The sequence below is a fragment of the Aethalodelphis obliquidens genome, unplaced genomic scaffold (genome assembly GCF_003676395.1).
Source record: "Aethalodelphis obliquidens isolate GAN/ISIS:26980383/991018 unplaced genomic scaffold, ASM367639v1 scaffold39, whole genome shotgun sequence".
Lineage (NCBI taxonomy): Eukaryota > Metazoa > Chordata > Mammalia > Artiodactyla > Delphinidae > Aethalodelphis > Aethalodelphis obliquidens.
The window spans coordinates 5511604-5583692 of NW_020837983.1; the positions used below are offsets into that span (position 1 = coordinate 5511604).

The following is a 72089-nucleotide window of genomic DNA, read 5'->3' on the forward strand; positions in this document are numbered from 1 at the left end:
TACAACACAAGACAGCTGTGCTAGTCAGACGATAATTAAAAGATTTAACTTAAAAGTCTGTAGTACGCTAAAGGTGATGTGGTTTAGTTAGGGAATCTCAGTTTTGAATTTGGATGGGGGTATCTTCTTTCAATACCATCGGAATATTGTTGTGTTACCTCCTTTGGAGGTGAATCAAAAGCCTAAATTCCAGGCCCTTTATAAATGTGGGAACTAAGCCAGATAGCCTTCCAGCTCTGCGCTCTCTCCTCTTCCTCTCCCTCACATTATTATTTAGTAATACATCATGAATTAAAGATGATCACCGTTGAGTCTTATCCATTCCAGTGGTGTAAAGAAAAACTTTGAATAATCCTAGCTTGGGTAAACTCAATAAAGGGCAGATTCTAAGGCCAGTTTCTCCCCCCAAATGCGGAAGCCTAGGTTTTTCTAAGCTCATTTTTATAGGTATTGGTTTGCTATGTCTTACTTAGATCACAAGCTCCTTACAGAGAAACTCTATCTTACTAAAAAGGCAATTAATACTATTGGGTAATTCCCATTTAAACTGTTTAAGATTTAAACAGAAAAACAATTGTCTGTTTATTATATGGGCGACACTAAGATTTACACACATATATTTATAGTTGTGGGAATATCCTGAACCCCATGCTTCTGAACACAGACAGCATCACTGTTAGCCAACATATAATACACATATACACACATACATACATATACAAGTAAATATCATTCACTCAAGTGATTGCCTTTGATTTAAAAAATTCTGTCTCAATTTTACTAGCACAGAAAAGATACTTGACCATCTGCATGTAATTTGTAGCTGAAACCACCCTTCTGTGTAGACAAGTTGGCTGTTCCATGGGGTCAATAGAAACCAGATATGGTTGGACTTAGATCATCAGCCATTTTGCCCTGGGAACTACTAGGTCAGTGGGTCATATAAGAGAGAGGGCGGATGGTGCAGCAGGATCCTCAAAGCAGCAACTGAAATGTCTAGGGACTTTGGTCTTCCTAAGACGCTGAGAAATCTCACCATAACCTCATAAGCTCCGGGCCAGCGCAGGTAGAAAGCCGATTAATGAAGGTTAAGCAGCCTGGGTCTGCAGGTGAGCTTCTCCTTTTTGTAAAGGAGAAAAAGCCAAGTGGAGATGTAATTTCAGCAGAGATGGCGAAAGAGGGCAGAGAAAGGAGTGTTTAGAGAATAAACGGAATTGACAAATATATTCCCTTAATAAACACTCAGAAAAACCATTTTGAATGTCAGCTTCCTCCTTGATGTATTTAAAAGTTTATTAAACAAGTAATAACTATCTGTTTCTTTTAAAAGTGACAGATTTTTAAGCTGTTTTGCTCTTCTTAACAAAACACAGAATGCCCCTCCCCCAATAAATACACTGCACTGAATTCATATGATTGCAATTTCCCCAGCACATAGACCAGAAATGCCAAGTGGCCTCACGTGTTGTTTTTCTGAAAAAGAAAATGGAATTGCCCCTTTAACAAATACAATCGGTAAGTTGAAAACAATGAAAAGAAAAATATATCCAATTGAAAAAAACATTAGATCCTAAACACTGAGCTTTATCTACTTTAATAACATAAATGCTAGTTTATCTAGATGGGTGTTACCACCTAGTATTACAGTAATTCTGAATAATGCAAACCCAAGTTATAATTACCTGGAATGTTAACTGTTTTTACTAAGACAGTCGCAAAGTTTTTTGTTGTTTACTTGTTTACTTTTGTAACTGGAGATCTAGATTACAATTTTCAAGGGCTCTGTGGACCAACCGTCTGATGCAAAGCTAGGGTCTTTAATTAGGATAAACTGGGTGGTCCTTTTTTATCCTAAAGTTAGGACTCCACTGCTCATCAAAGTTAGAAGTTTTTGTAACAACGTTTGCAGGTTTTCTCCCCCCAGAATTTCTTTCATTTCTCTTTAACAACAAAAAAAGAAAAGGAATGTATTCCTGAGGGAATTTGCGATTGTTCCCCCAGACAAAGCCAGTCATCATCTTAAGTGAAGCAGTGACTGTGTGGGGGAGACAAACTGGCAATTACTTGGTTTTAATTCCTGAACTTGAAATTAAAATGAGAAGTATTTCCTTTCAGCGTCTTTTAAAAGAACACTCACTGGTGTGAAACTTGGGCAGCGGCAAATGAGGGGTCTCTGGCAGTGCCAGCCAGGCTCTCCAGGGGAGCAGGTACTGACAGAGGGAAGGGGTGGGAAAGGGGAGGGAAGCCGGCTGGGCAGGGGAGTCATCCGACCCAGGCGGACTTGACAAAAGCTTTGTCAGGACCAGGGGCGCTCAGGCCACCGCCTGCACGGTTAAGTAGTCCTCTATCTGGTGGAAACATCTGGGCCCTGTGCACCGCCCGCCTCACTCCCTGCTGGAGCGGCTGGGGAAGGGCTGTCAGCCCCCGCGCTGCTCCGTGCAGGGCGCATGGGAGCACGGCCGCGGCCTCCGGTGTCCCGCTAGCCGAGGGGAGCCTTTGTTTTCCCTCCCAAACCCCTCAAACCTCTCTTGTTTCCCTGGTCCTCACCTCCTCCCTATCCCTGGGAAAAGTCTAGATTTTTCTCACTTTGTTAGGCAGAGCACTTCAGTATGATAAAAATAACTTTTCTTTTTTAGTGGGAGGAGTCATCTTTTCTATTCAAAGAGGCCAACCTGGTATCTTCCCTGGATATAAATATAAAATATTAAGCTACTCCCTTAGTATGAGAAAATAGTTGTGTCAATTCTTGTTCTAAGTAGCACCTTCCCCTTTTTATTATACACACAAACAACTAGGGATGCTGGGAGCAGAGTGACATTTGGAAGCAAAAGCAGAGACTTTTACTGCCTTACATGCATGCCCATTTGACTTCTCACCTTCTAAGCTCGCTTTTGGGGCTTAATGGTTCATGTACATCAGAGACTGGTTTAGGGTGGTTTAGACCGGTAGAAGCTGAGGAGTTACTTTCTTAAATAGTCATGACTAAACAGAATGCTAGGGAATCAAACAACACCCTTTGCCTACAGTTGATATTTGATAAATGTTGCTTTTCTATTTAATTGGTAATTAATTCTGTTGAGAGCAGGCACTTTACTACACAAACTCAGAAGTACAAAAATATCATATTCTTGATTTGTTTAAAACCAAATGGTAGGACTTTCCCGGTGGCGCAGTGGTTGAGAGTCCGCCTGCCGATGCAGGGGACGCGGGTTCGTGCCCCTGTCCGGGAAGATCCCACATGCCGCGGAGCGGCTGGGCCCGTGAGCCATGGCCGCTGAGCCTGCGAGTCCGGAGCCTGTGCTCCGCAACGGGAGAGGCCACAACAGTGAGAGCTCGCGTACCGCAACAACAACAACAACAACAACAACAAAAATGGGACCCCTATGTCTTTCCCATGTTGAAATTCTGGAGCTTTGTTGATATGTATGATCTTGAAGCTTGCCTTTTTTGTAGGACAGATTCCTAAAAGTGCGATTTTTAGGTCAAAAGGTCAGTGTATTTTGAATTTGAACATATAGTTCTGTGTACTATCTCACAACCAGAAGTATGAGAATGACTGATTATCCACACCCTCACCAGCCTGGAAGTTATCAATCTTTTCAACTTTTGCCAAGCAGATGGGCAAAAATTCAATTTTGCTATTATTTTAATTTGCATTTCCCTGCCTACTGGCAGCTGCACTTCCTTTGATCCATTGGCTCATCTGTCTTCTTATTGATTTCTAAAAAACCTTATGTAAGTAAGGGCTCTTAACTCTTTTTGTGTATGTGTATGCTGCAAATACATATACACTTAATTTATCACTTGTCTTTTGACTGCCTGTGGGCTAACAAAGACACAGACCCCTACCCCTCAGCTCATATTCCAATGGGGGCATCAGATGAAAGACAGATAATGATAATACAACTTGATAAGGTTGTACACAGATAGTACATCTCAATAAATGCCTGAGGGGGCACTTCTAATATCTGCAGCAGGCAAAATTTGTTTTCACATTAATATTACTTTTCAATTGGTAATGGAAACAATGTAACTCTATTGAAGGCCACTGGCTTGCATTTATCATGAAGTCAGGCAAAAAGGTTGCTACTGTTAATTTTGCCAGAGCTTGACCACTCTTAACCTTATTCACCTTCTAACACTTCTCACATGTCCTCTCTCAACCTATCACTCCCAAATTCCATTCTTCCTCAGAGTGTTTCTATCCACCCTTCTATTTTCATAGGAATGGTATTTGCCAGTTTGTGATATTGTTTTAGACATCTCCAGTGAGTGTTAGACTCTTAATATACACATTAAAGCCATCTAAGAAGCATTAATTTCTTCAAATAGCTGACTATCCAAAAAGAAGTTTCAGACTTTATATTTTAAAATAGGAGAGCCCATTTTCCTGTATAGTATTAACTTATTTAACAAAGTTTGATTACTTACCTCCTGTATACTAGGCACTGTTTTAAAAACTGTGGTTATAATATTACATCTACATGTTCATGGGACTTATGCTGAGGAAGAGAGAGACATTAAATCAGTATAAACATAAGTTCATAATGTCAGATACATACTATAAAGAAAAAATAAGATAGCATAAGAGAGTGTTATGGGTTGAATTGTGTCCCGCCAAAAGATGTTGAAGTCGTAGTACCTGTGAATGTGACCTTATTTGGAAATAGGATCTTTGCAGATGATCAAGTCAAGATGAGGTCATTGGAGTAGGTCTTAACCCAATATGACTGGTGTCCTTATAAAAAGGGGAAATTAGGATACAGTCAGTGATAGACACTCACACAGGGAGACTGTCATGTGAAGATGAAGGCCAAGATCTGAACGATGCTTCTGTGAACCAAGGAACACCAGTGATTGCCAGCAAACCACCAGAATCTAGGAACAAGGCATGGAACAGATTCTCCCTCACAGCCTTCAGAACAAACCAACTCTGCCAACACCTTAATTTCAGACTTCCAGCCTCCAGAACTGTGAAACAATAAATTTCTGTTGAATCAGCCACCCAGTTTGTGGTACTTTGTTATGGAGCCCCTAGGAACCTAGGACAGAGAGGGAAAGTAAGATTTTTAGATGGGGTGATGAGGGAAGTTCACATATGAACAGAGAACTGGGAGAAGCATGTACCAGGCAGAGGGAACCTCAAGTGCAAATACCCTCTGGTGGGAGCATGCTTGGCAGGTATAAGGATCACCAAGGTCAGGATTCTCTTTTTTTTGCGGTACGCGGGCCTCTCACTGCTGTGGCCCCTCCCGCTGCGGAGCACAGGCTCCGGACGCGCAGGCTCAGCGGCCATGGCTCACGGGCCCAGCCAATCCGCGGCATGTGGGATCCTCCCGGACCGGGGCACGAACCCGTGCCCCCTGCATCGCCAGGCGGACTCTCAACCACTGCACCACCAGGGAAGCCCAAGGTCAGGATTCTTGATGCACAGTGAGCAAAGTGGGGGAAAGTGGGGAGGAGATACGGGCAGACCATGTAGGGACCGACTGGCCACATGTGGACTGTTGGCTTTTTCTCTGAGTAAGATGAGAAGCCATTGGAGGACTGTAGGCAGAGAAATGACATCATTGTTGTCACAAGTAGCATATTTAGTTTCTGTTAAGTAGAAAACAAGGTCCAAGTTCCTAATGTATGGTTTCAGTTATGTATCTGTATTAGCCAGTACTCTTGGAGTTGTAAGTAACAGAGGTTCAACTCAAACTCAACTAAGCAAGGGAGGGAACTTATTAGATCACATAACCAAAAAGCCCATGAGTAGTTTAGGCAGAGCTGGGGATCAACCCCTATCATCAAAAATCTCTTTCATTTTCTCCTTCTTTCAGTTCTGCCTTCCTCTATGTTGAGTTCACTTGCAGATAGGTTTTTATTGTTATGTGGCAAAAGAACCCCTAGCAGCTCTAGACTTTCATGCTTCTTAGTATTGGAAATCCCAATTTATATATAGTCCTACAGTAAGCAATCGTGATTTCTAGAGAGAGCTTTTTTTTTTTTTTTTTTGCGTTACGCGGGCCTCTCACTGTTGTGGCCTCTCCCGTTGCGGACGCGCAGGCTCAGCGGTCATGGCTCACAGGCCCAGCCGCTCCGCGGCATGTGGGTTCTTCCTAGACCGGGGCACGAACCCGTGTCCCCTGCATTGGCAGGCGGACTCTCAACCACTGCGCCACCAGGGAAGCCCCTAGAGAGAGCTTTTTGATTGACTGGATTGGATCACATGTCCACCTCTTTGGCAAGGAGCTGACCCACAGGTTGAATGATATGGTGGTTGAGGAGAGTTTACCAACAGAAAGAGTTATGTCAGGGCCACCATTCTGCACAGCTTCAGAACTCTAATTCATCTTATAGTGTATGTGAACGGGACCTCTTGGAGTTGGGGAGTGCACAACCCAGGAGAGGCCACAGATGGTGGTCCTTGGTTCTGTAACCTAAAGAAGGGAGAAAGGAAGCTGTGTGGGCCAAACCAGCAGGTATACCCTAGTACATCTAATTATAACTTTAAGAAAGGACGTATGTTTTTTTAAAGACTATTTATGGCAAGGTCTTGGCTGGGCTTTTCCCTTCCTGGAACAAAATATGACTCATAAAATGCAAATCTACAGTAGATATCTAAATACATTTATTTTAACGTATCTAGGGACATACTCTTGAACTTAAGGAATGCCAATAATCCACCTTTGATAACAGCGGTGTAAATCGAGTTATAATTCATAAATTCAATGGCTCTTCCTTTCTAACAACTTTGTGCCCCTATGACATGACTATTGGTTGGGCCCCTAATATGGATAGGCACTGTGTTAGGAATTGCAAATATAGTGCGGGAACAAAACAAACCTGGTTTCTGTGCTCATGGGTGAGATGGACATTGGACAATGAACACATATATAAATATATACTTTATGTTGTGATAAGTATGAAAAAGGAAAAGAACTGGGTTCTATCAGAGAGACCTGACAGGAGGTGGGAGGTTAATTTAGATTAGGATCAGGGATTTATCTGAGGCTGTGACATTGAAGCAGAATGCTGAAGGGTAAATAGGAATTAGCCAGATGAAGAGTGGGAGAGGCAGGGAGAGTATTCCAGGCAGAGGGAATGGCATGTGGGAAGGCCTTAAACAGTTTGGGTATCGCCAGACATCCCTGGCCAGCCTCAGGGACATTAACCCAGACACTTATAATTCCATTGTTTACTGCTTTCCATAAATTTCTTTTCTTTTTTTTAAAGTCTTTATTGAATTTGTCACAATATTGCTTCTGTTTTATGTTTTGGTTTTATGGCTGTGAGGCATGTGGGATCTTAGTTCCCCGACCAGGGATTGAACCCGCACCCTGGAAGGCGAAGGCGAAGTCTTAACCACTGCACCACCAGGGAAGTCCCCGTTGTATTTCAAATTAAATAAATCACACACATTCCCTTTTCATCATTATATGGTAGAATGAATATTTAGATTTCCCCCTCTGATTATTTGCATATATTAGTGTATTAAAATATGAAGATCACAAAGTGACAAAAAGTGATCAGAAGGTAGAATTTATTAAAGGATGATTGCAATTATATCATGCTGACAATATGTTTTCAAGTGTTTCATAGTAATTTAACATTTTGGCTTCTATAACTTTGTGGTAGGAAAGAAGATGATAAGATTTAGAAAGGAGACTTACCTGGTGGCGCAGTGGTTGAGAATCCACCTGCCAATGCTGGGGGACATGGGTTTGAGCCCTGGTCCAGGAGGGTCCCACATGCCGTGGAGCAACTAAGCCTGTGCGCCACAACTACTGAGCCTGCGCGCCTAGAGCCCATGCTCCGCAACAAGAGAAGCCACTGCAATGAGAAGCCCACGCACCCCGATGAAGAGTAGCCCCTGCTCGCAGCAACTAGAGAAAGCTTGCACACAAAAACGAAGGCCCGGGGAAAAAAAAAAAAAAAAAAAAAAACGTTTAGAAAGAGCTGAGGACACCAGGTATATACAGGAGTTTAGTATTTAAAGGTATTTCTCTGAAGTTCTCTCCTGGCATCTGCTAAGTAAAGGACAGAAACCTGGGTACTAACCACTGGTGAAGAGGTAAAACTTGGACGTGTGGTCTAGGCCCTCGATTAATCAGACTCCCGACGGAAAACAGACGGCACACTCAGAAGAGGCTAATTTGGGATGTTTTATATACAAAGGGACTGTTTTCAAAGGTGTGTGTGCGTGCAGGCATCTGGCTCTTTTTTTTTTTTTTTTTTTGTGGTACGCGGGCCTCTCACTGTTGTGGCCTCTCCCGTTGCGGACGCGCAGGCTCAGTGGCCATGGCTCACAGGCCCAGCCGCTCCGCGGCATGTGGGATCTTCCCGGACCGGGGCACGAACCCGTGTCCCCTGCATCGGCAGGCAGCCTCTCAACCGCTGCGCCACCAGGGAAGCCCCTGGCGCTTCTTAATGAGCCTTTAATACCCAGGCCCAAAGAGATGAGGAGAAGAGATGTTTCCTGGACCCAAGAGACAGACACAGAGAGAGAGACAGAGACAGAGACACAGAGTCATGTAGCGCTGCCACTCTATATGAGAGGAGCAGTGACCTTTATTTGAGAAACACAGCCAGCTGGAGGCAACTTTATAGGAAGGAAACAAAGGAATTAAGCAACCTGACCTCCTTCTCCTTCCCTTCCTTTGACTTCTAGCTGAACCCAACCAGAAAGCAGAGTCACGAGCAGCCACTAATGTGGTCCATACAGGGTCAATATTCCAGGCAGAGAGTAGGATGGAGAAGAGGAAGAGTAGACCTGTTTGGCCTGAAGGAGTAAACAGAGATATTTTCCCGTAGTTCTCAACAGGCTTTCTACCAACCCCCAGGTATATAGCTAGCCAATACCATGCTGCCTAGATCCATCTAGTTCTTATTAACTATATTTCATAGTTCATAGAGGCTGGATATGTATTAAAAAATACCAGAAGTGCTTACCTTCTGATTCCTAGGATACCCTGCAAACTGGACAAGCAGTGTCAACTCCTGCTTTTCTAGGTTGAGAGTTATTTGCTGCTTTTTTTTAATAGGCAGCCAGTCAACTCCTAAAAATGCACAGTCCAATAGACTTCTGCAATCATGTGCTCTTGGAACAATTCCCTAATTAAGTGATGAGATCTTTGAAGAAAGGCATTTTTAGCATACTGCTACCACCTTCATTACTCATCCTGGTTTTTAAATATTACAGAAAATTTCAAATATGAAAAATATTATGGAGAATAAGATAATGTATACTCATGTCTACCACCCTAATTTAGAAAATGTTAATATTTTGATGTTTGTTTCGGAATTTTTAAATAAACCATCACAGAGTGGAAGGCTTCTTGTCACTCATTACCTCCATTCATTCGTTAATGCCTTCATTCATTAACTTTCATTTAAAAAAGACGTATTGAGCAACTACTTACTCTACTATAAATCCAGGGAGTAAAAATAAATAAGATCGAGACTTGTTTCCTTTCCTGAAGGTGCTCCCAATCTAGTAGTGTGGGAGCAGATAAGAAAACACCCGGGAAGAATGTGTGTGGAAATGGGAAAGAAGGAACGTAGATCCCAGACACCAGGATCAAAACACATGTGTAAAGATGCTCTTTAAATACAAATTGTATTGAACTGATCTTGGAACAGTTGTGGGTGGCAACCCAATGTGGGTGCCAAAAGAGAAAAGAAGAAGAGAAGAAACAGGAGGAGATGAAGAAAGAAGACAAGAAGAAAAATAAAGGACATCATAAGCTCTTGGGGTACTAACTATTTCCCCCTACCTACCCATGGCATTGTTCACAAATACGCCATTCCCACCAGGGCGCTTGACTTAGGGACTGTGGCTTAGGAAGGTATTTGCAATTTCTGGTACAAAACTGAAACTCCATTCTTTTCTCTCCTATATTGGAATGACATTATCATAGGGATAACCTGGAATCATCTCTAATATATATGAAAAGCAAACTATTTTCAAACTTTGATTTTTTAATTCTGATTCCAAACAATTTGTGCAGAGGCAACTCACCATAACCACATGACAACCATGACAGGTCATGTCTGCGTCCTGTGCAGGGGCCACCATCTATCTTCCTTCTTCACAGACATAATTTTGTGGAGTATTTAGCAGTGTTATCCCCAGAACGGTTGACCGTATATTTGTGGTAGGTGGGTGAGAACACAGAGAGAAACAAACAAACAAACTAAAGAATCAGCAGCTTCTGCGTTGAAAAATTGGCAATGTGAGGCCACAGTGGAAACTGAAGAGTAAAATGGATAAAACTGCAATTGCACTAACACAGTGACCATTTTGCCTCTTACTTCTCCTTTGTTTTGTTTTTTGACTTTGGCCAATTTGATTACAATCTCTAGTGCCTAGTCCATAGTAAGCATATAGCCAGCGTTAAAATGCTCAGAAAAAATTCAGTAGATAACTTTCTTTCAGGACTAAAACTGTATAGTTGTGTATTTAAAAAAATAGTAATTGAGGATAAATACACTACACTGAGAAGCATGGTGCATTCAGGTTCTTCTTCCTCGTAATTGACAATAAGTTCTCCAAAATCAGGTTACCGGTTGACTATTAAATGAGTAGTGGAAACTTTTCACAAGGGGAACTATTCCTTTCAAGCTTGAATTTCTTCACATTCTGCCATTCTTAAAGTGGCTGGTTTGCTCTTCCAATAAGGAAGAGTGCAAGCCTATACAGCATCTCGGTGCAAATTAGGAGATGCCCCCCTCGGGGCTCATGCAGCCCTGCCACATTGTGCCTGTGTGAGAGGAAGGCTCCCTCACTCTTGGCAGCCTCAGACCGCCATACACCAGCCCCACTCACCCCCACTCCCAGGCATGTTTGCGCAGTGCACGAACTGCACAACCAGGTGCCTTGATGCCAGTGCCAGAAAAACATGGCACTGGCATCAGAACAATACACTGAACACCTCCCAACGCTGGGCACTCAGCCAGGTACTGGAAATAAAAAGAGGAATAAAACAGAGTCTACTTTTGGAGACTGGGAAGAGGGCCATGTAAACAGATTACCACAATAAGACCTAGTAAAGTGATCAAAGAGAAACACACAGAGATTGCTGTTGAATCACAAATGAAAGAACCACTCATTTCTCTTGGATGTTCCTGCGGTCAGGGAAAATTCAGAAAGGAAGAGGCATCTGAATTGGGGTTCAATGTGTGATGAGTGGACGTTTATGAGGTGGGAAAGGGGATTGGGACTTTTGGTGATGAGGACGGGCTCGAGAGTTTTTTCTGGTACCCACAAACTCAATTAAGCTGCAGTTGCAGCTTTATGCTTTGATCTAGGTCTTGGGTCCCACCATTTTTGTTGGATTTGTCTATGTCTCTTTTTGCCTTTGAAGTGATCCAGACAAGCTCAGCAGTGGGGCTTGTATAAACAGAGTAATAAACAGTGTTCATTGGCCAGGACTGTCCCCCTGCATAGCTCTCTCTCGGGCACCTGAGGAGGCAGCAGGTGACTGGTCAAAGGCTGGGGGTTTGGGAGCGTGGCCAAATGGCCTCCTTGAAGATACAGCACACAAGGACGTTCCAGGAAGAGGGAGCAGCATAATCCCACAGTATTTTGTTTGCCAGATGGAAATATCCTTAGTGACAAACATTTAATTTGCCTGCAGGTGTGACCTTTGGTTATGCAATAGAATTGTGGATTAGCTAGAATGTAATTTTTGAAAGCCCTAGACTGCTGTTTCCCTAGAAGGATCAGTAAGTTTTGCCCAGAAAAGCTGTTCCAAGACCACAGATGACATTTCTAACTCTAGTAAACCTTTTCCCTTGTTAGCACATGCTACTGGTTGCTAGAAAACACAGCTCCACGCAAGCCACTGTCGCTCTCAGAGAAGCAGCTGTGTGTCCTTTTGGCAGGAAGTCAGGGATGTCTTTTCTGGGTCATTAAGGGAGAGCAGTCATACACAGGCATCAGACTGATTGTACTGGGGTGCAAGGGTCAGAGGCAATGAACTTTCTTTCTTCCCCTAGAACTTTATTTCTTCCTCTGACATTGCCATCATGTTCTGAAATGACGGTGTTCTCTGAACCTGTTTGTGGAGTTCAAGGCAGACTAGAAGCTTCACTGGGCACTGTTCTGTACAATAGCAACACCAACAATAAACCCGCTGACGCCGTTTTTACTGATTAGTTCCAGACTAGCTATTCCAGGCCACACACTCATAAACCAAGTTCTCCTTTGATGACCCTAATGTTGAAATAAAAGATGGCGGTGAGTCATACAGCACCAGCTCTCAGGAACTGCCCGAGGGCCCTCACTGCAAGAGGGCAGCCACAGAGAGTTGAGGGGTGTGTCAGTCCATATTTAAGGATGTTGCTAAAGGGGATCACATGTTGACGAATATCGTTGGGAAAGTATCATATACCAAAATACCCTTAATCACTCCATAAAGACTTCACATTCTTTAGCTCAGGAATGTGAAAAAATACCCCCATTCCACCAGTTGCTTATGCCAAAAATCTAGGCCATGATTTATTTCTCTCTTTTCTTCATTACCTCCCCCGATTGATCAGTCTGTAAGTCAACCTCCAAATTACATACTGATCTCTCCACCTCTTTTTATCTCTGTGCTACAATCCCAGTCCAAGCCACAATAATCTCATGCCCAGACAACCTCAGGAGCCCACCTACTGGTTTCTCCATAGTCGCTCTGCCTCCCCTCCACCTCTGACTTCTGTACGGGAATGTCTTTCTAAGTATAAACAAATGGTTCTGTATTATTTAATTTATTCAGTGAATATATGCAACTTTTTTTTTTTTTTGGCGGTGCCACGTGGCATGTGGGATCTTAGTTCCCCGACCAGGGATCGACCCCACACTCCCTGCATTGGAAGCGTGGAGTCTTAACCACTGGAGCACCAGGGAGGTCCTATACAACTTTTAATATAAAAAAATTACATACAATAAAACATGCTGTAAACAACTAAAAGTAAACAAACTGGAAAAGTATTTGACAAAAATATGATAAACACTTAAAATAGATTTGATAGACATAATATATATAAGCTTATATGCTCGAAAAGTAAAACATTAAGACCATCAGCATTAAAATGCATAAGGAAAGTTGTACTTTGAAATAAACTTTGATTTTTAACCAAAAAATGGGTAACGATGTTAATATCAAATCACTGAAAATTAAATACAAATAGGTAGCAAACAAAAAATTTTCTATCTCACTAATAATCAGATAAGTGAAAATTAAAAGTGAGATACCACTTTTTGCCTATGAGAGTAGCAAGACTTTTTAAAATATTTAATAAATCTATCATTTTCATCCACAGTTTGTAGGAGTATATAATTTCTTTGGTAAGAATTTTGGCAATGACAGATATCTCAAAAGCTCACCTTTTATTTCTAGGAATTTATCATAAGGCAATAATCACAGCTATGGGAAAAGATTCAACTAAATATAATGGCTTATCTAAGAATGATTTATAAAAACAAAAATCGGAGAAAATATAAGTTAGCTACAAATTTAACATAATTCCAATAAATATACCTTCAGAATTTTTTTAGTAGAAAAAACTGATCCAAAAAGTCAAATGAAAAAATAAACAAGAATGGCCGGGAAAACTCTGGGAGGGGATAAGAGCAATGAGGACTAATAGTACCAGATATATATGGGAACATATTTTAAGCCGTCAATGGTTAAAAGAGTGTGGCACTACAATGTTAATAGAGAGACAAATGGAAGAGTATAGACAAAAAACACATACATGACTTTACTCTGTGAAAAAGGAAGCATCTCAAATCAAAGGAGGAAAAGGTGGGCTACTGAATAAATGATGGTAAGACAGCTAGATAGGTATAAAGAAAAAAGTTGGATCCATGCCTTTGTAACATTACTCCCTCCAAAATACATACATACACACACACACACACACACGCACACACACACACACACACACACACACACACACATAAATTGGACCTGTAGAGCCCTGTAGAAGGAACCAAAGTACTAGAAGAAAACAAGAGAGAAAAATTATTTAAAAAAATTTAAAATCAGGAAGGCCTTTCTAATGATGACATAAAAGAAGCCATAAAAGTAAATATTGATAAGTTTGACTATATAAAAATATATTACAAAATTTCTACATGGCAAGATTCCACAAGAAAAACCAAAAACAAACTGGGAAAAAGCTGTGATCTACCATCTTAACCATTTTTAAGCATACAGTTCTGTAGCATTAAGTATATTCACACTGTTGTGCAACCTTCGCCACCATCCATCTCCAGAATTCTTTTCATTTTGCAAAACAAACTCTGTACCCATTAAACAGTAATGCCCCATTCCTCCCTCTGCATTCTACTTCCTATCTCTATGAATTTGACTACTCCTGGTACCTTGTATAAGAGGAATCATGTAGTATGTGTCCTTTTGTGACTGACTTATTTTGCTTAACATAATGTCCTCAAGATTCATCCATGTTGTAGCATGTGTCAGAATTTCCTTCTTTCCTTTTTGAGGCTGAATAACATTCCATCGTACGTGTATACCACGTTTTTAATCCATTCATCAGTCAGTGAACATGTGGGTCGCTTGGCAATTTTGAAAAATGCTGCTCTGACTATGGGTGTACAAATATCTCTTCAAGCCCTTACTTGTATATATATATTTTTTATAGGAATGCAGATGTTGGTCCCCAGGAGAGAAGTAATTTGTCTCTCTCTTTTTTTTGGAAATTTATTTTATTTTTGGCTGTGTTGGGTCTTTGCTGCTGTGTGCAGGCTTTCTCTAGTTGCGGCTAGCAGGGGCTACTCTTCCTTGTGGTGCACGGGCTTTACATCGCCGTGTCTTCTCTTGTTGCGGAGTATGGGGTCTAGGCATGAGGGCTTCAGTAGTTGTGGCTCGGCTTTAGAGCGCAGGCTCAGTAGTTGTGGCGCACGGGCTCAGTTGCTCCGCAGCATGTGGGATCTTCTCAGACCAGGGCTCAAACCTGTGTCCCCCGCATTGGCAGACGGATTCTTAACCACAGTGGCGCCACCAGGGAAGCCCACTTGTATATTTTTATTTTAATTTTTTTGCGGTATGCGGGCCTCTCACTGCTGTGGCCTCTCCCGTTGCGGAGCACAGGCTCCGGACGCGCAGGCTCAGCGGCCATGGCTCATGGGCCCAGCCGCTCCGCGGCATGTGGAATCCTCCCGGACCGGGGCACGAACCCGCGTCCCCTGCATCGGCAGGCGGACTCTCAACCACTGCGCCACCAGGGAAGCCCCCTATTTTTATATTTAAAATATTTTGCACCATGGAAATTGCATTAGGACTCAACTGCGGGATAACAAACCACCCCAAAACTGGATGACTTATAACAACAGCGATTTATCAATTCTCCTGGTTTTGTGGGTTGGCTGGGCTGTCCTTCTGCTTGTTCACCTGGCCTCAGTCATGTGGTGGAATTCGACTGGGAGATCTGGTGGGCACAAAGGTCCAAATGGGCTTCATTCATATGTCTGGCAGTTGGTCTTGGCTCTTGCCTGGTTTTCTTCCACGTGACCTCTTCTCCTCTAGTAGGTTAAATCAGTTTCCTTAATGGCAGACTCAGAGAAGTGTTCAAGAGGGGAATTCACAGGGGTCTGTGACCTTGAATAGGAAAAAAAAAAAAAAAAACGACATCTGTTTTTACTAACTGCTAACTAAAATTTAGAATTGGCTTCAGTTATGAATATAGGCAACAAAGCACAAAAGTATTGTCACCAAATGAAATCACAAATAGTTTTTCAATATTGTTTATGTTCATCACCACTATGAAACTTGAAATTAGACTCACTGCTAAATCTTATTATTTAACAGTTAAAGAAGCACATATATGCCATGGCACAAAAATGATTAAGGAACTCGTATCTGAAAGAGAAGGGCATCTTGCCCCTTCCCCTTTCACTCTCGCCGCTGGCTGGCATGTGGAACTAGCAATGGGCCATCTTGGACATGCAGGTGAGAATTACACCTCTTCAGATGATAGAACAGCCAGACTGGAAGAGCCTATGTCTCTGGGACCCTGGAATCTCCATGCAACCCCGAATTGCTTACACCCAAATTGCTACTTCAAAGAAGAATAATGTCTACTTTGTTTACAGCAGTGTTATTTTGTGTCTTTATTTGAGCAGCTGAACCTATTTCCTTATTAATACAACAGCAGTTATCATATTTTGTAATTATATATTGATTTGTGATGATTTTTGTTTGTTTAAATGTCTTTACCAGTAAAGAATAAGTTCTTTGAGGACATGGTAGGTATTTGTTCACTCTGGAATCCTAGCAACTGGTACAGTGTAGGCACAGAGTAGATTCTTAATAAATGTTTCAAAACGAATGAAATAATAGCATAAGAAAATGTGTATGAGCATATTAGGCTAATCAAATAACATTGTACAGGCAGTATGTAAAAACAAGCAAAAAGCCTCTGCATAGAAAAAAGGTTGGAAGAAAATACAAAATGTGAATAGTAACTTTGAATTATAGGTTTTAGCATGATGTTTTCCTACTTTTGCCTATATTTTCCAAATTTCCTTTAATGAGATTTAAGCAAAAGAAAACATATATATAATAAAAAACATATAACAAAACAAAATGGACCGAGGAGAAGTTAGTTGATCCCTGAGGGCCATGGAGAAGTTGGAGGAGGTGTGTGGAGTATTCTTGTCTGGGGAGATTTAACCAGCTGTGGTCTGGTGCAGACCCTCTCAGACCCTTTAGATACTCAAGGTGTCATATAAAAGCCAACAGGCCAGCTTGACTCTTAACATAAAGAATGAAACTCACTTCTTAACAGAGGCCATGGAAAAAGTAAGAGGTGGAGTAATATTCTGGAACAATAATGCATAGCTCTTTACAACGTAGCAACAACCATAGGACAATCTTTATTGGGCTAAAGCTTGGAAATAAATTTTATTATATTTCATTCACATTACACAGATGAATCAGTTATAGTCACCATGAAGAGAGTCATAAACTCAAAGATGACAGAGTAAGCAACTGCCACAGCTAAAGGCCAAGTTAACAAATTGTGCTTCTGTGGGCATTCATTTCTTAATGTTAATTTTTTGGTTAGGCACTGAGCTTCTGCCTTGATTATAACCTTGATTGAAGAAAAGTGTACGCATATTTCAAATACACTGATTTTAATACCAAGAAATTACACTAAGGAAGTATTTTCATGTATTCATAATTCTAAACAAAATTAACTTCAAGATTGGCAAATAATAGATGTTCGATAAATGTTAATTGGTGACAGTGTGTTATCCATAGAATAATTTTAAAGGTTCTTAACTTTTCCTCTATTGCCATTAATTGAAATTCTGCCTTCAAGTTTAAATATCTAAAGGCTCATAACATCTTTAGTATGCAGTTATGATTATGTGAATTATTAGAAATGGCTATATTTTTTGATATAGATTGACTGTCCTGGAGACAAGAAAACAAATGAAAGAGGTCCATCAGAAAGATGTGAAATTGGGTACGGGAAATAAAACAAGAGAAGTTAATAATAGCCAATGATAACTGTTAAGAAATAATTTTTAACAAAACTGTATAGTCATGATCTCATACAGCTATAAAGTCCACACATGTTAAAAATTTCATTTAACTCATTAATTAGTGGGGGAACCAGTAAGATTTTGCAACCAATTCAAAGAAGTATTAAAAAAAAAGTATTCAAACTACTAGACATCTATAGGCAGTCAGGAATGCTTAAGTAAATCTGCTTAATAGATATGAAACTGGCAAAAACAGATAATATCCATAGAACAATAATCAACTGAATCTCCTATGGATATAATTTGCATAAGTTATGGACAAGAATTATTTGCATTATTGTCAATATTCTGCAACTTACAGAATTGTAAAATAGTTCAAAGACAATGAAAGGCACAAAAACCCCATAAAATCAGATAAACTGGACAATGTCTAACTTTCCCTTAAGACACCCAACAATCCTTTTGGTCCCTTTAAACAGCCTTTCTTCATGGTTTCCCTACACAGATGACTTGTTTTGAGTGCTATTTATGGGCCAGGCATTGCCCTAGATGCCTTGAAGATATTAACTCATTTAATTCTCACAAGAACTTTATGAGGCAGGTTCTATTACTATTACCATTTCACAGGGGAGGGATCTAAAGCACAAGAAAAGGTAAGTCTGTCACCCAAGGTCACAGTGATAGTAGGAGGTAGAACCAGGATCTGAATGCAGGTAGTTTTGCACAAGTTATGCTGCCACGGATGTGAGTATATGAAGATAAAAAAATTCACAGGACCTGACAAGTTAGATAACATTAGATATAGAAGCAGGAAGAGGTAATGGTGACTCCAAAGTGTTTCCCCTGGTTGTGAGAAGGGGTACACTGTCCAGATAAAAAGACTAAGAAGAGGAGTTAGTTTAATTTGGTTTTTAGACATATACTTTGAAGTAATGGCAAGATGTGGAGATGGAAAAGTCCAGCTAGGCAGGAGGCCAGAACTAGAGATGTAGATGTGATTTTTTTTAATTGAGCAGGTTTATTAAACTTTGGTATCAGAAACACTAGTGTGTGTCTGTCAGAACTTAAGGACAGAAGCCCAGAGAGAAAAGAGAATATTATGCAGGAGGGACTGAGGTCCTGCATAGGCTGAAGAGAGCCAGTGTCAGGGAGTAAAACCAAAGCAGGGTGAATTGGCTGGAGTTCTTAGGTCCAGACAACAGAGTACTCTCCCGTGGGTTTAAGGAGAAACATTAAAATGGAGTCACAAATGCAGATAGCTAGGGTTGAGGCTGAAAGGTAAAAAGAGTCTACTATCGTGGAGGAGCTTTATCCAACACGCAGTAAAACTGGTCAAGCAGGGAGGGGTCATGATCAGAGGCACCCTTTAGAAAGAACAAGTGTGGCTGCAGCGCGAAAAATCTGGTCAAATCTGGAGGCAGGAGGTGTTACTGGGATCCAGATGTAGGCAGCTGCTGGCTTGGACCAAGTCAGGTCGTGGCAACTAGACCCAACGATAATATTTGAGGGGCCTGATGGTAAGAGTGCCAAAGGAGGCTCATATACCATGTGAATAAGGGTTTAAAAGTTATAAATCAAGCTAGTAAACTGTCAAATTATTCTCTTTCCTACTGCCCCTCGATGAATATCAATACATCTTCAGAAGGACCTGGAAGGAAGGGGGAGAACCCGGGCGAGATCCGTCGAATTTAGGCGGGGCTTTCCTGGAACCTATAAGGCCGAGGAGCGAGGCGGCGGCGGCGCAGATGCAGGGGACCACAGCGACACCTGTCTCATCTCCGACGGGAGTCCAGCGGTCTCCTTCCCGCCGCTAAGAGGTGCGCAGACAGAGCTGCCGGGGGCGTGGCGTGGCGTGGCGAGGAGAGGCGTGTCCGCGCGCTAACAGCGTGAGGTCGAAGGGCACGGCGGCGTCCCTGTCATGGCGGCCTCCACGCTGCTGTCGGCGTGGGGCCCGCTACGGCCCGGCGTCCCCGGCCTGTGCCGCTGCCGGCAGCCCAGGGGCCTGTGGGCGCACGCATGGCGGCTTCCGGAGCCCGCAGGGTCCGGGCGGAGCGTGGCCGCGGTCACCGGACCTGGCATCTCGGGCACTGACCGCTACTGCTTGGAGCTGCTGCGGTGAGGGAGCCGGACTGCCCCCGGCCGGGAGGTCGGGGAGCAGGCCGAAAGGGACCCTGGTGGGCGCGGCGGGCCTCGGGGCGGACCTGCACCTTCCCTGTGTCCCTCAGCGTGTGAGCTCGGGTGTATGGGGGAGTGAGGCAACAGGAGCTTTCACACTGGTCACAAATTTGTGGCAAAATGCCTTCGTCTGTCACCTTGCCCGAGCCTTAACTTTACCTAATTACACGCTTTGCATGAATAGCTTTTTAAAATTCGAAACATGGCTAGTAACTAATTTTAATTAAGCAGTAGTTAACTTTGAGTTCTTCCTGTGTGTCAGGCACTGTGCAAAGTAGTTTACAAGTAAATTATCTAATTTTCGTTACAAAGTATGAGGGAACAGTTGTAGACCTACCACTTACAGTTATGTGGATTAGAGCATTTAGAACAACGGCAACATTCCCATGCATTTCAGTATTTTGTTTCGTTTTTAATCACTTTTTGAAATAGTGTTCCTACCCCACCTTTTTTACTTGTTGATTGCTTGTAGGAGAAACAAGGTAGCATTAGTGGAAATCAGGTCATTAAGAATTGTAAAAGCCAAAAAGATTATATTCATCTATATAATTTTTAAGTTATCATTTTTTGATGATAAGACATTTAAATTACCAAAACATATACCATCCATATCCACTCATTCAGTGCAATTTTTCTTTGACACCAGTAGTATCCTAACTTTCCTATCCAGGGTTGAATCACTCTTACTAATTTCTTATATATTCTTTTAGAAATAGTCTGTGGATATCACATAACAGCTTTTCTCAAATATATATTTATAAATGGCCAGATACTTAATCTGTCCATATTGGTATTTAAGTGGAATGGAGACTGTTGACTCTAGCGATTTATCGAAAAGCAGGCAGCAGGCAGACCTTATCTGAGTTTATTAATCCTAGCTCTGTCACTTGGGAAAGTTAATTACTTTAAGAGTCAGCTATTTCCTCATATGTAGATTTCTACTTCTACTTTATAACATGGTTGTGAGGATTAAATTACATGATGTATATAAAAATGCTGTTACATAACAAATGCTCAATAGATAGTTTAAAAACAAAATGAACTTGAAAGGAAGATTAGAACTTTTAGCTTCTAATTGTCCATTAATCTTTGCAAGATTTGGCCTCGAAATTGTGTGTGCAGGGTTGTTTTGGACATGTATCTTATGCAAGGCCTCCAAATATCAGACAAGATACTAGACTATAACTTCAGATTAGCCAGCCGAGGATCTTCTAGGAATCAAGGATCCTGGGAAAATCTCAAGCCTAATTTACATAGGCTTCTTGGGGTTTGGTTTGAGGAGCACCACCTCAGGCCTTGGGATTAGTGTTATAATAAGATGAGGAGGTGGCAGTGGTGATATCTGGAAGTGCAGTTCTCCAGCCTCACTGAGGAACCACTTCTTCTTTTGTGCTTCAGTGGCACAGGTCCATGGAATTAGCATAGCAGTCCTAGCACTAGATATGCTTACTTCTCATATGTCTGTCTCTCCCTGCTAGATTGAAGTCTATACCTATCTTCAGTGTCTAGCGCAGTGCCTGGCACGTGCTAGGCACTGAATAAATGTTTGAATGAATGAATGAATGAAAGGTTATTGACCCTGCTGCTGTATAAAGCCATCATAGCATAGCATTTCTCATTATCTGGAACAGTTCTTAGGTAACTGGACCTTGGTTAGCTATTTATAGGTTATCTTTGTATACCAGTAATCAACGTTGATAACAGTGATCCTGATTGATGAAGAAATGGTTAAATAGTATATCCTATTTAATGTAAAGAAGAGGGTAATATTGTTTAGAAAAATTCCCAAAGTATTTTAAAAATTGTTAACAGGGCAAACCATTAGCTGTGTAGAATATCTTATTTCCCAGAGACTGTTACAGTTCTGTTATGTCTTCATTTCATTTTTCATTTTCATGTAAGAAACTTGAAGTACTTCACATGTTGATTATTTTTAAGGAGATACGAAACAGGTAGACTATCAAGCCTCATTTTTTAAGTTAGGAAATAGACATGACTGGTATCATTTCTGTCAATAACTAGTTGAATGATGGAAATTAAGATTGTAGTTTGATTCCTATTCAGTGTTTTCTTACTGTCTCATATTAACTTTCACGTGTTTTAAACACTTTTGAAGTTTAGAGACTGTTTATAATAAAATAAAATTTAGAAATGTTTACATCTATATATATTTACAAGTATAAGCTATAAAGTTTTGTCTGAACTCTCCATATTGTAGCTGAAACCGCATATGGTGAGATTTTTTAGTAGAGCTGTCTTGTGATAACAAGGTTGCTGCTATCCATTCATGATCTCTCCCTTTTGTTTATGTGGAAGTTGGGGGAATTGTGAAGGTTTAAGTTCTCTGTTAGCCGCAGGACAAAGTGTGAACCAATTGAAAAGTGGGAGTAGTCTGAATTTCAAACCTAAACTCCGTGGAATGAGGTTGGACCCATTTTATACTGAGTACTGTTTTATAGGAAATACTGTGTATTACAGTGAAAGTAGTCTTGTCAATAGGCAGTCTGGTAAGCACTTCATATTTATTTATGTATGTATGTATGTATGTATGTATGGCTGCGCTGGGTCTTCGTTGCTGTGCGCAGGCTTTTCTCTAGTTGTGGTCAGCGGGTGCTACTCTTCGTTGTGGTGCGTGGGCATCTCATTGCAGTGGCCTCTCTTGTTGCGGAGCACCGGCTCTAGGCACGCGGGCTTCAGTAGTTGTGGCACATGGACTTCAGTAGCTGTGGCTCATGGGCTCTAGAGCGCAGGCTCAGTAGTGGTGGCGCACGGGCTTAGTTGCTCCGTGGCATGTGGGATCTTCCTGGACCAGGGCTCGAACCCGTGTCCCCTGCATTGGCAGGCAGATTCTTAACCACTGTGCCACCAGGGAAGCCCTGGTAAGCACTTTATACTTAAGTCATCCTAGAATGAATATAGTTAAGGATTATATATTTTTAACTTTTCATTTTAAAGTAATTCCAAATTCACATAAAAGTTACAGAAATAGTACACAGAGCTCCAATGTACTCTTCACCCAAATTCCCTCACTGTTAACGTTTTGAACCACTTGAGAATAAGATGTAGATGCCCTATTACCCCCCTTATTATTTTGGTTAAAATTGATCCAGTATTACCATCTAATCCACAGACTCCATTGACATTTTGCTAATTAGTCTGTTATGTCTTCCATGTATCCAGGATCACGTGCTACATTTAGTTGTCACGTGTCTTTAGTCTTCTCCAATCTGGAACAGTTTCTCAGTCCTTATCTTTCATAAACTTGACTTTTTTTTTTTTTTTTAAGAGAACAGGACAGGCTACTTTGTAGACTTTCAGTTTGGGTTTATTTAATGTTTACTCATGATTTACACAATTTTTGCAGGAATATTACAGAAGTTATGCTGTTCTTTTCTCAGTATCATGTCAGAAAGCACATGGTGTTGATTTATCCTATTACTGTGGAGTGAACTTTTTGTTACTTGGTTCTCAAGTGTCTTTCAGGTTTCTCCCTTGTAAATTAATAAGAATGTTAGCAAATAATATTTATTTTGTGAGAAGATACTTTAATACTATGTAAATATTCTTTTTCTATCAAACTTTCACCTGTTTAACATTTTCAGACATTTAGTGATATTTGCTTGAATCAGTTTTTACTTTGATAGTTATCAAGTGGTGATTTTAAAAATTCAATCATGTCTTCTAGGTTTATCAGTTGGCATTGTACTGGTTGTCAAATTTTTCCTTCTCTTTGCAGTTATTCATTCATTTATATTGGTATGAGCTCATGGGGTCCTGTTACAATCTTTTACTGTCATTATTTTTTTGATGCTCAAATTGTCCCAGACTTAGCCAGTAGAACTTCATCAAGCCAATTTCTTTGTCCTTTTAACACGTCACTCCATTCTTTGAACATTTGTTTACTTTCTGCTCAAGAAGGTGTTTCAGGCTTATTTGGTATTTTCCTTCCACCAGCCCTGGAGACAGTCATTCCTTCAAGGAGCCTTAGTTTCTTTCAGTGGAGAAATCAAGGTGTGTTCACTGATACTGCGGGTATGGGGGCGGATATCATTGTTTCTAGGCTTTGTCAGCAGATGCTGTAGGGAAATAGAAGTAAGTGTGAGTGTGTGCGCATACACACAGGCGCACCCTCCCACACACCCCCCATATTGTTCTCTGTCTTTGTCTTGTGTATATATCTATCTATGCATTCAAAGCCATGAGTTCATACCAATACTTGCTGGCACTGTTTTCTTGATTTCTACATCTGTAACTCATTTGAATTCTTACTAAAACCAAAGTGATTCTGAAACAGTTAAAATTATATATATATATATATATATATATATATATATATATTATATAAGTCAAAATAAATTAATAGAGATTGATTATTCATTTTAACTGGTCTGGGATTGGAAGCAGATAAATTTTTTATCATTGTAGAGAAACAGATATAAAATATAGGAAACTTGGGGGCTATTTTGAGTTGAAGCCTTGTTTTCGGTTCATTTTGGTCAGTATTTTTTTGTGTGCAGTTTGGAAAGTGAAAAGTAATTATCTTTTTTTGCTTATTTATTGTAGGAAACGAGATTATGAAGGCTATTTATGCTCCCTGCTACTCCCTGCAGAATCCAGAAGCTCTGCTTTTGCACTGAGAGCTTTCAATGTGGAACTGGCTCAGGCTGGTATTAAAATACCTTAAAAATTATTTGTAAAAATAGTGATGTAATATGTTTAATGCTGAACAATAAAGAAATATAGTAGTAATTTATATGTTAGATGTGTTTAAGGTTTCTGCTGGTGATTTCTTTCTGCTGCTTAACAGTTCAATTCCAACAATAAAACTAGCTAATGAACTTAATGTTTTTGGAAAGACCATCCTGTAATTACTTTTTTTAAGGATATTATAAAACTATGCAGTTAACATTGCACATTTGTCTGTTAATTGAATAGGTTAATCAGAGTATTACTGCTTATTCTTTACACATTTGCATAATTTACTTGTATATAGCAGTTCTTCAAAGCACTTTTTAAATTGCGTTTTTAGCTTTAAAGTGAAATGGAAATTGAAGCAATTATAGCAAACCCAGACCTTATATCATACTAACTTTTCTAAAGAATTACAAACAAAGGAGCGACTCTTCTTTTTCTTAAACTGGAAAGAATGTGTGCTGATATAAGATAAATTGAAATGGAGAATGTAAATGAGGGAGTTGAGATAGAATTGCATTGACCTTCTCAGTAAATGAAATGGAGAGGTTGGTTATTGAGAGTGAGGGAGCACGGGAGGGTTTGGAGTCTTCAAGAGTATGACAAGTTTTGACACAGTCTCTCTGGGGAATATGATAGGACGTGAAGTAGGAGCACATGAAAGGATGTGAGTATAGTACTGAGGCATAATTGTGGTTAAACACTATAAATCTGCAGAGAGTAATAGAGTCTGGCTGTTTGTCCTTGGTGTATTTCTAGAAGTCATGGGTCTATATTTTTTTACTTCATCCTTTTTCAGGTATAAACTATACTTCAGCATCTTAAGTCAGTCACAATTTAACGATAAATAGTACCCAATGTGATCTTCCATTATAACTGTAAAATAATTAAAATTCCATTTTTAATAAATAAATCTTCCATATTTTCCCTGATTCTCTGTCACCTTATAGGAATGTCTTGCCTTTTTTTTTTTTTAATTTAAATAAATTCAACTGTGCAGGTAGCCTTGCACCTGTGTGCCACTCCAGGCAGTGTCCACCTGGCTGCCCCTTGGTCCCACTGCCCTGCACAAGATGCCACTTCCGTCTCCTGATGGCTGTCTGTCTTACTGCTTTTTTGTACACAGTCTTGTTCATTCATTCATTCAACAAGTATTGTCCAAAATATGCTAGGCACTATTTTCGGTACTGGGTTATAGCATTGAATAAAACATACAAAGTCCCTGTATTCAAGGAACAAGTAAATACTGTACAGAAAAATTAAGGAGGATAGGGAAGGCTAGGTATAGCAGGGGTTCCTGTTTTAAGTAGGGTGATCAGGAAAAACCTCACTGAGACGGTGGCATTTTAGCAAAGATTTGAAGGAGGCAAGGGAGTGAGATATGTGTCTGAAGAGTCTTCTAGACAGAAGGAGCAGCAAGTGCAAAGGCCCTGAGATGTAAGTGTGCCTGACATATTCAAAGACAAGAAGGCCAGTGTGGCACAACAAAGAAAGGAGGGAGAGTGTGGGAGGAGATTAGGTTAGAGGTATCTGGGACAGAAAAGTAAGGTCTTGGAGACCACTGCAGTCACTTTTGCATTTACTCTGAGTGAGATGGAAAACCATTGGAAGGTTCTGAGCAGAGAAAGACATCACATCTTTGTCATGTTTCTAAAGGATTACCCTTAAAAAAATTTTTTTTATTAAAGTATAGTTGATTTACAATATTAGTTTCATGTGTACAACCATGGTTCAATATTTTTGATAGATTATGCTCCATTTAAAATTATTACAAAGTATTGGTTGTATTCCCTGTGCTGTACAGTGTATCGTTGTATCTTATTTATTTTATACATAGTAGTTTGTACTTCTTAATCCCTTATCCCTATCTTGTCTCTCCCCTCATCCTTCTTCCCACTGGTAGCCACTACTTTGTTCTCTATATCTGTGAGTCTGCTTCTCTTTTTTTGTTGTTTTATGTTTATTCATTTGTGTTATTTTTTAGATTCTACATGCAAGTGATAATGTATATTATTTTTGATTAATTTGGATATATATCCAGGATTGGAGTTGCTGAATCATATGGTAGTTCAGTTTTTAGTTTTTGAGGAACCTCCATACTGTTTTCACAGTGGGTACACCAATTTACATTCCCACCAACAGTGTACTAGAGCTCCCTTTTCTCTACATCCATGCCAACATTTCTTAATTTGTGGTCTTTTCCATGACAGCTATTCTGACAGATGTGAGGTGATATCTCATTGTGGTTTTGATGTGCATTTCCCTGATGCTTAGTGATGTTCAGCATTTTTGCATATACCTCTTGACCGTCTGTATATCTTCTTTGGAAAAGTGTTTATTCAGGTCATCTGCCCATTTTTTAATTGAATTGTTTGTTTTTTTTAATATCGAGTTGTATGAGCTGTTTATATATTTTGGATATTAACCCCTCAACAGACAAACCATTTGCAAATATTTGCAAATGTTTTCTCCCATTCAGTAGGTGGTCTTTCCACTTTGTTAATGGTTTCTTTTGCTGTGCAAAAGCTTTTAAGTTTAATTAGGCCCCATTTGTTTATTTTTGCCTTTGTTTTCTTTGCCTGAGGAGAAAGATCCAAAAAAATATTGCTATGACATAGGTCAGAGGGTGATCTGCCTATTTTCTAGGAGTTTTGTGGTGTCCAGTTTTACATTTAGGTCTTTAATCCATTTTGAGTTTATTTTCATATATAGTATGAGAAAATGTTCTAATTTCATTCTTTTACATGTAGCTGTCCAGTTTTCTCAGTACCACTTATTGAAGGGACTGTCTTTCCCCATTGTATATTTTTGCCTCTTTTGTCAAAGATTAATTGACTATAAATACATGGGTTTATTTCTGGGCTCTCTATTCTGTTCCATTGATCTATGTGTCTGTTTTAATGCCAGCACCATACTGTTTTGATCACTGTACCTTTGTAGTATAGTCTGAAATCAAGGAGTGTGGTATCTCCAGCATTATGCTTTTTTATCAAGATTGCTTCAGCTGTTCAGGGTCTTTGTGGTTCCATATAAATTTTAGGATTATATGTTCTGGTTCTGTGAAAAATGTCATGGGTATTTTTATAGGGATTACATTAAATCTGTACATTGCTTTGGGTAGTATTGACATTTTAACAATATTAATTCTTCCAATCCATGGACATGGGATATTTTTCCATTTCTTTGTATTATCTTCAGTTTTCTTCATCAGTATTTTTTAGTTTTCAAAATATAGGTCTCTCACCTCCTTGGTTAAATTTATTCCTATGATTTTATTCTTTCTGATGTGATTTTAAATGGGATTTTTTTTGCTTTTTCTTTCCTCTAGTTCATTATTGGTGTATTAGAAAGACAAAAAATTTCTGTAGATTAATTTTAGATCCTGTAACTTTACTGACTTCATTTCTTAGTTCTAATAGCTTTTTGGTGGAGACTTTAGGATTTTCTTTCTTTAGTATCATGTCATCTGCAAATAGTGACAGTTTTACTTCTTACCTTCCAATTTGGATGCCTTTTATTTCTTTTTCTTGTCTAATTGCTGTGACTAGGACTTTCAATACCATATTAAATAGAAGTGGTGAGAGTGGGTACCCTTGTCTTGTTCCTGATTTTAGAGAAGAAACTTCTCACCATTGAGTATGATGTTAGCTATGGGGTTGTCATAATTGGCCTTTATTATGTTGAGATGTTTCCTCTATACCAACTTTGATGAGCGTTTTATCATGAATGCATGAATGTTGAATTTTGTCAGATGTTTTTTTCTGAGTCTATTGAGATAATCATGTGATTTTTATCCTTTGTTTTATTAATATGGTGTATCATTAATTGATTTGTGGATATTGAACCATCCTTTCATCATTTTAGTAAATCCCACTTGGCCATGGTGTATGATCCTTTTTACATATTGTTGAATTTGGTTTGCTAATATTTTGTTGAAGATTTTTACATCTACATTCATTAAATATATTGGCCTATAATTTTCTTTTTCTGTAGTGTCTTTGTCTAGTTTTGGTATCAGGGTAATGGTGGCCGCATAATTGGGAATCTTCCCTCCTCTGCAGTACTTTGGAGTAGTTTGAGAAGGATAGGTATTAGTTCCTCTTTGTGTATTTGGTTTAATTCCCCTGTGAAGCTCTCCAGTCCTGGACTTTGGTTTGCTGGGAGTTTTTTGGTTACTGATTCAGTTTCATTACTAGTGATCTGTCTGTTCAGATTATCTATTTCTTTTGGTCTAGTTTCAGAAGATTGTAGTTTCTAGGAATTTATCCATTTCTTCTAGATTGTCCAATTTATTGGCATATAACTGTTCGTAGTTTTCCCTTCTGATTTTTTTTGTGTCTGTGGTATCAGTTGTAATTTCTTCCCTTTTATTTCTTACTTTGTTTATTTGGGTTCTCTCTGTTTTTCTTAATGAGCTTGACTAAGGGCTTATCAATTTTGTTTATCTTTTCAAAAAACCAGCTCTTGGTTTCATTGAACTTTTTTCTTTTTTTTTCCTGGTCTCTATTTTATTTGTTTCTGATCTAATCTTTATTATTTCTTTCCTTCTGCTGACTTTGGGCTTTGTTTCTTCTTCTTTTTCTAATTCCTTTAGATGGTAGGTTAGGTTGTTTATTTGAGATTTTTCTTGTTTCTTGAGATGGGCCTGTATCACTATAAACTTTCCTCTTAGAACTTCTTTGCTGTGTGTCCTATAGATTTTGGAAAGTTGTGCTTTTATTTTCATTTGTCCTGAGGTATTTTCTGATTTCCTCTTTGATTTCTTCATTGACCCATTGGTTTTTTAGTCTCCATGTGTTAGTGTTTTGCCCATTTTTCTTCCTGTGATAGATCTCTAGTTTCATACTATTGTGGTCAGAAAAGATGCTTGATATAATTTCTATCCTCTTAAATTTTTTCAGACTTGTTTTGTGGCCGAGCATGTGATCTGTCCTAGAGAATGTTCCATGTGCACTTGAAAAGAATTTGTATTCTGTTTTTGTATGGAATGTCTTATAGATATCTATTAATTCTAACTGGTCTAATGTGTCATTTAAGACCATTGTTTACTCATTGATTTTCTTTCTGGATTGTCTGCCCTTTGATGTAAATGGGGCATTAAAGTCTTCTACTATTTCTGTGTTTTTGTCAATTTCTCACTTTATGTCTGTTGATATTTGCTTTATGTATTTAGATGTTCCTATATTACATGCATATATGATAATGAATGTTATATCCTCTTGCTGTATTGGTTCCTTTATCTTTATACAATGCTCTTCTTTTTCTTTTGTTATAGCCTTTGTTTTAAAGTCTATTTTGTCTGATATGCGTATTGCTACTCCTGATTTCTTGTCGTTTCTGTTCGCATGAAATATCTTTTTCCATTCCCTCACTTTCACTCTGTGTGTGTCTTTATCCCTGAAGTGAGTCTGTTGTAGGCAGCATGTTGAAGGGTCTTGTTTTTTTAATCCAATCAGCCACCCTGTGTCTTTTGACATTTAAAGTAATTGTAGTCCACTGACATTTAAAGTAATTAGTGATAGGTATGTACTTATTGCCATTTTATTACTTGTTTTCCAATAGTTTTTGTAGTTCTTCTCTGTTAATTTCTTCTTCATTTTGTTTCTTCCATTGTGGTTATATGATTTTCTTTTGTAGTATGCTTGGGTTTGTTTCTTACTGGTTTTCGTGTATCTATTGTAGGGTTTTTTTTTTGTTGTTTTTTTTTTGTGTGTGGTACGTGGGCCTCTCACTGTTGTGGCCTCTCCCGTTGTGGAGCACAGGCTCCGGACGCACGGGCTCAGTGGCCATGGCTCACGGGCCCAGCCGCTCTGCGGCACGTGGGATCTTCCTGGACCGGGGCACGAACCCGTGCCCCCTGCATCGGCAGGCGGACTCTCAACCACTGAGCCACCAGGGAAGCCCTATTATAGGTTTTTGATTTGTGGTTACCATGGGGTTCATATATGTTGACCAATAATTATATCTATGTGACTTAAACTGATAAGTCTTGTAAGTTAAAACGCATTCTAAAAGATCTACATTTTTTACTCCCCTGCCTCATATTTTGTGTTTTTTATGTCATATTTTACAACTTCACGTCTGTCTCTTTACTGTTTATTATAGTTATGGTTGCTTTTACAGTTTCTTTTTGTTTTATAATCTGCATACTGGCTTTAATATTTAAGTGGTTGATCCACAGCCTTTACTATATGATTTGTCTTTATTAGTGGGATTTTTTTTCGCCTATAAATTCTTACTTCTTGTAGCCTTTTCTTTTCCACTTAAAGAAGACCATTTAATACTTCTTGTAAGGTTGGTTTAGTACTGATAATCTTTTAGTTTTTTCCTTATCCAAGAAGTTCTTTATCTCTCAGTTCTGAAAGATAACCTTCCTGGGTAGAGTATCCTAGGTTGTAGGTTTTTTCCTTTCAGCTGTTTAAGTATATCATGCCACTCACTCCCTTATGGCCTGCAAAGCATCTGCAGAAAAATCAGCTGATAGCCTTAGGGGGATTCCCTTGTATGTTTTTCTGCTTTTCTCTCTCTCTCTTTTTTTTTTTTCTCTTGCTGCCTCTAAGATTCTCTTTAACTTTTGCCATTTTAATTATGATGTGTCTTGGTGTGGGTCTCTTTGTGTTCATCTTGCTTGGGACTCTGTGCTTCCTGTACCTGGAAATCTGTTTCCTTCTTCAGCTTCAAGAAGTCTTCAGCCATAATTTCATCAAATACATTTTCTACGCCTTTCTCACTCTCTTCTTCTGGAATCCTTATAATGTGAATGTTAGTACACTTGATGTTGGCTCAGAGGTCCCTTAAACTATCGTCATTTTTTAAAATTTGTTTTTCTTTTTGCTGTTCTGATTGGGTGATTTCCATTATTCTTTCTTCCAGATCACTTCTGTGTTCTTCTCTATCACCTAGTCTGCTGTTCATTCCTTCTAGTGCATTTTTCATTTCATTTATTGTATTTTTCATCTCTGACTGGTTCTTTTTAATATTTTCTAGTTCCTTGTTAAAATTCTCAGTGTGTTCATTCATTCTTTTCCCAAATTTAGTTAGCATTCTTTTTACTATTGCTTTGAATACTTTATGTGGTAAATTATTTATTGTCTGTTTCATTAGGGTTTTTTTCAGGGTTTTTTCCTTGTTCTTCCATTTGAAACATATTCCTTTGTTTTCTCATATTGTTTAACTTTCTCTGTCTCTATGAGTTAGGTGATAAGATTGGTTACCTGTCCCAATCTTGAAGGGGTGTCCTTGGGTGGGACTGCCCCTATGCAGTCTGCTTGCCCAGTTACTTTGGTGGGAGGGCTGGATCTGAAGTGAGCATAGGTCATGTCTTCTCCTGGGGTGTGCTGGCAGCTACCACTTTGGTGGGAGGTAGGGCTATAGGTGAAGGGGCTATAGCCAGAGCCAGGTGTGAGCTGGGGCTTTTCCTTTGCTCTTCCAGTGGCAGTCACCATCCTGTCTGGGTGGGGTCTGGCGCCCAAGGTGCTGGAGCACAAGCCCTGAGGGTTGGTCTGAGCCGGCTCCCATCCTTCTAAGTGTGTGCACTCCTCTAGCAATGGCACCTCAGCCCTAGTCAAGAGCAAGAGGGGCTGGAGCAGGCGCCTGGTGTGGGCTGGGGTGCATGCTGGAATGGTCTGGGAAGCCAGTCAGAGCCCCAGGCAGTTTTCAGCCTGCAGCCTGATGTGCATGCTGTTAATGGCTGCCTTCACGCTATTCAGAGGCAGAGTCAGGTCCAAGCTGGCTTCCTTTTCTTTAAGTGTGTGCACTCCCCTTAGCAATGACAGGCTTCGCCCTAGTGGAGAGCAGTGCTGGAGCAGGAGAGGCTGGAGCAGGCAGCTGGTCAGAGCCGCAGGCAGTTTTCAGTCTGCAGCCTCCATGCTATTCCCGGGAATAAGTAAGTGTGTGCATACTCTTCACAAGCAGAGTCTTGGTTTCTTACTCCAGTAAGTCCCACTGGTTTTCAAACCAGCTAAGGGTAATTGTGTTACCAGTGTCAGACCCTTGGGCTGGGGTGCCTGGTGTGTGGCTCAAACTCCTTGCTTCCCAGGGTGGTTCCCTGAGCCTGTGTGTGATATCCCCCTCCTTTTCTGTGTCCCCTGCTAAGGGCCTGGGTCCCAACCTAACTGGTTCTCCTCCCTTCCTCCCCGACTCCATGTGCATCTTTCTTCACAGCCTTGGTTGTAGAAGAGCCTTTTTGCCAGTTTCCAGGTTGTTTTCAGTGATGTAGATGTATTTTTGATGTGTTCATGGGGGCAGGTGGGCTCAGTGTCCTCCTACTCTGCCTTCTTGATCTCCCTCCTAAAGGGATTAACTCTTTTTTAAAAATGTATTTATTTTTTCTTTTCCGTTATGGTTTATTACAAGATACTGAATATAGTTCCCTGTGCTATACAGTAGGACCTTGTTGTTTATCCATTCTGTATATAATAATTTGCATCTGCTAGTCCCAAACTCCCAATCCATCCCTCCCTCTTGGCAACCACGGTCTGTTCTCTATGTCTGTGAGTTTGTTTCTGTTTCATAGATAAGTTCATTTGTGTCATACTTTAGATTCCACAAGTAAATGATATCACTTTGGTAAGTAGTAGTTGTCTTTTTTCTGACTTACTCTATTTAGCATGATAATCTCTAGGTCCATCCTTATAGCTGCAAATGGCATTGTTTCATTCTTTTTTATGGCTGAATAATATTCCATTGTGTGTGTGTGTGTGTGTGTGTGTGTGTGTGTGTGTATACACATATATATATATATATATATAGATATATATATATATATACATGCCACGTCTTCTTTAAAGGATTACTCTTGATGCTGTATTGAGAATAGACCATATGCCATGGGATCTGAACACTAAGCATTGCTAAGAGACCCACCCAGCACCAAGACCATAAAAAAAAAAACAAAAAAACCCCCAACTTTTTATTTGGAAATAATTTCACACACACCAAAGTAAGAATAGTACAATACCCATATACCCTTTTGTTAATATTTTGCCCTATTTGCTTTATCATATTGTGCCCCTCTCCCCTTCTTCCTCTCTCTCCCTCCCTCACACACACACACACACACACACACACACAAATATGCACACACATACATGCACTGGTTTTCTTACGAATCATTTTACAGTAACTTGACTACACCATGGCCCTTATCCCTGCAAACGTGAACTGTATTTCATTACCATAAGAATATTCTCTTACATAACAGTTATCAGTTTGAGTAAATTTGAGATTGATACAGTACATTTATTTAATCTACCTTCTGGTTTCCACTTTTGTCAGATGATTTCAATGATGTCCTTTATGGCATTTTTTAACCCTCTGTACAGGATCCAATCTAGGATAATGTATTGCATTTAGTTTTCATGTCTCTTTGGCCTCCTTTAATCTGGAACATTTCCACAGCCTTTCTTTGTCTTCTCTTATTACATTGACATTTTAAAAACAGTATTGTTCCTTTTCAAAAATTGAGTATTTCTTATTTGGAGTTTATTTTTTGTCATGATTATATTTATATATATCTAGTCTAATGCTTAACTACCTAAATGGTATATGTCCTTCTCAGGGAATCACAAGGAGGCATTACATGTCTGTATGCCTCTTATTGGCAATACCAATTTTGGTCACTAGTCAAGATGTTAACATTTTTTTCCTTGTTAAATATAAGGAAACATTTTAAGACCATGGTCCTCATCAAAATTTACCTCACATATGGCAAATAGGTATATGAATATGTGCTCAGCATCACTAATATCAGAGAAGTGCAAATCAGAACCACAGTGACATATCCCCTCACACCTATTAGGATAGCTGTTATCAAAGAGACAAGAAATAACAAGTGTTGTAGAGTGTGTGGAGAAAAGGGAGCCCTTGTGCACTGTTGGTGGGAGTGTAAATAGGTGCAGCCACTGTGGAAAACAGCATGGAGGTGCCTCAGAAAACTAAAACTAGAACTACCATATAATCCAGTAATTTCATTTCTGGGTATTTATCCAAAGGAAATGAAAATATTAACTTGAAAAGATACATGCACCCCCTTGTTCATTGCAACATTATTTACGATAGCCAAGACATGGAAGCCACCTAAGTGTCCATTGGTGGATGACTGGATAAAGATGTGGTATATCTACACAATGGAATATTACTTAGACATAAAAAAGAAGGAAATCTTGCCATTTATGACAACACAGATGGACCTTGAGGGCTTTATGCTAAGTGAAATAAGTTAGAGATAAAGTCATAAGTCATCTCACGTAAGTCATCTCACGTATATGTGGAATCTAAAACAAAAACAAAAGCAAAACAAAAAAAACCCCAAACTGATAGATAACAGAGAACAGATTGCTGGTTGTCAGAGGCAGTGGGTGGGAGATGGGTGAAATGGGTGAGGGTGGTCAAAAGGTAGAAACTTCCTGTTATAAGTAAATAAGTCATGGGAATGTAATGTACAGCTAATACTGTATTATGTGTTTGAAAGTTGCTAATAGAGTAGATCTTGAAAGTTCTCAACATACACAAATTCCTAATTATGTGTGGTGATAGATAGTAACTAGACCTATGGTGATCATTTCACAATATATACATACATATACAAATCATGTTGTACACTTGAAACTAAGATACTGTTATATGGCAATTATAGCTCAATTAAAAATAAAAAATTTACCTCCTAGATTTAGCATGCACTGGTGATTCTTGCTTGACCCAGCGCCATTCTTAATCAGTAGTAAGTGAGGGAGAGAGTCTAATAATCTTCTTTTAAAAAGTTACTTAGTGAATAAATAAATGAGTTTATTTAAATGTACCACAGTAAAGTTCACTTTTTGTGATGTACAGTCCTATAGGTTTTGAGAACTGCTTCGAGTCACGTATTTACCACTAGAGTCGTGATACAGAGTAATTCCATCAACCCTTATGTGTCCCTTTGTAGTCAACCCCTCCCCTCTCCCACAATCTTTTACATATCCTTCTGGTTCCATTATAAGAGCTGTGAGTATGCAGAGCATGGGATAAACTTCTACCTTTTTGAGCCATAATTTCTGTGTTTGTAAAATGGGTGTATTCGTAAGGACCCTGTGAGTTTGTTGTGAGGATTGTGATCAGATAACCTCTGGTACAGTACCTGGTACTTGTTGACGTTTTTTTTTTTTTTTTTTTTTTTTTGCGGCACGCGGGCCTCTCACTGTTGTGGCCTCTCCCGTTGCGGAGCACAGGCTCCAGACGCGCAGGCTCAGCGGCCATGGCGCACGGGCCCAGCCGCTCCGCGGCACGTGGGATCTTCCCAGACCGGGGCACGAACCTGTGTCCCCTGCATCGGCAGGCGGACTCTCAACCACTGCGCCACCAGGGAAGCCCTACTTGTTGACATTTGATAAATAAATATTAGTTCCTTCTCTGCTTCCTCTAAAAAGCCTCTGGTTCTATTTCCTAGGTTTATCTTCAGACTCAAAAATATTTTTACTGTCACTAACCCAGTGAGAATTGTTTTTCTTCTCTTCCACTTATTATTGAAAAACTTTGTTTTGGAAAACTTCGGTCATATACAACATGAAGTATATTCATATGTAGAGAGAGAAGCATAATGAACCCCCATATACCTCATTACCCACCTCCAACTGTTACTAACTCATGGCCAATCTTGTTTTCTCATCTTTACTCCCCACCCCCCTCATCCCCACCTCCAGGTTATTTTGAAGTAAGTCTCAAATTTTTCCATCTGCAGATATTTCAGTTTGCATCTCTAAAAGAACTCACTTAAAAAAATAACCACAATACCATTATTATATATTAAAAATTTAACAATAATTTCTTAATATCATTAAACGTCTGGTGTTCAGATTTTCCTAGTTGTCTCTGTCTCTTTAAATTAGGATTCAAATAGGTCTACATGAGACTGGTTGATCTCTTTCTTAAATTTCTTTTAAACGAAATGATGCCCCTCTCTTTGTTTTTTCTTGCAATTTTTTTCTAGAAGAATTGCTACTATTTTTGAATGCAGACCTTGAAAATATTTTTGAATAAGCACCAAATAATTTGTAGCTTTTACTTAGGAAACTCATAATGATAATTTAAATGATACATAACTTCAAGGAAAAAATTAAATGTAGAGAAACTTAATTTTTGGCTGAATTATATGATTATGCAGTTACAAATGCTGGTTTTTGAGACTGTGAACAGTGCATTTATTAAAGTTTTAAACACTATTTACAGGTTAAGGACTCTGTCTCTGAGAAAACAATTGGACTGATGAGAATGCAGTTTTGGAAAAAAACTGTGGATGATATATACTGTGACAGTCCACCACATCAGCCTGTGGCCATTGAACTATGGAAGGTAAAAAAAAAACAACCCCCCAAAAAGACCCCTACTTTTCATTTGTAAGAATGTTATTTGAGCATACTTTTTGTTACATACAATTTGGATAGTGTCAATGGGGAATCTATCCTGAAAATAATTTTAGGCTCATGTAATGTTCAGATATATGTTATATTTGACAGAATTTAAAATCATCCACGAATAATTTGCACACATCTTCAGTGTATTTCTTTATAAAAGGAAGAAGGAGAAATCTGATCTCTATATGTTATAAGTTATTTTCCACATATTTGATTGCAGAATTTAAGCCCTACAAATTTTGAAGCAGTGGCAGGTACATTTTCTGTCTGCCCTGCAGCTCCTTATTCCAGTGCTTTAATCCGTACTCTGGGCAGTAGAAAATCACGCATTGATCTTTTGTGACAGGAGACGTGCTCTCATCATTGTCCAGACACAAATCTAAAACTGCCTTGTCTAGTTTGATAGAATTGCATATTTGTTGATGAATTTTAGGTGTCCGAGAAAGGAAACCTATGGGCTAGGGTATTATTTGTAAACTAGATGTATTTAGTAATTAGTTTTACATTAAAGCTGTATGGATTCTTCATTCACAAACAGCCATGCACAGTTTAGAAATACGCTGAACTGTGAACAGAGAAAGGGAATTAGGTACCTTTCATCACTGATTTGTGTCCCTATTGTAATATGATGAATGCCAAAAGATAGTTTCCATCACAGGAGCCACTGACAGACCTGACAGTGGTACGCCTCTTCTCAGGTCTGCGCCCCAGCAGAGGCAGGCCCCATTTGACTTCACAGAGCCTCAGTAAGGATGGAAAGCCAGGCCCCTCCACTGGGGACTGAGAAGAAAGAGTGGATGGGAAGCTTGTGAGTATTAGATTAGTTGTTTACCTTTATTCATCCCACTTCAAGAATCTCATCCTAGGTGACTCAGTTTAGAAAAAAGTTTCTCTAAAAATCCAGAAACTCTTATTTATTTTATATACAAACCTGACTGCATTAGAGGTTTATGCTAAGATGTGCACTGAAGATTCTGACCTTTGTCAGGAAATAATGTGAAAGGTCAGAGATTTCTTTAACACAAATTTATCTTGCCTTCGCTTCTCTTAAATTCTGGAAAACATATCTAAATTACACAATGCTTACGTATATGCCAATTTGTCCAGTTTTAATAGCTGCTTAAATTTTGTTGATTAACGTTGACCAGCTTTCTTTTTTTTTTTTAATTTATTAATTAATTTATTTTTGGCTGCATTGGGTCTCTGTTGCTGTGCATGGGCTTCCTCTAGTTGTGGTGAGTGGGGGCTACTTTTCGTTGCGGTGCGTGGGCTTTTCATTGCAGTGGCTTCTCTTGTTTTGGAGCACAGGCTCTAGGTGCATGGGCTCAATAGTTGTGGCTTGCGGGCTCTAGAGCACAGGCTCAGTAGTTGTGACACATGGGCTTAGTTGCTCTGCAGTATGTGGAATTTTCCCGGACCAGGGATTGAACCCATATCCCTCGCATTGGTAGGCAGATTCTTAACCACTGTGCCACTGGCTGGAAGTCCCTGGCCAGCTTTCTGATATGACAGGTATTGAAGGTTAATATGAGTATTTGAAAGAAGCAGGTAGTGTTCAGACCAGTTGTCCTGATTGCATATTCCCTACCCCTCCCCGTTCTGTTGGAACATACCCTATTGCGCCACTGTCCAGTCAAACTTTCAGTTGATTCTTTGAAGAGTTTCAGCTTCTTTAGAAGATTAAATAGGGAAACAGTGACATGTTGTCCAAAGAGTACATTCTTGCCACACTGTTTCATTGGTCCCTTTAGGGTACAAAATAGTTGAATATCTATAATTTCTAATATTTATAGCCAAGGTTTTTGTTCTATTTGGCTTCTGTTTCCAAAGTTTTGATAGTTTTGTTCAGCAGGTTTTCAGCTTCTTATAAATATTTATTTTTTATCTTGATCTCCAATTTCCTTCAGAATCAGACAAGAGAGCTATATTTTGTGGTCAAGGAACTGCAGCTGTTATAGCGTCAGTCTTGAGTAAATAGGAGTCTGACTTTTCAGTGGTTAAGTATTTATTGAGTACTTTTCTATGCCAGGAATGGTGCTTGATGATGTGGTTACAAAGATCAAACAAGTCCTGCCCTACGCAGACATGTGCAAAATAAAACAAGAGCAGGACTCTAATGACTGAGGTATCCCAGGCTGATTCCTGGGACTGGGGAGAGAGGCCTGTAGAGAGTCCTGCTATGTAATTGTAATAATGCTGAGAGCACTTGGAAACCAACTCCATGTAGCCCTTTTAGCTTCTGTTAAGTTCCTGTAGGGCAAAGTGGGCTCCATTCTCCACAGATCCACCCTTTGTCACATAAATGTGTATTGATGATCATGTCAGCCTTTACATTTTAGTATCAGTGACATCTTAGAGTCTCAGTTGAAGTATAGGATATATTCCTAAGACTTTGTTTCACTACTATATTTATTTATTGTGAAAATATATTATACTTAGTGTTGACTTGGTAAGAAAACAATGTTTTAAAAATTTATTTGGAAAAAATTCGAAATTTCAGAAAGGTTACAAAATTAAAAATAGTATAAGAACATTTCTATATCCTTTGCCTAGAATTAGCTGTTGTTAACATTTTATCCCATTTGTTAATCATTTTGCATGCTCACTCAAGTGTGTGTGTGCTAGCATGCTCCCTCTGTATATATTTTCACACGCATAAGTTTTTAAATCATTTGAGTATAAGTTACATACATCATGTCCCTTTGTCCCTAAATACTTTAGTATTTCCTAATAGAGACATTCTCTTATATAACCAGAATAGTTATTGACTTCAGTAAATTTAGCTTTGATATAACACTTTTCATCTAATTTTCCATTCATATTCCAATTTTTTTTTTTTTTTTTTTTTTTTTTGCGGTATGTGGGCCTCTCACTGTTGTGGCCTCTCCCGTTGTGGAACACAGGCTCCGGACGCGCAGGCTCAGCAGCCATGGCTCACGGGCCCAGCCGCTCCGCGGCATGTGGGATCTTCCCGGACCGGGGCACGAACCCGTGTCCCCTGCATCAGCAGGTGGTCTCTCAACCACTGCGCCACCAGGGAAGCCCTCATATTCCAATTTTGTCACTTGACCCAATAATATCCACTAATGTATTTTTCCCCTCCAGTGTAGGATCCAGTCAGGTACTTTTTTTTGTTAATGTCATTTTAGCTTTAATCTGGAACATTTCCATAGCTTTTCTTTGTTTTCTATGACTGATATTTTTGAAGAATGTAACCCTTTCTTTTTTTCTTTCTTTCTTTTTTTTTTTTGGTAGTAGAACGTTCCTCATTTTGGATTTGTCTGATGTGTTCTTATGATTAAATGATTCAGGTTATGCATTCTTGGCCAGAATACTGCATAGGTGATGTATTCTCAGGGTATCACATCCGGAGACACATTTTGTCCATCTTTCCTTTATTGGCATTGTTCATTTTCGTTAACAGTCAAGATGTTGCCTGGTTTTCCCAATGTGTAATCTACTGTATAATTACAGTTCTCCTTGTAACTAATCAACTTTCAGACAATGCAAATACGCTGTTCCTCATCAACTTCTTGTGAAATTTCCTGCATTCATTGATGGTTCTTGTCTTATCCAGTCTTTACTATTATGATTGCAGAATGATAATTTCGCAACTCTGATGCTCTGTTCACATTTACCACTTGGCACTCTACTATAGGCAAATGCTCTCGTTCTCCTATATTATTTATTTGTTTATTAATTATTGGTATAAACTCTACTGTTTTTTTCAGTAGTTTATAACTTATTACTATACTTAATTATTTGGTGTTCCAATAGTCCCAGATTTGGACAGTGGGAGTCCCTTCAAACTGGCTTCTGTGTCCTGACATGCCTCCCATTGTTTTTTTGAGCACTTTCTATTTTCTGGCGCAATAAAATAGAATCATCTTGAATCTCCCTTGCTCCAGCTCTGGAATCACCCATTTTCTAGACTCTTGTTTCCTTTGCGGGGAGTGGTATTAGAGGCCAAGATCTGAGCACTAGGTGTTCTCTTTCCTACTAGAGTGTCTTTACTTGTAAGATAACACTGTACCCTGCAGATTGTTTTCTTTGGAGCTTTATTACTGTTTTCTTTTTGGAAAGTGTTTATTTTCATTAAATAGAGTCTTCATTTTTATGGAAAAAAGTTTGTGTGTAATAAGTAAGCATAGAAGTTGGGGCATATCACATAGCAGAGAAGCTCCGCTCTGCTTAATTCTTGTTTCGTTTTTGTTTTGAAAGTGGAATCACTAAATTACCAATAATATAAGAAAAAAAAGACAAATTAGTGGAAAAGTTTTGGATATATATTATCCTTACTTGGAAATGTTTTGAAATGTTTTCTAGGGACATTCTCTTTTTTTCCCTAGTTCTTTAACATAGCTATCTATCTGGTGATGCGTTATTACGAATGCTCCCTTACCTAGTTTTTTTTTTTTTTTGGCGGTACGGGGGCCTCTCACTGTTGTGGCCTCACCCGTTGCGGAGCACAGGCTCCGGACGTGCAGGCCCAGCGGCCATGGCTCACGGGCCTAGCCGCTCCGCGGCATGTGGGATCTTCCCGGACCGGGGCACGAACCCGTGTCCCCTGCATCGGCAGGCGGACTCTCAACCACTGTGCCACCAGGGAAACCCCCTTACCTAGTTTTGTATTTGGTTTGTTTATGTTATTCAGGTCTACAGAAGTCATTTCCAGTACTTTCTAAAACTTACAACTCTTGTTTTTTTTAGGCTGTCAAAAGACATAATCTGACTAAAAGATGGCTTATGAAAATCATTGATGAAAGAGTAAGTTGAAATTGCTCAAGTCTTAAGTTTTTTCTTCCTTTTTAATCCTTAAGCTAATCTTCAGGGAGGAAATGTTTTAGTATGTGTATTAATATTTGGAGAAAGGAAACTTTTAGAGAACTGTACCATTTTATCCATTCTCCATTACTGCATGCCACCCACCTCAGCCGCCCACCCCCGTACCTAGAGACAGACAAGCAAAGACAGGTACCCAGGCAGAGGCATGCGTGTGCACACCACACTCTACTAGTTTGTTTTTTTAAAACAGAAAGTTTTTACAACAGAAATTTTCAGGCTTATATAAAAGTAGAGAGAATAGTGTAATATACTTCCATGTGTATGTCACCCAGCTTTAATAGTTATAAATACATGTCCAATGTTATTTCATCTATATTCTACCAACTTCCCTCCCTAAACCCTATTAGATTATTTTAAAGTAAACCCCAGACATGTTATTATTTGATCTGTACATATACATGTATCTTGAAAAGATAAAAACTTGTATAAAACAGATAATCAACAAGAACCTGCTGTATAGCACAGGAAACTCTACTCAATATTCTGTAATAACCTAAAATGGGAAAAGTGTCTGAAAATAGATGTATGTATATGTATAACTGAATCACTTTGCTGTATGCCTGAAACTAAACACAACATTGTAAATCAACTATACTCCAGTATAAAATAGAAATTTAAAAAAAGAGAGAGAAAAAAACTTGTATAAAACATGACTATAATATGATTACCAGACCTTTAAAAAGTATGGATAATTCCTTAATGTCATCAAAACTTGAGTAGTTGTACACATATCATTATGCATACCCAGTGCTTGGATCTCTGTCCAAATAGAGGGAATAAGGAAAGTTCAACAGTTCTAGCAAATGGAATCTTATACTGAGTTCTTAGAACTAAGTTCTAGTTCTAACCAAGCATGCAAATTGCTTGATGACCTGGGCTGATTTGTGTAATCTTTCTGACACATTGTTGGCTAAGTGTCCTTGTTGGCCTGATATTTATCACATATTGTTGTCCTGAAAATGTAAGTTTACTTAGTTTATTTGGATACAATCTATTAATAACCATAGGCTATAGTGGTAATAATATAAGCAAAAAGGAGATAATGACTTTAACATTTAAAAAATTGCTCAGTTGGCCTATAGAATTAATTAGTACTAAGAAAATGTATTTTTCAGGTGTCTTCAGTTTTCATGAGGTAAAGAAAATTTGAGAACTCAAGACAGAGATAATGGAAAATCTCTCTTTTTTTCGTAATGAAAAAATAGCAGTTTTTCCATTGTTTAATGGAAAATAACATTTGGCTTTTGTATAGAGGGATATTTAAAAGTAAAGGACTGGGGTCAATCTCCCTGCATTGATTGGAAGATTCAGTATAATCCTTATAAAAATTCCAGCTGCCTTTTTTGGAGAAATTGACAAGCTGAACCTAAAATTCATATGAAAATGCAAGGGACCCAGAATCATCAAAAGAATCTTGAAAAAGAAGAACAAAGTTGGAGGACTCACATTTTCCAATTTTGAGACTTAACTATAAAGTTACAGTAATCAACTGTGTAGTATTGTCCTGCCATAGACATATAGATCAATATATACTGATCATATAGATCATCTATATCGGCATGGAATAGAATTGAGAGTCCAGAAGTAAACCTATATATTGATAGTCAGCTGATTTTTGACAAGGGTATGAAGATAATTCAGTGGGGGAAAGAATAACCTTTTCAACAAGCAATGCTGGGACAACTGGGTATCCACATGCGAAAGAATGAATTTGAACTCCTATCTCATACCATGTACAAAAACTAACTCAAAATGGATCAAAGCCCTAAATGTAAGAGTTAAAGCTGTAAAAGTCTTAGGAGAAAACCTAGGCATAAATCTTTTTAACTTTCTGTTGGGCAGTGACTTCTTAGATATGAGACCAAAAGCACAAGCAATAAAAAAAAAGATAATTGGACTTCATCAAAAGTAAAAACTTCAAGAAAGCAAAAGACAATCCACAGAATGGGAGAAAATATTTACCAGTTATATATATGATAAGGGACTAGTGTCTAGAATATATAAAGAACTCTTATAATTCAACAGTAAAAAGACAAATAACCCAACTTAAACATGGGCAAAGGATTTGAGTAAACATTTCTCTAAGGAAGATATACAGATAAGTAATAAGCACCTTAAAAGATGCTCAGCATCTTTTCATGAGGGAAATGAAAATCCAAACCACAATGAGGATGGCTTCATACCAATTAGGATGGCTATAATAAAAAGAATGAACAATAACGAGTGTTGGTGAGGATGTGGAGAAATTGGAACCCTTCATACGATGCTGATGGAAATGTAAAGTGGTGCAGCTGCTTTGGAAAAACTGTTTGGCAGTTCCTCAGAAAGTTAAACATAGAGTTATCATAGACCTAGCAATTTCACTCCTAGGTTGGTATGAGAAATGAAAACGTATCCACACAAAACTTGTGCACAAATGTTCACTCGTAATAGTCCAAAAGTGGGAACAACTCATAGTTGAATGAATAAACAAAATGTGTGTATCCATACAGTGGAATATTATTCAGATTTTCTTCAATTAAAAGGAATGAGATACTAAAAGATGTGCCAACATGGATGAACCTTGAAAACATGCTAATTGAAAGAAGCCAGATACAAAAAGCCACATATTGTATCATTGCACTTTTATAAAATGTTCACAACAGACAAATCCATGGAGACAAAGTAGGTTAGAGGTTTGTCAGGAGACAAGGAAAGGGAGAACTGGGAAGTGACTGCTTAATAGATACAGGATTCTTTCTGAGGTGATGAAGAGAAAACATTCTGGAATTAGTGGTGATAGTTGCACAACTTTGTGAATATACTACAACCACTGAATTGTATACTTCAAAAGGGTAAATTTTATGGTATATGAATTATGTTCCAGTTTGTTTTTAAATGTAATGGAGCTGGAACATATTTTTTCCCCTGGGATTCATTGTTGGTGCCAGTTTCTCCTGATTGTAAAAAAGGAGGAAGGGGTGGAGGAATAATATTACCTTGGCCATCAAGTCTTTGTAAATGTATTATTATAAAAGTTGCTAGATGTTCTAAGATTTACATTTTTCTCTTTCTTGAATATAGTGTGTTCTGGTAATCAACCGTTGGTTTATTGAGCATAGTTTCTTTTATGGGGAATGGGGTGCAGGGCCTGGTTGTGATCTCCTTTCTTTTTCTAGGCACCTTTTCCCTATTAAGAGCACGGGCTTAATGGTCAAAATATGTGGGTTTGAATCTTTTCCCCACCACTAATTTGCTGTGCGACCTTGGGCGTATTCCTTAACTTGTTGGTAACTCAGTTTCTTCATCTGCGAAATGAAAAAAGTATTAATTCCTTTTGAGGGAGTTGTTAGGATTAAGGAGATAATGTCTGAAGTACTTAAGTAAGAGCTCAGTTGTCAATTTCTCATGATACCGCAGGCTTTTAGAAGGAAGTAAAAATTAAGCCAACCCCATGTCCGTGGTGATTTGTGCATTGAGGTTATTCCTGAGGTATTATTTTGAGGGGTGATTTGTAAGTATTGAACATGTAGGACTTTAATGTTTTAATTTTATTTTAATCTTATTTTATTGTGTAATAAACAACTTATACTAAAAGTTTTTATTCTTTATTACTCAATTCTTTAGGGCAAAAAAATTGTGTCTTTTAAAAATAAAATATTGACAATTCGTCAAGCAAATAAAGCATTTTGTTTGTAGGAAAAAAATTTGGATGACAAAGCATATCGTAACATCCAGGAACTGGAAAATTATGCTGAAAACACACAGAGCTCTCTTCTTTATCTAACACTAGAAATATTGGGTAAGTTTTTTTTTTTTATACTTCTCTTTTTTAAAGAAAATACCTTTTTTTTTTTAAATTGAAGTATAGTTGGTTTACAATATTGTGTTAATTTCAGGTGTACAGGAAAGTGATTAATTTCAGGTGTACAGGAAAGTGATTGTTACATATATGTATTTCAGATTCTTTTCCATTATAGTTATTAGAATTGTGTTAATTTCAGGTGTACAAGAACGTGTTAATTTGTGTTAATTTCAGGTGTACGGGAAAGTGATTCAGTTATACGTATATATATGTATTTCAGATTCTTTTCCATTATAGTTATTAGAAGATAATATAGTTCCCTGTGCTACACAGTAAATCCTTGTTGTTTATCTATTTTATGTGTAGTGGTGTGTTATCTGTTAATCCCGTACTCCTAATTTATCCCCCTCCCCTTCTTTCCTCTTTGGTAACCATAAGTTTGTTTTCTAAGTCTGTGAGTATGTTTCTGTTTTGTAAATAAGTTCATTTGTATTATTTTTTAGATTCTACATATAAGTGATATTATATAATATTTGTCTTTATCTGATTTACTTCACTCAGTATGATGATCTCTAGGTCCATCTATGTTGCTGCAGATGGTAATATTTCATTCTTTTTTATGGCTGAGTCATATTCCATTGTGTGTGTGTGTGTGTATATACACACACACACACGCACGCCCCACATCTTCTTTATTGACTCTTCTGTTGATGGACACTTAGGTTGCTTGTAAATAGCACTACTATGAACATTGGAGTGCATGTATCTTTTCGAATTAGTTTTCATCTTTTCTAGATATATATGCCCAGGAGTGGGATTGCTGGATCATGTGGTAACTCTATTTTTGGTTTTTTAAGGAACCTGCATACTGTTAAGAAAACACCTTTTAGACTTCACTTTTTCATAATTTGACAATCTAACCAGTTTAACACTGAAGTTTTTCTTTGCACCAACTAGAAAGGAATAGCTTTTTTTTTTTTTTTTTTTGAGTAAGAAGGGGAATATAATATATACCTTTCTTTGGAATGGAATGTAGACTAATCACCATACCCAGGCTCTCATAAAAGGACTTTAGCTACCTCATGAGAATGCTGTAATTAATAATCTGGTAATTGCAGATGATTCTATTTTTTTATGCATCTCCTACAATTTGGAAGGCCTGTGGTCTGACTCCTTCCTTCTCTGTCAATAATACTTCCCCATGTTTAAAAACAAAAGGTAGAAGAAATAAAACTGTATATCTAAAAGTTTTATGAGATTTGTCTTAAAAAAAAAAACAACTATGCCACTTAGATGGTATTTTTCCTGCTTTGATTTTGTTCTAAGTTGGTGAGGTCTTATTGTAATGAGGAAATTATTTGGGACAAGGACAATATCATCCATTTGAAGAAGGTAATATGTCTTTATGTCACCCTAAGAGAACAACCCAAGTCCCTACCAAATTTCCCAGGCCTGTTCTGCCTGCACATTCAGTGACATGTTTGCCAACACAATGAAAGGAGGGAGCAAAGAGCAGAATGTTTGTTAAGCATATACTTAAAATGAGGTCATATGGAAATTGCACTGAGGAGAAGAAATGCAAGACTCGCAGTGTTTTTCCACGATAGCTAATTAAAATTCCAAATGTGCTCTTGGTGTGCTGTACTCTAAGGAAAACTCTTTTATTTAAAAGTTGAAGTTCAGAAACCTGTTTATGATAAATGGTCAGCTTGTCTTTGTGCCCAGTTTTGCTCTCATACATCCTGTCTTTCAGATATAAAACATGGGAGAAACACCTTTTACATGTTTAGGTCACTTCTCTATGCTGCTTCTGTTGACTTGTTATGCATTTAAAGAGAAAAGAGCAGCCAGTTGATTTCTAAAATCATAGGTATAAAGGATCTTCATGCAGATCATGCCGCAAGTCACATTGGAAAAGCACAAGGCATTGTAACTTGCTTGAGAGCAACGCCGTATCATGGTAGTAGAAGAAGAGTATTCCTTCCCATGGATATTTGTATGCTGGTAAGGCCGTTGTTTGTACCCTTTAATTATTTACCTCAAGAATATGGGGAGGGGCGTCCTGTCTTGGTTCTCTGCTTAGTCTATTCAAGTGACCGTTTTGAAACACATGCTTATTGCTTTTTTGCTCCAGAGTTATCAAGTCAGAATTTTATCAGTCAGGCATTTTAGGTCTGTGGTGGAGCTATGAGTAAGAAGGTTCAGAGAACCTCTCTTGGTGTACTTACATGTTGATGCCTTACTCCCTTTCAAGCAATTACAGTAATTATTCCTAGTGGTCACCTTAGCCTGTTCTTTATTTTATTTTAAAGGAGGAAATAATCCATTAAAAAAGAATACTGTTGATGAGAACTTTTGTTTTCTGGAGGAGGTTCACTATTGTCTGTTCTATTAAACTTCTCATCTGCTTGTTTCTTGCTTTATTTTGTTTCACCTACAACTGTCATGAGTTAGCATCTTGTTGCATATTCTTCCAGGAGAGAGAGTGTCTGTGTGTGTGTCTATATACGCACTCACATACATGTAGATATATTTTAAAAAACAAAATAGGGGACTTCCCTCGTGGTCCAGTGGTTAAGAATCCGCCTTCCAATGCAGGGGACGTGGGTTCGATCCCTCGTTGGAGAACTAAGATCCCACATGCCACGGGGTAACTAAGCCTGCATGCTCTAGAGCCCGAGCGCTGTACCTACTGAGCCTGTGCACTCTGGAGCCCCTGCGCCGCAACTAGAAAGCTCTCGCGCTGCAGCTGCTGAGCCTGCGCACCACAACTAGAGAGAAGCCCACACACTGCAGTGAAAGAGCCTGCATGCCACGTGTGCCACAACTAAGACCTGGTGCAGCCAAACAAAGAAACAAACAAATAAATAAATAAATATTAAAAAAAAAAAGAAAGAAAACTGACATCATGCAAGCTGCACGGCGTGGCCAAAAAAACCAAAAACCAAGAAAACAAAATAGGCATTATACTGTATATACTGTTCTATCACCAGTTTTCTTGAGCTAGTTCTAATTGTGCTTTTTGAATCCTGATGTAATGTACATTTTCCCACACAGCATGGTGTTTCACAAGAGGATTTTCTGCGGAAGAGCCAAGATAAAAATGTGAGAGATGTGGTATATGACATGGCCAGCCAGGCACACTTGCACCTAAAGCATGTAAGTAGCCTCTTTTTGCCAAATCATTTAGGAAACTATCATTTCTAGCTGTGGCTACTCCTAGAGCATGGTTGTAGTGTTCTCTCTTTGGCAGTCCATATCCATCGCTCACTGAAATCCCAATAGATTTATCTCAGGGATTATTATAAACTTTTTCTACTTAAAAAAAATCTCCTTCTCCCTCTCAGCTTCCTCAGTTAGGCTCCTCTCTGATCCATCCGCTCACTATTTCTCTCTCAGGGGACAGTGTGTCTTTCTGCCTTGTTAAGGCTGATGCCTCTTCTACTCTTCCAGGACCTTGCATCGTCAGCAGTTCCCAGCTGGTATTTTCAGTTGGCCTTTCTGATAACTTGCCCCTTTTATCTTCTGGTTTGTTGCTATTGCCTTCTGAAGTTACAGGCAGCCCATTGGACCCTTCTGTTTCTTATTTTCCCCTCCCAATTAACCTTTTTTGCATAAGTGTTCTACCTTCATTTTACCTCAAGGCCCTCACCACCATGGTACCATTCACCATACTATAATTTGGCTTTCATCCTGCTTACTCTAATAATAATCTCTAGTGTATAATCTCCTTACTGCCACATTTAAAGAAGTGTCTGATTTGTTGCATTCTTAAACCTTCTCGGTAGCTTTACTCTAAATGCTTCCAAGATGTGAGCGAATGTAACTTATCTAGGTTGCTCAGTCAAAATAGTTTTCTGAAACTAAAATTTACATGTAAGTTATTAGAGCCCAGAAAGTACAAACAAGTGATTGCCATATTTAATATAACTTAAATATATTAAAGCTATAATACTAAAACTTACCAACTAATTAAGCTATAGTAAGTCATTAAAAAATAAAGAGTGATTTAGAGAGGGTAGATGTCTTATATGTATATGTATGTATGTGAATGTGTGTGTGTGTGTATGTGTATATATATATATATATATATATATACACACACACACACACATACATACACACATATAACAGAGGAAGAATCAGCTAGACTTGATAACTGATTGGATTGTAGCAGAATCAGGAAGCAGGAAAGTCGAAGGCTGCATGGAGTTCAAATATAGATGGTGATGATGCCAGTCAGAGACTACAATAAAAAAGCAGTGGTGTGCTGGGTGCTGATCAGTAGCTGCTGGACATCATTGAATGTAAGGGGATTAGAGGGCATTTAGGGAGGTGGGCTAAAATGCAGATTGTAGGATTGTGACTTTAAGAGGAGGGCAGAACTGGAGGTACAGATTGGGGAGTCATCCAGGTGGAAGGCTTATGTTTAAAGCTCTAAGTGTGGCTATGCTGTTGTCCAAGGAGGATATACATTTAAACCATAAGACCAAAGGCAGAACCTTGAGCCCACCTCCATTTCTCAGGTAGGAGGAGGAAGGGCCATTTAATAGGAAGAAGCAGAAGGAAAGAATGATCAAAAGAAGTGGGAGAACTCAGAGTCAGTGTCTTGGAAACCTAGGGAGGAGCAAGTTCCAAGAATGGGGAATACTGAAATTTTGCATTTCCTGGAGAGATTGAGAGAAAAGATAGGTATGATGCTTAGTAAATTGTGGATGGTCTTGAAGAGAGCAATTGTAATAGGCGGGGTAAGTGAGTCAGGAGTAAGAAGCAGTATCTGACAGTATAAGCAAAGACCTTTAGACAGAAGTGGGCGTGGTGAGGGCTGGATGATGGGCATCAGCCTGAGTGCATCAGGGCTCTGTAGTCCAGAGTAGTAGGGTGTTAGGTTGGGTAGATGAGGTTAGATTCAAGATGTGTAGGCCTTTGAATTCCAAGATGAATATTTGGGACATGATCTATCAGGGAGTTAAGTTAAAGAAAGAAAAAGTAAAACAGTGACTTTAGGACATGCATTTGGCTGGCTCTGGCTCTGGGGCATGAATTAAAGGTTGGGGAACACAGAGGCAGGAAGATCAGCTAGAAGGATCTTATATTCATCTAGACAGGACGGAGTGACATCCAAGCTGGGAAGGTGCTGGGACTTGTATGTGAGTACAGTTGACCCTTGAACAATCACGGGGGTTAAGGGCTCCAACCTTCCACGCAGTTGGAAACCCACATATAATTTATAGGTGGTCTTCTGTATCCAAGGTGGATTCAACCAACCAAGGATCATGTAGTGCTGTAGTATTTACTGTTGAAAAAAATCTGCATGTAAGTGAACCCATGTTATTCTAGGGTCACCTGTATGTCTTCATTTACCCCTTACCACAGAGCTGGGGGGGTCAAAGTTATAAGGCAGTTGGAAATGTCAAAACTAAATGTAAGAAAGAAGAGAATTCTTAATATAGTACCTTTTCCTGATTCCTTTAGGTTTGGCAAATTAATCTCAACCGACAGGAGATGAGAACTATTTTCTTGCTTTCGAGAGCGTCCCTAGCAGTGCTGATTTAAACTGCTGGTGTTGCTTTGTGTTCACTTTCAGAGGGAGAGTGTTTATTTCCAGAAATATTTGTATTTCAAACCAGTTTCCTTTTGTCTTCCTTTTTTAGGCTAGGTCCTTCCACAAAAGTGTTCCTGTGAAAGCATTTCCTGCTTTCCTTCAGACGGTAAGTAGATTAACAGAGAAGGTTGTTTAATTAATGAAGCAGATGTGTATATTTTTTTTTTTTCTATTTTATAAGGTTCCCAGTGCAGTTCTTTAGTTTAGAGTCTTTGTTTGTTTTCCTCCCTGTGGTATGTTTTGTTAGTTACATTCTGCTTTTGGTGAAGGTCATGCCTCTGTTCCCCAGAGGCAGGTGAGTGGAATTGTCATTAGCACTGGCTGCAGCCATACTGCATCGTTTTGAATCTGTTTTGCCACTTACTAGCTGTGGAACAAGTTCCTTAATCACTATGTACCTCAGTTTATTCATAGGTAAGATGGGAATCATAGGAGAAACCACCTCATAGGAGTGTTAGGCTACTTATGGCCATATAAGTATGACTTAATAGTCTATTATATTTTTTCTCCTTAGTGACCATATTGTAGCACTGGTTCCCGAAAGTGGTTCACAGACCAGTGCTGAGCTGGCTGCATCAGAATAATCTGGAAGGCTTCTTCAAAAATACAGATTCCTGGGGTCTTCTTACTAAATAAGACTCTTGAGGTTGGGGAGGGGAGCATTTCTAAGAGGGTCTGTGATTTTTAAAAATTCCCCAGGTGATTCTGATGTGTAGCCTGGTTCAGGAACCATTGTGGTAAAATGCATAAAGAAATGAGAATAGCTTCCGGTTAGTAGCACCTACTGTGGGACAGGTTCTGAGCTAGGTCATTGCATACGTTATTCCTAGGTGTGGTTTACTTCATTTTATAGATAGAAACCAAGGTTCAAAGATCTGTGATGTTTGAAAATGGAAAATTCATGCATTTTCTACAGTACCAAACATACCTTCTACATTTTTCCCTAAAATATATTTAAAGATTCATTTCTATCCTTTCACATCTTCTATCCTGGGTCTCAGATCTGAGTGTTTGAAATCATTTTCTTTCTTTTCTGGGTTCACTTATTATAAAAGTAATATGTTAATGTTTTAGATGTTCACATAAGAGGAGGCAAAAGAAATTAGAATGCTCTCACAATTCTATCCTTTCCAGAGATAACGTCTGTTCATCTTTCTGGACTTCTTATGTTCATGTAATTATATATGTATTTTTTGTATAAATGAGGTGTCGAGCATCTCTTTCTGTGTCAACACATTGTTCTGTATCACCATTTTTAATTGTTATTTATTTGGTTATTTGGTGATGTACTATCATCTCTTTTGTCTCTCTTTTTTTTTTTCTATTTTTTTCTTTTCTTTTCTTTTCTTTTTTTTTTGGCTGCACCACACAGCATGCAGGATCCTAGTTCCCCAACCAGGGATCAAATCCACACCCCATGCAGTGGAAGTGTGGAGTCCCAACCACTGGACCTCTGGGGAAGTACCCATCACCTGTCTTGACTTATAAGCTCTAAGAAAGTTCAAGACTTTGTCTGTTTTGTTCACTTTTGTGAAATAGGTTGTTCTCAACTCTGCTTGTCCATTAGAATCACTTGGGGAACTTTTAAAGCAAAACAAAGCAATATTGGGCCTGTCCCCAAACCAGTTAAATCATATCAAAGAGGTTGGATCTAGGCACTGATACTTCTTAAAAGTTCCCCCAGTAATAATGAAGTGCAGCTAGGCCTAAGAACCACTATCTTAGGCTAGTGGTGTGGTCCCCGGGCCAGCAATATATGCCTCGGATATTGTTAGAAATGTAGGTCTTGGGATCCACCACAGACCTAATGGATCAGAAACTCTAGGGGCTGGAGCCCAGCTCTGTTTCCGTCCTGTGCCAGGAGAAAGTAGAGGGACTACATGGTAATTTCCGAGGAGCTGCTTCTATCCTACACCCTCATTCCAGCTGGGGCACATCTCTTCTCATTTGTTTTATATATGGAGCATCTGTTAATTACTTTGTTCAAAGGAAAGGTTTTGCTGTTTAAAAATGGTTTGAAAATGACTAGTCTAGGGTAGAGTATGTTGTGCTCTATAGATGAGGTTTTAAGAAGCTATATTCAGAAATTGTAACATCTTTTTTTTTTTAAGTGTCGGTTCATTGGTTCATTATTTATTTATTTTTGGCTGTGTGGGGTCTTAGTTTCTGTGCAAGGGCTTTCTCCAGTTGCAGCAAGCGGGGGCCACTCTTCATCGCGGTGCGCGGGCCTCTCACTATCGTGGCCTCTCTTGTTGCGGAGCACAGGCTCCAGATGCGCAGGCTCAGTAGTTGTGGCTCACGGGCCCAGTCGCCCCGTGGCATGTGGGATCCTCCCAGACCAGGGCTCGAACCCGTGTTCCCTGCATCGGCAGGCAGATTCTCAACCACTGCCCCAGGGAAGCCCAGAAATTGTAACGTCTTTGAGAATTTTGCAATGAATTTGTTACTTTGAACAATTTATTTACCATTAACCATGAACCAAATCCTAATTTGTGAATGCCCAGTTGAGCTCTAATTTTGAGGTCATGTTTCATCTGTATTTTAATGGAATTTTCTCCTAATTATAAAAGCATTACATTCTCATAATAGAGATTTGGAAAATATAAAAAGAATATTAGAAGAAAATAACAATCACCTACAATTCCCAGACCCAGAGGTAAATGCTATGTACACTGTTCTTTCTTTTAAATGAATTTCTGTGTATATTTAAAGTCACACTTTATATGGCAGTGTCCTATTTATCAAACATTTAACCACATCATTAGAGATATTAATACAATATTTGATGGCTGTATAATACTCTCGTGCTTGTATCTTAATTTCATTAACTATTCTTTATAATTGGATATTATAAAACTATTAAAATGAACATAATAAAGTTCTTAGAGATGGAAAGTTAATAACAGTATATGAATTAATTTTTTAAAAAAGCAGGTTACAGAACATTATGAATAACATGAGCTCTTTTTTCCAAAAATAAAAGAGAACATGTGAAAGTACACTAAAATATCTTCAAAGTTTTTTCTCTTAACGTGTTTTTTATTTGATATCTACAAATGAATATATATGTATGCATGTATTATAAAGGATAACATAATGAACACCCATGAACTCACCACTTAATCCAGAAACTAGAATGTCACCATTAAATTGCACCCATGTGTTTTCCCAATCTCATCCCCTTGACTCTGCCTTCCTCCTCCAAGTAGCTATCCTGAATTTTGTATTTATTATCTTGCTTTTATTCTAGAAAAGCTTTTCCCTATTTTATGTATTCCTAACCAAAATGTTGCTTCTTTTTGGCTGCATTGGGTCTTCATTGCTGCACGTGGGCTTTCCCTAGTTGCGTAGAGCGGGGGCTACTCTGTTGTGGTGTGCGGGCTTCTCATTGCGGTGGCTTCTCTTGTTGTGGAGCACGGGCTCTAGGCATGCGAGCTTCAGTAGTTGTGGCATGTGGGCTCAGTAGTTGTGGCTTGTGGGCTCTAGAGCACAGGCTCAGTAGTGGCACATGGGCTTAGTTGCCCTGCGGCATGTGGGATCTTCCTGGACCAGGGATCGAACCCATGTCCCCTGCATTGGCAGGAGGATTCTTAACCACCGCACCACGAGGGAAGTCCCTTAGGTTTTTTTTTTTTTTTTTTTTTTTTTGCTGTTTATGTCTTCTGTGTTACACACACACACACACACACACACACACACACACACACACAGAGTGTTTCTAAGATTTATCCATATTATTGCATCTAGCTACATTTATTTCATAGCAGCTTAATATTTCATTGTGTGAACATTTATTTTTTTGTCAAAGAACTTCTGGATTGTTTCCAGGTTTTTTGCATTTGTGCACATTAATGCACATGTTTCTTGCCATACATATATATAAGTGCAGGGTTTCAAAAGTAGAGAGTGAATTTGTATGTACACTCATCCGTTTATAGTATATAGAAGTCTGGGAGAACACACAGTCCTTTGGACAAGCATATGCTCTCTGTGGGTCACACAGGTTGCGCTGCAGAACTCTAAGGGGAGCTGTACACGTGGGCTGAGAAGGCGGTGGGGCCGCTTCACATTGTGCAGTGCAAAAGTAGGTGGCTTCTCTGTTTAATAAAAATTTACAAATTAATAAGATTGAAAAACATAAAGAGCACTGCCCATCATCAGTGTTTTCCATCGTGGCCCCCGGTCCCAGAGAAAGCTTTGTCAAGTTTTGTGTGATGGGGGGAGCATGGTGTGACGTTTATAGGGACCTGTGATTGTTCTCCCTGGCTGCAAATTGTTTTCCAGCAAGAACATGGACACCCTTTAAACTTTTTCACAAAATAATTTTTTAAAGAAACAACTTGAGCTCCCCCTCATGGCACTGTGTGTTTCTGTGTGTGTGTGGGGGGGGGGTTCATTTTCCTCAAATGAAACACCCCTTTTGTATTCTACAGAATCTAGTAATAAGACCTGGCAAATAATTTCTCTGTCACATTTTGACCAGAACACTAAATTATGATCAGAATTGGCTTGATGTTTCTAGTACTAGATCTGTGACATAGTTTTACTGGCTTCATAGAAAACTTCTTAGAAGATGTCTTTATTCTCTCTCTCTTTTAAAATTTTCATTTACATTCTTAGTATGTAGAAGACCATCTCAGGAAAACTAAAATAGCCTTAATACCTGCTGGGTTTGTTTTTGTTTCTTTTAAAGACTTAATCATTCTGTGATCTAGTGACCATTATTCTCTTTTTTCAGGTTGCTCTGGAGGATTATTTAAAGAAAATTCAACAAGTGGATTTTGATATATTCCACCCATCTTTACAGCAGAAGAATACTTTACTTCCATTATCTTTGTATATTCAGTCATGGAGAAAAAGATATTAAAATAATTTCGTGGCACTGATATTTACTTTTATTAGTTTTACAAAAGTGTACTAGTTTAGGGTTCTTGTTTACAAACAACAGGAACTGTTTACTGTTTAAGGAGAAAATTCACTTATTGGATGAGTGTGTAGGTCACAGAATTAATGAGAAGTTGCTGTGGGGCCGTGATGCCCAGATTCTGCTGCAGGCACCGCCCTTGTCACCAGCAGCCCAGACAGTGTCTGCTGTGCCATCCCTGCAGAGTCCGAGCCCCAGGAAGGAGTATCGTTTTAGCTGTGTTTAGGCTGCAGGCCATGCTTCAGCCACCAGAGGGCAGGGGGAAGCACGTCTCCTCCCGTCCTCACCCTTGGAGAAGAATGGGGAAGGGGCTCAAGAAGTACTAGGTTTGCATGCTGAGCAGCCAAAACCCAGGCGTCCAGGACAGCTGGGAAATGCATTTATTTAGGGATCATGAAGAGTGAAGTTAATATTTGAGGAGTGTCAGTCGCTGTGTTGAGGGCCTTGTATCTCTAACATTTAATCTTTACCACCCTGTGAAAATTTGTCCATGATGATAAAATAACTTCTTTCAAGAGCTTGAACCCTAACTTGACTTTAGATCTGGCCGATTTGAAGGCTTTTACTTTTTTGTTTACCCTTTTGCTTCACTCTCTATTACTGAGCATTATCATCATGAACAAAACTGTATTAACAAAATGTGTATTAATGTAGGGCTTCCCTGGTGGCGCAGTGGTTGGGAGTCCGCCTGCCGATGCAGGGGACACGGGTTCGTGCCCCGGTCCGGGAAGATCCCACGTGCTGCGGAGCGTCTGGGCCCGTGAGCCATGGCCGGTAAGCCTGCGCATCCGGAGCCTGTGCTCCGCAACGGGAGAGGCCACAACAGTGAGAGGCCCGCGTACCACAAAAAAAAAAAAAAAGTGTATTAATGTAAATTAAATTAACAAAATTGTATTGAACATTCATTAAGGGGATACTACATTTTTAAAAACTACTATACTAGTTGAGCTTCCCACTAAAAAGCTCTGTGCTGTATACTTTACAGTGTTCTCATCTGATCTTCAAAACTGTGAAACAACATTTTTGGTAATTAAAAATTTTTAATTATAACATACATACTAATTGCAAAAACCAAAATTGTTTACATTGCTGGTAGTTGGCAGATCTGGACTCTGAATGAGTCTCTGACTCCTAAAACCAGAATTATGCCCTAGTTTCCTTTTCCTTTCTTTTTAGTGGTCATGTTTCCTGCGCACTCCCACCTCTGCTGTACCATTTCTCTATGCCATCTCAAGCCTTTGGTTTCAGCTATGAATTAGTGCCTACTTCAATTGTGAATTAATGGTGGCTTAAAGTATTACACTTTTGTAAATAAAATTCAAATGGAGAACTGCCTGAGGGCAAGAATACATAGTTTTATTCATCTTAGGATTCCCCCAGCACCTCGTATGGCTTCTGATTTAGAGCAAGTGGAGATTAATAAATATATAAATGAATGAACATACAGTGCTGTTGTTTATGTTAGTGTACTTTTGGTTTATACTGATGCCGAAAGAATATCCTCTTATTTAATCCTGTGGCTTTAGAGAGCTTAAAGCTTATCTAAAAGAGGAAAATCCAGGGAAGTGGGACACATTTCCTCTTGGGATTCTGAATGGTCCAGAGTTGAAAATTCATTAGAGATAGTCTTTATTAGTAAGAATTGTCTGTGGCTCTTAGCAGGTTAAATCTGGCAGCAATCAATCACTAAGCATCTTAGTTCCTATCTAAGAAGGGTTAAAAAGAGGGGTTTAAACACTCAACTGGATTACTGGATTTTTTACTGGCTCAGAAGCCAATTTACTTTAAGTAAATAATTTCAAAATACTTTCTAAGCTGTTTGAAATTTGATGCTTAGAGAGTTGGATGAACTGACGTTTCCAGTCTCCTAGAGATTAAGATAGGGTCTTATTCGGTGACATTTACTGTACTATTAATTTCCTGGCATAAAAGATACTCCCGTAGATGGTGCCAACATTGTTTTTCATTTTTCAGATCTCTTTTTTAGAGCATTTAAAGGAGTCAGATACATTTTCAAACCATTTAAGATGTATTTTGATATTGAATAGGTAGAGAGCAACAGATAACAAATGTTAAGTATTAATCTCAATGTAGGTAAAGTTGCTTATCATAAAATGCATTTGAGTAGTTCCAAATCAGCTGGCATTATTTTTTCTATTGGTTAAATCTCTCCTTTTGATGAAATTAAATTACTCTTGAGAAATACAACAGCAGTTAACCCTTAGCACGAACTTGGACAGGTGATGTGCTCTTGTGCTCCTAAGCTTTAATATTCACAGAGCAGTAGGTCTTTATTTTCCAAAGGATAAAACTGCCTCAGTTCAAGGTCACACAGCCATTAGAACTAGAGCTGGATGCCAAACCCACATTAGTTCAATGCCAAAGCCCACAACCCATATATTTTTACTATTCTTGAGATTGTAAAATGAACAGCCAAGTTAAAAAGCTCAAGGGCACAACTTTTTTCCAGAAATAAGTGTTACTGCATAAATTTCAGGTACAAATTAGGTTAAGAAGTATAATTACTACATAAATTCCAACTACAAATTAGAGAAATAAGTAAACAACTGAAATAGATATTAAGTGCTGGTCACTGGGTATATATAGGAAGGACGTGTAACCACTTTGGAGGTCAAAGTTTTCTCAGACGAGGGGGCGTGTGAGGAATTTCAGGAAGGTCGGGTAGGAAGCAGGGTTTGGGAAGGGGGTGCAGATGTTGTGGGGAGGTCCTGGCCGAGGAAGCAGTCGCAACAAAGGCCAGGAGGCCGAACCAATAGCCTCTCTAAGATTTCATGTTTTGGCTTCAACTTACCTAAGTAAAAAGAATATAATGTAACGTCCAGAGTTCTTAGGAAAGTTTGTGAATAAAAAGTGGCTACATCTCCTGGTCTAGTGAAACATTTTGACTTAAGATCACAGACTTGGGAGTTTATATTTTGCCTGTTTCACCAAATGCCTAGGTGTCCTTGGATTTGTTTTAGCTCATATAAATAGGACTTCCCTGAAGACATGGCCTGACTGATTGCCTTGTCCAGAAAGATCCACAGAGTTGTAAACATTATGCTGACAATTATTGAAAACAAAACAAAACATTGTCCTACTGTTTGGAGGACTAATAATCCACATACACCCAGAATTGGGAAGGATGTCGGAGGTAGACTGGAGGGAACGGAGAGGAGATGGGGAGTCATTGTGAAAATACCTTAAATAACACTTAACTCTACCTGCTTTCTCCTATAATGAATATGTATTTCTTGGAGTATAACTGCAAAGTTCTTTCTAAAGAATTAAGATCTTCAAATGAGAAAGATGGTGGTAAGCAAGGACTGTAATGAAATTTATGGAGAGGTGAACAGATAGATGGTCAAATTTTTACATCATGTCTGTTTATACCAATTAAAAAAGTTTGATCCAAAAGAATAATGTTTGGCACATTTTAAAATATGTAATTCATTATGTAGTTTAAGCTGAATAAAGGAATTTTGGAAGTTTAGATACAGAGCAGTATAGTGCTATGAAGTACTTCTTTTAAGAGTGTGGGCTGTGAAGGAGCCTGACTGGGTTCAGTTCCCAGTTTCACCACCCTAATAGATGTGTGACCTCAGCAAGTTATGAGAACCCTCCTGTCCCTAAGTTGTGCCTTTGTAAAATGGGCAAAATCATAATATCCAACTACACAGTTGCTGTGAGGAGTAAGTTAATACTTGCAAAGTGCCTAGAAGAGGGACCTACACGTAGTAAACATTAAACGACGTTGTTAATCTTAGTATACAGAAGTCGCAAACCGGCAGCCTGAACCAAGTCAGGCCTTCAGGCATATTCTGTTATTCGGGCATGGCATTTGAAAAAGAGTGAGAAATTGAATGCCTTTAGACAGGACAGGTACTCTCCATTTGGCTACAGGTCTCAGCATGAGCTACTATCTCACACCCAACCTGATTCATAAATTCGTGTTACCTGCTTACTCTGTAAGCACTCGAGTTTGCAAGCAGTGGTTTAGGAGAATTTGTGGATGATGGATTAATAAGTGATCACCAACCAGAGGCTGGTTTCACTAAGCATAGCCGTGCTTTCTCCCTGCAAGCCAAGTGTATTTTAACTATTGTTTACACATCTGTCCCTCACTCAGCCAAAGTTCTTTTGAGTGCAGGACAATGTTCTATTCATCTTTGTGTCCCCAGAACCTATCATAGATCCTGATGCTACTCCATAAACCTTTATGGTCTGAATGAACATACCAGAGTATAAGGTAGGATAGTGGGATCTGAGGAAATGGGTTGGGGCTGATATGTACAGGACAAACTGGAAGTTCATGTCAAAGATGTGGTGGGCAGGGCTTCCCTGGTGACACAGTGGTTAAGAATCCGCCTGCCAACGCAGGGGACAAGGGTTTGAGCCCTCGTCCGGGAAGATCCCACATGCCATGGAGCAACTAAGCCCGTGTGCTACAACTGCTGAGCCTGCGTGCCACAACTACTGAAGCCTGTGCCCCTAGAGCCCATGCTCTGCAACAAAGAGAAGCCACTGCAATGAGAAGCACATGCACCGCAACGAAGAGTAGCCCCCATTTGTCGCAACTACAGGAAGCCTGTGAGCAGCAGCGAAGACCCAATGCAGCCAAAAAAAAAAAAAAAAAAATGTGAGTAGACAGTGTATATGGTGTTCAAGCAACTATTATCAGGTATATTTGGAAAGCAGGGTGTGAGGAAAGAAAAGTAAGGCTGGAAAGGTAAATCATAGACATATTAAGGTGTTTGGATTTGAATAATGGCATGAGATTTGGAAATAAATCACAAAAGGTCCATAATACATTTTGTGTATATGCTTATGAATATTGTTTGCGTTATTTCTAGTGTAATCGTATCTTTGATAAGCGTACCTTTTGAATCAGATATGAGATAGAATATTTTTATTCTTATTTGATAAGTCTGTGGGTTGACTTTTTATTACCCTGTACAAATACTGTTTTCCTTTGAGTTACCCTTCTCTCATTAAACAAGTCCTGCCTTGGTGTTCTGTGTGTTTTCCTTTTTATTTTTAATCACGATTAATCTTCCCAGCTGCTTAGTTATATAATAATAACCTGTGTGTTTAAACACAGGCCTACAGATTGAATTTCTCGGAGAGCAAGTTTTAGAGCTTTTTAAAACCACAAGATCTCTTTTATGGGTGCTACAAAGATTCTTTAGGACTCAACATTAATGATTTGAGAAGCTATTTTACTATATCTTACATTTGTTTCTTGCTGCAGTGGTTTTATCCTATGTTAATCTTCTAAGTGGACTAATAAGCTGAGAAAGTTCTCAGGCAATATAAAGACACCTCCTCCACTCCTTTCTTATAAGCTATTCCATGTGGTCGTTAGAATTAGATCTGTTTGAGTCTTGGTTAGGGAAAGTGTGTAATTCTCTCTTTACTGAGAGATCATTTTCTAAAATTAATGTTTTTTTTTCTTTTTACACAAGTAACTTACATGTGCTCATTGCAGAAATCTTGGGGGAAAAATAAACACAAAAGCATAAAGGAAAACCTTTAAAATCAACTATAATTTTACCAGGTAAGAAATAACCACCATTAACATTTTAGTCTCTGTCCTTCCAATATTTTCCTTGGCATACATGGAATATCACAAAAGGTGATAATTGGTATATTTTGTGTAGTTTTTTTTAGTCTGCATTTTAGCTTAATAATACAATTTGAAAAAGATCATATTGGAAAAATATTCTTAATTTTTATCCTAAGAACATTATTTTAATTTAGTGGGAATATGTTATCTTTCTTATTTTGCAATTGTAATCCAAATACAGCTAAGGCCTCCAGCCTTCTGAAGTCAAACCTTCCTTTAATAACTGAAGTCATTTAAGCCACCATTCCATGTAGTGTTCTGTGAAAAGCCAGCATAATAGCCTTTGTCAATATTTATAAGGATTTCCTGGGTAGAATGGAACACAGGATTTATGTACTTACATCACTTCTCAGAATAGTTTACTTTGTCTTATTGTGGATGAATTTGAACACCTTTTCATATATGTAAAAGCCATTTGATTATCCTTTGATTTAATTCTTTATATTCTTTGCCTACTTGAAGGTTATAAGAAAATCTTTTCTCCCATGATTTCTTTTAGTATCTTTTGTGTTTTGATTTCTTACATGGAATGAATTTGAAGCAAGATGTGAGGTATAGATCCACGTGAACCAATATCATCAGCCATCTTAGGCATATATTCAATTTCCATCTGTATTTGACTCTGACGTGTATTTTAAATACATTAGAGGAGGTCACTTCTTGAAGAAATGTTCTCATAACCCCCTTTTATTAAAAATAAAAAACTCTTGGAGAAGTGAGTGGTCACACTTGATCATTCTTCATAAATCTTTTTTTTTAAAGTACTGTTTGTCCAAAATGGTATATTCTGAAGCATCAATCAAACTTTAGTCCACCCCATCAGCTTTCTCTTTCACCCTCTTGGTTTCCTTTTTTTTCCCCTCCTCAAACAGTGAAGAGGCAACAGAAGAGAGGAGGAGAATAAATTAGAAGCCAGTAAACCACACTGCAAGTTACCATGCCTCTGAGCAAAAACTTGAAATAGAGTTCTAAATCATCTTGACACTCTTTTAAAATTTTTTTTTCTCTTGGCTTTGGACAGATACGAAGTAAAACAAGATTTCCATTTTGTTTTCTGATTGGTTAGCTCAGATATGAACCATAATAAACAAGAGAAGTGGGCACTTGTAGTCGACCAAGGAATATGAGGCAGACTAATAATTTAGCCCGTCCAAACTCATATTCATTTAAATAAATTTTCAAGATTAATTTAGTGTGGATGGAGCTGGTGCTGGTGAGGACTATTTTCCCCACTTTTTCTGTGGACGTGGGACCAGTTCACATCTACTGGTTATGTGAGGAATTGCTTGTGGGACCTGAGTTAATAGAAACGCATTTCTGAGTTATTCTAGTGATGTCCTGTGTGCACTGATGCCCCACACAGCTGCTCAGCTCACCTTGTAAACTTGCTTTGGGGAGCTAGTTCTTATTCTCTCTGACTTTTTCATGTCTGTGCCTGTAAGTGAGAGTGAGAGAGGATGGATGAGCAATAGAGGAATTTATGCTGTGTTGCCTGAACGTCAGAGGGAAAATTAAGCCACTGTGTGCCTTGGAGTATGGGCTCTGACGGACCAATCCAGCTAGGTCCTGGTGAAAAACTGGAGGTCAAAGATACCTATTTTGCTCCCACCAGAGAAGATTTACTATTGCAACTAATCCGCCCCCCAAGTCAGCTGCACTGGTCCAGGTTCATAGAATGTTCCTAGAAAATGCATCGAGCAGGATGGAGAAACAGGAGGGAAAAGGAAATTGGGGCAGGCGTAGCTCTGAGGGATGGCTGCTTTGCTGAAAGACCACTCTCCTGTCTTATCCACAGAGCAGTCCATAGGCCACTGGGAGGCCTGAGCTTGGTTCTGCAGTTGCCCAGAGCTCCTAGATGTGGAGAACTTATTATCTGGGGCAAAGGGCATCTCTCGTCCGTGGTAAATTTTCTCCCACTATTAAAGAAAAAAAAAAATCACTTGGCTCTTCCTTCATCTTTTCCCCTCTTTGTTCAAAGGGGAAAGGGGAAGGGTCCTTTTTGCTTTGTGTGTGTGTGTGTCTTGAGTTTTGAATTTTTTAATCTTGATGCAGACTCCCTAGATGGGAATTTTTTTCAATGACATTTCTGGGATGTAACTGCTTAGATATTTAGTAGTGATTTAAATCACCATTGAGGTTGACATGACACTTTCTGTTTGGAGTTTTATCTCTCCTGAACCAAGGAAACCACACTAGGGAGTAGAGAATGCAAATTAAATGCTAAGTGTGACCCTAGCCTGGGGCAGGCCTTTTCATTCTTCCTGGGTGAACATCAGCGATTTCTTCTGCTACTGTAGTCACTACTTCATGCACATTAGTGAGCACATTGGTGGTTCCAACTACTCATTGTCTACACCTGGAATGAGTTGTGCAATGGGTTTTGTTTAAAAAAAAAAAAATCGTCGGCAGTCATTCAGCAAACTAGCTGCCCTGTTAGGGTGGGAAAGCAAAGATGTCTATGATGCCAGGGTCCAGTAGAAAGAGAGCTGTCAACAAATAAGCAAAATAAAGCATCACCGGATCCATGATAGAGGTAAATACATAGAAGGTATGTAGGGATCCAAAGAACAATGTTAATCTATATTGTAAGGAGAAGACTCTAGAAAGGAATTTCTTAGAGGAAATGATGCTTAAATGGAACCTTTAAAGTAAACTAGGTATTCACCATGGGGATTAGGGTTTGAAGAGGTGTTTGTGGCGGATGGAACCGTGAGACTATAGCATACATCTACCACCTGCTGTCTTATGAACCAGCATCTCTCTCATTTCCCGAAATTATTTGAGCTGGAGCTGGGAAAACAGACACATAGATGGCAAGAGATGTGAGTCTCAAGAACCACTGGTGGCCATGCTTTCAGCCACGTGGAAATCTGAGAAATGAAATTCCTATTTAGAAAGAAGTAGAAATAAAGGAAAGAGAGTGGAAGAGAAAGTCCTAAAGACATCTAATTTGTGGTTCCATTGTACCTGATTTCCACTGGCACCCCTTGTCCTGCCGACAGTTGGGTTTTATGGGCCTTCCAGGAAGTTCCTCCCTTTCCCTTAAGCAAGTTTGATTTGAATTTCTGTCACTCATAACCAGAGCAGTCTGGTCAGTTGAGGGGCTGAGAGCTTGAAGACATGAAATGTATGTGCATATATCTTTTGCTGAATAACAGGCTCAAATTTCATCTTGCTGCTGTGTGACAATAGTGATCAAATGTGTGCTTATGAGTTTGTGTTCCCAGAGAAGGTAAATGACAAACTTTCATCGGAGTCACTGTACATGTGCTTTAATGTAGGAAACTGTAAACAGTACTATTCAGTTAGGAGAGAGAATTTAGGCTAAAATTGGGGAGCTTCCAATAAAACAATATTTTGGCCAACCTTTTGCGAAAACATCTGGGAATGTGAAAGTATCTTCTCTGTAAATCCAGATTTTCATAACTTTTGTTTATTTAAAGTGAGTGCCTCCCCTGCCTTAACTTGCTGTGCCCTCTCTGGGCAAGAAAGAAAGAAGTTATCAGAGATGGCAGATGCAGTCAACATCATTCCCAATGAACGTGAAATAAATTTCATTTGAAATCTTTGCTTTTGATAAAATAACTCCAAAAAACCCCAGTATTTATATCTAGATATTTAAAGTATCAATAGATCTGATTAGTGGATTTTTTTAAATGTGAAATTTGGATATAATCCTATCTTTGCATATGTTCTATGAGCACTTGAAAAGAATATGTATTCTGCTCTTGTTGGGTGAAATGTTTTATAAACGTCAATTAAATTCTGTTGCTTGATGATCTATATTCTTGCTGACTCTATGTCTAATTCTATCAATAGTTGAGAGAGGGATGTTGAATTCTCCAACTATAATTGTGTATTTGTCCATTTCTTCTTTTAATTCTATCTTTTGCTTCATGTAGTTTGTAGCTCTTATCGTTTGGTGCTTCCATCATATTTAATATTGATATGTCTCCTTGGTGGATTAATCCTTCTGTCATTATGTCATGTCCCTCTGAATCGCTGGTAAACTTCTTTGCTCTAAAGTGTTCTTTATTGATATTATTATAGCCACTCTGGCTTTCTTTTGATTAATATTTGGATGATATGTCTTTTTCTATCTTTTTACTTGCAACCTACATATATAGTCATATTTAAGTGAGTTTCTTGTAGACAACATTCGATTGGGTCATATTTTCTAATCCATTTTGCCAATTTCTGTCTTTTAGTTGGTATATTTATTTTTAAATTTTTTTTTAATGTTTATTTATTTATTTGGTTGTGCTGAGTCTTAGTTGTGGCAGGAGGGCTCCTTAGTTGTGGCTCGAGGGCTCCTTAGTTGTGACTCAACGGCTCCTTAGTTGTGGCATGCAAACTCTTAGTTGCGGCATGCATGTGGGATCTAGTCCCCTGACCAGAGATTGAACCCAGGCCCCCTGCATTGGGAGCATGGAGTCTTAATCACTGCGCCACCAGGGAAGTCCCTCAGTTGGTATATTTGGATCATTTATGTTTAATGTAATTATTGATGTTAGAATTTAAATCTGCCATTTTATTTTCTGTTTGTTCTATTTCTTATTTTTCTGTTTTATTTTCCTTGCTTTTTTATGGATTACTTGAACTTTTTCTTGAATTATGTTTTATTTATACTGTTTTAATTTAATTTCATAATTACGTTAATCTGTACATTTTCCTATGGCTATAGTGTTTTTGAGTGTATCTCTTTGTAGCTTTTGTAGTAGTTGCTCCAGGTATTACTTTACATATGCATAATTTATTACAACCTAATGGTGTCAATACGTTGTCAGTTCAAGTCAAGTGTAGAAACCTTATCTCCCTTTACATTTCTTTGCCTTCCCCTGCTTCTAATTGTCTTAAATATTTCATCTACATAGAAGAACATCATACAGTGTTATAATTTTTGTTTCAATGTTCAAAAGTAATTCAGAAAACCTAGGAGGAGGAAGAAATGTATTTACTCATATTTTTTACTCTTTTTGTGCTATCTTCCTTTTTTATATTCCAAGATTTCTTCCTTTTCCATTTCCTTTCTGTTTAGAGAACTTCTTTTAGCCATTTTCTTAAGATAAGTCTGCTGCTGCTGAACTTTCTTAGTTTTTCTTCAGCTGAGGTCTTGATTTCCCCTTCATTCTTGAAGGATAGTTTCACTAGATATAGAATTCTGGGTTGACAGTTCTTTTATTTCAGCACTTCAAAAATGTTATGCCGGGCTTCCCTGGTGGCGCAGTGGTTGAGAGTCCGCCTGCTGATGCAGGGGACATGGGTTCATGCCCCGGTCCGGGAAGATCCCACATGCCGCAGAGCGGCTGGGCCCGTGAGCCATGGCCGCTGGGCCTGCGCGTCCGGAGCCTGTGCTCCGCGACGGGAGAGGCCACAACAGTGAGAGGCCCGCGTACCGGAAAAAAAAAAAAAATGTTATGCCATTTCCTTCTGGCTTCCATGGTTTCAGATGAGAAATCTACTATTATTCAAGTTGTTTTTCTTCTTTATGTAAGGTATTGTTTCTCTTAGCTTTCAAGATTTTTTGTCTTTAGGGGTTTTTGTTGTTGCTGTTGAAATTTTATTATTATATTCAATGGCATAAAATTACATTTAAATAAATATAAGAAGAAATACTGTGTTTAGTTTTGAGAAGTGTAGCTTGGTATGGGGTTTCTTTGGGTTTATCCTGTTCGTGATTTACTTACATCTTGAAACTGTAGGTTTATGTCTTTTGCCAAATTTGGAAAGTTTTCAGCCATTATTTCTTCAAGTGATTTTTCAGCCTTGCTCTCTTTCTTCTCTCCTACTGGGATTTGGACAACATCACTGTTAGAGTTTTGTTATGGGCCCATAGGTCCCTGAGCCTCTGTTCATTTTTTTTTTTTTCCCAATCTATTTTCTCTGTATTGTTCAAACTGGGCAGTTACTATTGCTCTATATTCCAGTTCACAGATTTTTTTCCCCCTCTGACCCTTCCATTCTGTTGTTGAGCCCATTCACTGACTTTTTAACTTTAGCTGTATTTTTCAGTTCTTAAATTTCCACTTTGTTCTTCTCTACATTTTCTATTTCTGTGCTGAGACGTTACATTTCTTTGCTCAGACTATTTTTTCATGTTTTAAGCATGTTCATAATTGCTTGTTAAAGCATTGTTGAGATGGCTACCCTAGAATCTTTGTCAGATAACTGTAATATCGCTGTCATTTTAGTGTTGACACCTATTGATGATCTTTTCTCTTTCAAGATTAAATTTTCCTGATTCTTGGTGTGATGAGTAATTTTCAGTTGAAAACTGGACATTTTGGATATTATGTTATGAGACTCTGGATCTTACTTAAACTTTCTGTTTTAACTGGCTCTTCTGATTCCTGGCAGAGGAAGGGAGGGGCACTGCCTTGTTGCTTCCAGGTTGGGGTAGAAGTCCAGATTCACAACTTGATCTCTGTTGACACTGGAGAGGAAAGGGGCTCCTAGTTACTGCTGGGCAGGGGTGGGAGGTTTGGTTACCATGAGGCATCCACCAATATATATTATCCTGGCTGGGAGGGGTAGGACGCCTTGTTATTGTTCCCCATGTGGCCACTACTGACACCAGAGAAAGGTGGCCTCATTACCTCTGGGCAGCAGTGAAAGTTCTGACTCTCTGCTGCCTTTGACACCACGCCAGCAGGGATGGAGAGGGGTGCCTTGTTACTGCTGCTGTGGGTGGAATTCAGATGCCCCATGTGGTCTCTACTGACATCATAGGGGCACAACCCATTACTGTCAGGTGGGGATGAAAGTCTGGCTCCCTATGGGCTTCTCTTATACCATTTCAATGTGTGTGTGTGGCGGGGGGTTGCAGTTGGGGTCTTTTGATATACCCTGCTGGGCAGGAAGTCTAGGCTTCCGCTCCCCCTTTGCTGGTGTGGGTGGGAGTGGAGCCACCATTCTTTCTGTGGCTCTTGGCTGGGGTAAGTGGTTACAGTTTAAAAGTTTTTACTCTTGTTAAGTTGCCCCTTTCCTTGTCTTTTGACTTGTGTGGGGGACTTTTTGTTTGTTTGCTCCTTTGGGCATTTCTAGGGGATGCCAGCTTCTTCAGCTCCAGATCTGAGAACCACGAGGCTAAAAGAAAACCCAGGGAACTCATCACCAGGTTGTGCCTCAGATCCCAAAGTCCCCAGCCTGTCTGTCTTTTTCTCTCCACCTTTCAGAGTCTTCTCATGTCTTATATACAATGTCCAGGGTTTTAAGTTTTACTTAGCAACAGGGAAAAGTATATCTACTCCATCTTCCCAGAAACAGAAGTCAAGATACAATTTTAAAATATTAGTTAGTTTCATGTTTTTGGAATAGTACCGAGATCTATTTATCGCTGGTGTGTTAACTCCCTCACTAGAATTGTGTCGGGCACATGGTAGAAACTTAATAATATTCAGTGACTGAATCTCTACTTTACCAATGAGAAAACTTAGGGACTTAAGTCATTTCTTCTTCTTCAACTGGTAATAGGAAGAACTAGGATCTGAACCTGGACGGTCTGATTCCAAAGCCTGAGCTCTCAGAAGCATCATTGGGGCACTCATGAAATTCAAGGCCCCTTTTGTTCTTTTAGGACAAAGGACAAGTGAGAGGGAGCCCCCACTTGAGACAGTGACAAAGTGGCAACATGACACTTTTCTACTGAATTAACAATGTCCTTGCATTCTGCAAGCAAATGCCCAGTGCTGTCAACTCTCTTTCCTTCTATTCACTGCCAAGCTTCCTGCCTAGTGTCCTAATTATTCCTTAATTCCTGTGCAAATGGGGTTCCACTCCAATTTCTCTTCTGCAGCTGCCTTTTTTTCAGCCCCAAAGACCAAATGCAACAGTGCCTTCCCTTTATCACCCTGTAAATTTTTTCTGCAGTGTTTCCTAATGCTATTCACCACTTCCCAAACTTCTCCCTACTCTTGACTTTCATGATCCTTCACTTTCTTGCTTTGCTCTCCATCCCACTGATTACTTTCTGACTCCAGTTTTTACTCCCATCCTCTGAATGGCAGAATTCCTCGAGATTCTTCCTTTCTTTTCATTGTCCACAGACTCACAGAGTTTATCCAAGCTCACAGCCTCAACAAGGCTGGTAAATACACTCATTCATTCATACATTCAATATTCATTTATTGAGCACCTGCCATGTACCAGGCATTGTTCTACAGCAGGGAACAAGGTAAACAAGGTCTTTATTCTCATGGAGTTTATATTCTAGTGGAAGACACAGAAAGCAACAAACAACAACAACAAATCAGTTAGTTATGGAGCCATATGACATTTTTCAACAATGTGAATCAAACTTGTAAACTTTCATGTACATTATCTCAATTATCTGTTAATTCTAAAATTACTGAGGGTAAAAACTGTGTTACTTCCATAAAACTAATGCTACCACCTTATTTTGATGTATGAGGTTTACTTTAAAGATGTGCTTTAACATAGTTGGTGAGTTAAAAAAAATCTGTTGATTTTAAAATATTGCTGATTGTTACATATTAATTTTTTCTAAGGACTTTACAAATATCTAAAAGCAGTTTAATATGATCTTGATGTTACACAATGACTCTGAAACCTGTGCAGCCACGTACCACCCACACAGGCTGGGGCAAGCTACTCAGCATCTCTGCACCTTCATTATTCTTGCCTCCAGGAGCCCGTCAACTCATAAACCTCATATCCAGACAAGGACTCAGCTCGAGTTCAAGGCAGCTCCCCCGAGGGACCACTGTGTCCTAAGGGAAGCTCTTTGTAGTTTTGCAAGTCATAGCATATGGGACAAGAATGTGGCTCTGACACCAGGCAGCTTGAATTTATGTGCTGGCTCCTCTGCTTCCTAGAGTGTGACCCTTAGCAAGTTATCTAGCCTCTCTGTGCCTCAGTTTTTTCACCCTTAATATGGAGTAATGATAGTGCCTAGTCTGTAGAATCTTTACGATGATGAAATGAGTCAATACCTATGAAGTGCTTAGAACAGTGCCTAGTACTTAATAAGTGCTCCATGAGCGTTTGCTATTTTAATCTATTTATATACAAACTTCTGTCACTTTAAGAGAAAACCAGGTCACTGGACTTCATCTGCTGGGATCTCACTGCCATTAAAGTTTGAATCTTGGACTTTTACGTTTTGGATGCTTTAATAAATTGAGGTTATCAAACACATAAACTTAAGAGAAGAAACACATTTTTATCTCTTGAACTTTAGAGAATGAGCTTCTAAAAATGAATGCTGGGTTTCTTTCCACTTTGAATTTTGAGGAAAAAAAAAGATTTGTATAAACAAAACAAAAGGCACATAAAACTCCATTAATTCAGAGGTATGTTAAAAAGAAATAGGCCAGATGGCAGGTAATTAATATACACTAAAACTGTTCATGTCACACATAAGAATTAAAATGTATCAACACCCAGAAGCTGGGCAGAGAATTTCTGGTGTCGTAATTCACTTCTATAGCACTGTGCTGTGCAGTTCAACTGCAATTAAAAACAGAAAAACCCTCTCTCCCTCACTTCCCCTTTTCCTCAGGTTTGTGGTTTTTGAAGCATATCTCCCATGATTCCCCCCCCCCCTTTTTTCCCCCTCTAATCACCTTCCCTATGTTATTTGTCTAAGTCAGAGGGAGAAAATAACTTCAGAAAAGCAACAAGCAGTAAAAAGTAACTTCTATAACAGGGAAACAACATTGATGATAATCCAGGTCACTTAGAAGTTAAACATACCCTCCTTGCCCAGTCAAACCAACTAGCTTTGCATCTGTTAGTACCATATGGTTGTTTAGCTGAAAGCCTAAGGCTGACGTCATCGGCACAGGGCCCCTAGCCAGCCAGGCTTGCAGGCTAGCATAGCATTCAGGCCTTTCCTGGGGGCTCCTGGGCCTACAGAGGGTTTAAGACATTGGCCATTTACCAGACCTGACCCAGTGACCTTTGCAGCTTCTTTGTGAGGGCTTCAGGGAAACTGCATCGTGTCCAGTGGGCACAGGGAGAATGGTTCATGTGCTGGAAATACCTAGCTTGGCTCCGTTTGCCGGTAAGTAGTTCCTGCAGAGATGAGTTTGGATGTGAGACACGTCCTTCCTTCTTTAAGAGGTGGGGACTGAGGGGCCTGCGGGAATCTCGAGAGCATGGGGCTGAAGTCATTCCTGAGCCACGGCTCAGCTCCAGCAGCGCCCCAGGGCACCTCCGAAGCAGCTGCGTCAACAGTGCCAGCCCTACGCCCTGTGCCTTGTTTGAGGCTGAGATCCTATTAAGGGGCTTTTGCTGAGGAAATGAGCTGTGTTGGCAGGAGGTTCAGTGCCAGGCAGAGGGGTCTCCTGCTGCTGGCATCCACTTTCTTTCAAGACCTCTTTCACTCTGCACAGATTGGCTTTATTTTATTGGGAGAGGAGTAACAAAAAGTTCCCGTTTCCACCTCCATAGTTTTTAACGCTCTCCTTCCCAGGAGTTAGTCTTTGCATGTATCTCAGCACCAGCATAATGCCTGTCTCGATGTTCAGTAAAATGACAGTTTCCTTTCCTTCCACATCTCCTGCCTCCCCCCATCCTGGCCATTTACTAAGAGCCA

At 39.1% G+C, this 72089-nt stretch overlaps 1 protein-coding gene and 1 non-coding gene across 6 annotated transcripts; both read left to right on the forward strand.

Moving 5' to 3' along the window:
* The first annotated feature begins 19394 nt into the window (after positions 1–19394).
* On the forward strand, positions 19395–55867 carry NDUFAF6 (NADH:ubiquinone oxidoreductase complex assembly factor 6). Of its 5 annotated transcripts, none has more exons than XM_027131436.1 (9): positions 19395–19606; positions 24230–24329; positions 36563–36685; positions 41458–41514; positions 45271–45373; positions 47247–47380; positions 48434–48535; positions 51031–51087; positions 55720–55867. In XM_027131436.1, exons 1-9 carry the CDS (start codon positions 19410–19412, stop codon positions 55846–55848), a joined length of 1002 nt encoding a protein of 333 aa, XP_026987237.1. In that variant the 5' UTR covers positions 19395–19409; the 3' UTR covers positions 55849–55867. The 5 variants fall into 5 exon arrangements, with proteins under 5 accessions (XP_026987237.1, XP_026987238.1, XP_026987240.1 ...); XM_027131439.1 differs by having other exon boundaries at positions 19494–19606; positions 24230–24333; XM_027131440.1 differs by lacking the exon at positions 36563–36685 and having other exon boundaries at positions 19494–19606; positions 24230–24333.
* Positions 49140–49263, forward strand: LOC113633453 (small nucleolar RNA SNORA14). Its single transcript, XR_003438210.1, has one exon. It is a non-coding gene; the product is annotated as a small nucleolar RNA SNORA14 (small nucleolar RNA).
* Positions 55868–72089: the final 16222 nt, after the last annotated feature.

What these genes read in the sequence shown, in the direction of transcription:
- NDUFAF6 (XM_027131436.1), top strand. Translation starts at nt 19,410, where the DNA reads ATGGCGGCCTCCACGCTGCTGTCGGCGTGGGGCCCGCTACGGCCCGGC. An exon ending in TACTGCTTGGAGCTGCTGCG is followed by an intron (nt 19,607 to 24,229) that starts GTGAGGGAGCCG and finishes TATTTATTGTAG; the next exon opens with GAAACGAGATTATGAAGGCT. An exon ending in TCTAACACTAGAAATATTGG is followed by an intron (nt 45,374 to 47,246) that starts GTAAGTTTTTTT and finishes CTAAAATCATAG; the next exon opens with GTATAAAGGATCTTCATGCA.